The sequence below is a fragment of the Salmo salar genome, chromosome 01 (genome assembly GCF_965601325.2).
Source record: "Salmo salar chromosome 01, fSalSal1, whole genome shotgun sequence".
In the NCBI taxonomy this organism is placed as follows: Eukaryota; Metazoa; Chordata; class Actinopteri; order Salmoniformes; family Salmonidae; genus Salmo; species Salmo salar.
The window spans coordinates 53,089,159-53,145,655 of NC_138291.1; the positions used below are offsets into that span (position 1 = coordinate 53,089,159).

The window sequence follows — 56,497 nt, forward strand, 5'->3', positions numbered from 1 at the left end:
ACCACATTTGTTTATTAAGCAAGTCAGCCATACCAGCTATGTTTTTTTAAAAGGCAGTAAATGAGGCTGAAGGAACTGTTTCGCTGCCAGACAAGGCTCCGCTGATAGCCAGGTGTAGCGGTGGTAAGGTGTTGGGACTGCTGTTGAGACTGCTGTTGGGACAGCTTTATGTCGGCCCTAACAGTGTGTGGGCACCGTTTGTCAGCATTATAATGCAATTAATGTATTGTTTAGTGTTGGGTTGTGGGTTTGCTGGCAGGCATCTAAAAAAAAAACATGTTGTTTGACACACCAAGATTTACATGCTAAAATCGCCACTGAACTCAACACATTTATTTTAAAATTGTACATGTTAGTCATTTAGCAGATGCTCTTATCCAGAGCGATTTACAGTAGTGAATGCATACATTTCATACATTTATTTTTGCCGTACTGGTCCCCCATGGGAATCGAACCCACAACCCTGGCGTTGCAAACACCATGCTCTACCAAATGAGCCACACGGGACGCATGCACAAGCTGTTACGACTTCTGCCGAAGTCGGCCCCTCTCCTTGTTCGGGCGGCGTTCGGCGGTCGACGTCACCGGCTTACTAGTCACCACCGATCCATGTTTCCCTGTTCGTTTTGTTTTGTCTTGATTATACACCTGTTTTCAATTCCCTTATTATGTTCCTTATTTAACCCTCTGGCTTACCTTTCTGTTTTGTCCGTGATTGTTCTTTGTCAGTGGTTGTTGGAGGTGTTTCTCCTCACCCTGTTAGTTTGCTGTTGGAGATTTTTGATGGTGTTTTTGAGTAAACAAGACTGTTTTTGCACTCAAACCTGTGTCCTGCGCCTGACTCCGCTACGTCTCCAAACCAAAAGCGTTACACAAGCTTGATAATAACAAACACAATCTTTATTTGATCACTTTGTTGAAAACCCTTTACAATTCTAACGCATGCAGTTATTACAAGATCCATGTACAGTATCAATGGGTCTATGGTAGGGTTGGGGTCAGTTAGAGTTCAATTCTGAAAATGATTGAAATCTAAAATTCTAAACAAATAAAAACTTTTGAAATGAATGGCTTCTTTTAATTTTATTAAGAAGTCATACAAAATGTTTTCCCTTTTTTTTATTACATTTCTACAGGCCCATCTCTCAGTGGTTCACCTAAAAAGTGACGTGGTGTGCTTTGTTGTTTGAATCCAAGATTGGCCATTTAAATTGTAATTTCAGTTTACTTCCTGAATTGACTGACTTGATGATCATGTTCTATGTGCTTCTGTTCTACACACTCAAACCTTCATGTCTGATGTTCATATAAATCAGCGATCATCAACTAGATTCAGCGATCATCAACTAGATTTATTGAGCAGGGGGCCGGAACATAGTTACACATAATTTATAGACTGCAAATTGACCACAAGAAGCCCAAACAGATACAATAATTGACTAAAACATAATCATTTCAAACCCTGCTTACATGTGTATATGATCACATACTGTATATCTCTCTATTATGCATGGGAATACTTTGGAACAGATTTCAAAATAAAAATCAACTGATTGCAAATGATTTGCTGGTGTTTTTACAGTCTTTTATGCCCCCCCCCCCCCCCAAAAAAAATAAAACTAATAAATAATACTGCCTGATTAGACATTGATATTCATTTTAAAGGGCAGACATTCAAAATGATACAGCAGAGATGTGCGTCATCGTGCTCTCCGGGGTATGGGAGGGGGAAAGGTGGTCCTCTGAGTTGGTCTTTTAGGAAGTGCTCGAGTGGGGCATGATGTGTAACGCTCCTGCAACAAACTCTCTGAAGCCCTAAAATGTATAACAGAGAACAACACGGTTGTTACACTTGGCATGGCAAATTAAACAGAGATTAAGCAATGCAGAGTGTATTCGTGTGAGTCACACAGTATTTTCAGTCATCTCAAATGAGCGTGTCTCTCAGGGGAATTATTAAAATAGTCAAGGTGTTGTGGAGGTGTCATTCTGTAGAACCCCTTATAAGCTGATTGTCTGTTTCACAGTTAGTCCAGTAAGTCTCAGCTTTATAATCATTAAGAAAACAGTCATGTCAGCAGCAGTAACTGGATGTGGGTTATGACACAGTTAAACTTACATCTAGGTTAAAGATCCATGAGAGCAGTTGTTTGGCAATCATTAGGGTCGGGTTGGTTTTGTGGTTGGCAGTTTTAAAATGCACATCGACTCGGATTACCCAAACGATTTCGTTTGACATACAAAATTCACAGAACTATCAACAGAAATATACCCAGACCAGTTTCATTACAAGTAAGAAGAATAAATGGTAACACTACATATGAATACCCTCTTCATGATGCATATTTAACTCCTTATGAGAAATCCATTACAATGGAGAAATTGGGCGCTAATAACTGCTCATAGACATTCAAACTGCATTATGACCAAGGCCATTGTCTTACGTCAGATAGCGCTTCAATTCCGCCTGCTCTGATCTGTCTCGTATATCGCAAAGGGTAATGGGATAGCTCGAAAGTAGTTCTGCTACTCTGAGTCGATATTCAGGTGATAATAAGGCATTCCACTAGACCACCATAGTCAGAGGCTGGCACTAAGATAGCGTTGAATGAGCTGTATTCTGCTATAAGCAAACTAGAAAACGCTCACCCAGAGGTCGCGCTCCTAGTAGGCGGGAACTTTAATACAGGGAAACTTAAATCAGTTTTACCAAATTTCTATCAGCATGTTAAATTGCAACCAGATGGAAAAGAACTCTGGACCACCTATACTCCATACAGAGATGCATACGAAGCTCTCCCTCGCCCTCCATTTGGCAAATCTGACGATAATTCCATCCTCCTAATTCCTGTTTACAAGCAAAAACTAAAGCAGGAAGCACCAGTGACTAGATCAATAAAAAAGTGGCCAGATGAAGCAGATGCTAAGCTACAGGACTGTTTTGCTAGCAAAGACTGGAATATGTTCCGGGATTCCTCCAATGGCGTTGAGGAGTACACCACATCTGTCATTGGCTTCATCAATAAGTACATCGATGACGTCGTCCCCACAGTGACCGTACGTACATACGCCAACCAGAAGCCATGGATTACAGGCAGCATCCGCACTGAACTAAAGGCTAGAGCTGCCGCTTTCAAGGAGCGGGACTCTAACCCAGAAGATTATAAGAAATTCCGCTATGCACTCCGAAGAACCATCAAACAGGCAAAGCATCAATACAGGACTAAGATCGAGTCGTACTACACCGGCTCCGATGCTCATCGGATGCGGCAGGGCCTGCAAACCATTACAGACTAATAAGGGAAGCACAGCCGAGAGCTGCCCAGTGACACGAGCATACAGGACGAATAACACTGAAACATGCATGAGAGCACCAACTGTCCTGGAAGACTGTGTGATCACGCTCTCTGCAGCCGATGTGAGTAAGACCTTTAAACAGGTCAACATTCACAAGGCCACAGGGCCAGACAGATTACCAGGACATGTACTGCGAGCATGAACTGACCAACTAGCAAGTGTCTTCACTGACATTTTCAACCTCTCCCTGTCCGAGTCTGTAATACCAACATGTTTAAGCACCATAGTGCCTGTTCCCAAGAACACTAAGGTAACCTGCCTAAATGGCGACCGACCCGTAGCACTCACGTCTGTAGCCATGAAGTGCTTTGAAAGGCTGGTCATGGCTCACATCAACACCATCACCATCAGTCTGAATCTGATTAAGAGAATGCCAAGAGTGTGCACATCTGTCATCAAGGCAAAGGGTGGCTACTTTGAAGAATTTCAAATATAAAATATATTTTGATTTGTATAACACTTTTTTGTGTTACTACATGATTCCATATGTGTTATTTCATAGTTTGATGTCTTCACTATTATTCTAAAATGTAGAAAATTGTAAAAATAAAGAAAAACCCTGGAATGTGTAGGTGTGTCCAAACTTCTGACTGGTACTGTATAGTCCATTTGTTTGTGCTGTTGGTCTTGGCAAGCTTAATGTTCTGGTCGGCTAGCTAGCGCTCACTCACTCACGTGGCTGCTAGCACCGTCAAGGTGTCATGAAAAGGGGCATGAGGGAAGCCCTACAATATTACGTTTTACTAAGTAGTGAGAACGCTCAGGAGCAGGCAATGCTGAAAAGTGATCTTTAGTCATGTACCTTATTAAATGTTGTTTTGTAATGGTCTAAAACAAACGGACAAAAAGACAATTGCATTTGAAAAAGGACAATTTTTTTTCTGTGAGCCAATGTGGTATTCTAGGTAAGCACAGGTTTTTTTCCCCCACAGACAGGCCGGACCACGACATTATATCTAATACCGACTGGGAGCAGTATTAAGTTTGACTATGGCATGAAAGCTAACATAAATGTGTCCTTTAACATTAGCTTGCTAATGCGTAAGCGGAGCCAGTCAATTAAATCATCTTTGACAGAAAGGATGCTGCTAACCAACCGGCTTCCTACTTAGCGCTGCACAGACAATGTTGAATATTCCAACAAAAGATAGCTAGCAAGCTACTATTGTGGCTAGTAGTGCCAAAGCTTGCACATTATGAGTTTTTATGAAGCAGTTGTTCTTCTGCCACGAGTCATTGCGGTAGCCTCCAGTCAGCGGCTGACTGTGCTCAGTTGACTCAACAATACGATCACGGAGAAACATGCTGATCTACGGACTGATTTTTGAAGTCAGTTCCTCTTATATGTGGGTCTACAACTTCAAGGTCATTTAACCTCTTTTAATAACCTTTTAGAACCGATAGTGTTTTTTTTTAATTACCATAGCAGCAGCCAACGGCTATGTTTTTTTAAACAATAATATCGCAAAATGAACTTGCTATTGTATTCGCGTTGCTGTTGTCATCAACCAGAAACCAGGTATGCTGTCATTTTACTTTTCAAAGTTTTTCTTACTTCATTTCTCAAAATGACGGCGCCGAAGCAGTCACGACATTTCACTGTGAAAGAGGCTTTATATATGTTGGTTGGTGATATGGATTTGCACATGTCCTTGGACTTTGAAAAGCGATGGTGTCGAGGTGAGTGAAGTTAGTAAACGGTAGATATATGTTTGGTCTTGTCGATGTTTGATGCTTTGAAATTTGGGGATTATTTCAGATTAGCAAATCCCATCATGTCATGATAGCTTGGTTGGTACAGGCGAGCACATCAGCAGTAGCGCTTGAATGCTTGCTATAGCTAGCTAGCTAACTAGTTAGTCTGTCGGGCAAGAAAAGTTATTTGTAGCGGTAAAATTGGGTGTGTCAACCTCAGTCACTTTCACTAGCTGGCCATACAGACAACCAGCTAACTTGCCACCGAAATAAAGGCTAGAGCAGTGGTTCTTAACCTTGTTGGAGGTACTGACCCCCACCAGTTTCATATGCGCATTCACCGAACCCTTCTTAATTGGAAAAATAAAATTCAAAACATAGGTATATATTTTACTGGTGCACAAAATGAACCGTGCATCAACATCAGTGTTCAAAGAACAAAACCATTAAAACATGATTTTCACACAAAAACATAATAATGAATATTTACTGCAAATCAGTGTGACTTCTGCTGTTGCCTTTCAGAGACCAGTTCAGAAATGGGCGGCTTCACCTTGGCAAGTGCCACTCTCATGTCATTTTCGCAACAAAGTCTGTTCCTTTTCTTCGTTTTTATGTTCAGCATCCTCGAAAAGGATTGCTCGCAAAGATATGTTGTAACAAACGGTATGAAAATCTCCAGAGCTTTCTTAGCAATAACAGGGTACGTTACCATTTGTTGACACCAAAACGTTGAGAGCGTTGTTGTTCTGAAGAGTTGCTGTTGAACCTGGCTCTGCTGAATTTCAATGATTTCATCGAGGTATTCATCATTGACATCTGTTGTCTCAACACTAAACGTGAACGGCTGTCTCACCCATGCTGGATATGACTCTCTTGTAGGGAAGTATCCGTCGGGAGACTTTGCAAGCTCATCTAAGTGCGTGGCAATTGCTTGCTTCAGTTCCGCGGGTACAGAAATGTCTCCGATTCCAGATACATCTTCGATCTTACTTACACAGTCGTCCAGCAGGGGAAAGTTTGCGAAGTTATCGTTCTCTGTTCGTCGTTTCCATAACGGTAGCTTTTTTTGAAAAGCCTTCAGGTTTTCTTCCGCTTCGATGATGTTGACTCCACCGCCCTGCATCTGTTGATTGAGATGATTGAGAGCTGCGAAGATATCAGCCATGTACGCTAAAATGAGAATGAACTCAGAATTTTTTAAGCAATCTGCATGACGATGTTGGTGCTCTTGCAAAAACAGGGCTAATTCCACACGCACGGCAAAAACACGATTCAGCACCTGTCCCCGGGATAACCACCGAACGTTAGAATGGTACAGAAGTACCTCGAATTCAGAGCCCATTTCTTTACACAGCTCACTGAAGATGCGGTGCCTCAGAGCACTATTTCGCACATAGTTCACGCATTCCACTACAATTTTTAATACTTCTGCCAGTTTTGGAGGCAAGGTTTTTGTTGCCAACGCATGCCTGTGCAGAATACAATGCGTAACAATGATGTGTGGTGCATCGGCTTTCACTAGCGCACCAAAACCAGACTTTCTTCCCAGCATGACTGGAGCTCCGTCCGAACAAACTGCAGAAACCATATCCCACGAAAGATTGTTGTCTTTGAAGAAGTCATCCACAAGTTTCTTCACATCGGCTGCCTTAGTTGTTGTCGTAAGAGGCTTACAAAATAAAAAAATCTTCCTTTATCACGACGTCTTTCACATAGCGCACAAATACAGCAAGCTGGCTTAGATTGGAAACGTCTGTGGTCTCGTCGAGTTGAAGGCTGAATTTTGCCGGGCTTGAAATCAGATCTGCAACTACTTGAGCCAAGATGTCTTTGCTCATGTCCTCTATTCTGTCGCTAATGGTGTCATTTGAAAGAGGAATTTGGGATAACTTAACTTCAGCCGCTTTTCCCAGTATGATATTCGCCATCTTCAACACAGCTGGTTTTATGAGTGTTTCACCAATGGTGTGTGGTTTGCCCTGCTTTGCGATCAGGTAAGCAACTTCGTACGATGCTGTGAGGATCGGTTTGTTGATGGGTACAAAGGCGAGAACAGGCAGAGTAGCCTTTTCATCGAATCTGGCTCTCTTCACCTTGAATTCAGCGAGCGTTGTGTTCTTGTATTGTCCATCTCCATGCAGCTTAAGGAAGTGTTCTCTTAGTTTTGCCGGTGCTAGACTAGAATTGCTCAACTTGGCATTGCAAATCATGCAGTTAGGACGCTGACTCTCATCACGTTCCGTTATACATGTGAATCCATATTGTACATATTCGTCCGACCACTTTCTTTTTTTGCTCGACATAGTTAGTATGAAGGGATTAAAATATTAAGAAAGAAATCACACGACGTACCATCACGACAGTCACAATTCGACGACTGAGCGCGCCAAATTCCCTGCAGCACAGATAGGCCAAGCGATGTTGCGTGATCACCTGCAGCCAATGATGGCCAAGCGGGGCGTGTCATCACGAATCATATGAGTCGGGTGTGTGTCTTGACCTCCGCCGAACCCCTGAGACTGACTCACCGAACCCCTGGGGTTCGATCGAACCCAGGTTGAGAACCACTGGGCTAGAGTAATTTGTGTTTATATGTTGGGTTTAGGTTATGGTTTGTCGTGTTTGCTAGGTGCAGATATTCATAGGCTATACATTGTCTCGTTTTCCTATTATTTGACAGTTTAGCGGTCGTGTTAGGGTAGTAGATGCCCACGCATTGGAGCTCATATGATGAGTTGGATATTTGTTTACATAGCCAGCTAACATGTAGCTTGTTTTGTCCTGTTTCTACCGATGCAATTACTTTGGAAACTGGCCCAGTTTCACAACTAATCAGCTAACATTGGCAAACTCTGTAGTTAGTCTGGCAGGCAAGAAAGCAAGAGTTGATTGGAGGAGAGAGAGAGAGAGAGAGAGAGAGAGAGAGAGAGAGTAACTCTATTACACAATTTATTATGGAAACCCCTTATTAGGAAGAGAGTATGTGTATGGTTGAGAAAAATAAAGAGGAAGGAAGAGAGACAGTGTGAGGGAGAGAGAAAGTTGATGTTCCTGACTACAATTGTATTCTATTTGTTGCTCTTCTCCTTTTCCTCTGTTACTCTGCTCCTCTAGGTCAGTGCAAGTCAGGGAAGTCATGTGGAGAGTCAGGGCTCAGCAGCAAAAGGCAGGGAGGAAGAGGAGTTAGAGATGATTGGAGGGGTAGAGATGTGGAGTGGGAGAGAGGAAAAGGAGAGTGAAGAGGAGAGAGGGAGGGAGAGAGGAAGAGGGGACTGGAGGTAGAGAGAAAGAGGAGACTGAAGAGGAGGATGGAGAGGGAGGGAGATTAGGAAGCAGAGAGAGCGGAGGGGAAGAGGGAGAGCACACCCGAGAGGGGCGCCTACGTCCCACCATCCTTGTACCACACAGCCTGGGCCTAAAGTGACAGTGGCAGGGGTTTTGGAGTTGTTTTTAAAAGTGGTAGGAACTTACAGTTGAAGTCGGAAGTTTACATACACTTTGGTTGGAGTCATTAAAACTTGTTTTTCAACTACTCCACAAATTTCTTGTTAACAAACTATAGTTTTGGCAAGTCGGTTAGGACATCTACTTTGTGCATGACACAAGTAATTTTTCCAAAAATTGTTTACAGACAGATTCTTTCACTTATAATTCACTGTATCACAATTCCAGTGGGTCAGAAGTTTACATAAGTTGACTGTGCCTTTAAACAGCTTGGAAAATTCCAGAAAATGATGTCATGGCTTTAGAAGCTTCTGAAAGGTAAATTGACATAATTTGAGTCAATTGGAGGTGTACCTGTGGATGTATTTCAAGGCCTACCTTCAAACTCAGTGCCTCTTTGCTTGACATCATGGGAAAATCAAAAGAAATCAGCCAAGACCTCTTTTTATTTTTTTTATATTTTTTTTTAGACCTCCACAAGTCTGGTTCATCTTTGGGAGCAATTTCCAAACGCCTGAAGGTACTACATTCATAGGTACAAACAATTGTACGCAAGTATAAACACCATGGGACCATTCAGCCGTCATACTGCTCAAGAAGGAGACACGTTCTGTCTCCTAGAGATGAACGTACTTTGGTGTGAAAAGTGCAAATCAATCCCAGAACAACAGCAAAGGACCTTGTAAAGGTGCTGCAGGAAACAGGTACAAAAGTATCTATATCCACAGTAAAATGAGTCCTATATCAACATAACCTGAAAGGCCGCTCAGCAAGGAAGAGGCCACTGCTCCAAAACCGCCATAAAAAAGCCAGACTACGGTTTGCATCTGCACATGGGGACAAAGATCGTACTTTTTGGAGAAATGTCCACTGGTCTGATGAAACAAAAACAACTGTTTGGCCATAATGACCATCGTTATGTTTGGAGGAAAAAGGGGGACGCATGCAAGCCGAAGAACACCATCCCAACCGTGACGCACGGGGTGGCAGCATCATGTTGTGGGGGTGCTTTGCTGCAGGAGGTACTGGTACACTTCACAAAATAGATGGCGTCATGAGGAAGAACAATTATTTGGATATATTAAAGCAACATCTCAAGACGTCAGTCAGGAAGTTAAAGCTTGGTCGCAAATGGGTCTTCCAAATGAACAATGACCCAAAGCATACTTCCAAAGTTATGGCAAAATGGCTTAAGGACAACAAAGTCAAGGTATTGGAGTGGCCATCACAAAGCCCTGACCTCAATCCTACAGAAAATTTGTGGGCAGAACTGAAAAAGCGTGTGCGAGGAAGGAGGCCTACAAACCTGACTCAGTTACACCAGCTCTGTCAGGAGGAATGGGTCAAAATTCACCCAACTTATTGTGGGGAGCTTGTGGAAGGCTACCCAAAACATTTGACCCAAGTTAAACAATTTAAAGGCAATGCTACCAAATTCTAATTGAGTGTCTGTAAACTTCTGAACCACTGGGAATGTGATGAAAGAAATAAGAGCTGAAATAAATCATTCTCTCTACTATTATTCTGACATTTCACATTCTTAAAATAAAGTGGTGATCCTAACTGACCTAAGACAGGGAATTTTTACTAGGATTAAATGTCAGGAATTGTGAAAAACTGAGTTTAAATGTATTTGGTTAAGGTGTATGTAAACTTTCGACTTCAACTGTATATCTGTTCCAGAGCTTGAGGAGCGATATTGAGCTATTACAATGTTGGTCACACAATGGTGGAAGTATGTGTTTGGGGGATGCTCAACATTGCCATCATAAATGCGTACATTGTGTGGTGGACCCTGCAAAGGCCCCTTCCCAGAAACCGCAGGCGCTGGTCCATGAAGGCATTAAAAATGCAGCCTGGGCATTCACTTTGGGATATGGCTACAGTGGCAGGAAGAGGCGAGCCAAGAGTGTGGCACCAGGGCATGTGGACCGAGTTGTAACTAATTTGAAAGCAGGTGAAGTTTGAAGGTTGCAAGAGAGGTTGTGTGTTGTGCATCCCAAATGGATGCAGGGTAAAGAGTGGGAGATGTATAGAAACCTCCTTTGGGTGCTCTACGTGTTCTGTGCCACTTTGCAGGGTAGGGCTGTGCTTCCAGAAGTTCCATGACATGTTGTAGGCTAAATGCAAACACTAAAGTGACAGTGTGAAATATGAATTTGTCCTATGCATCTTTTATTGCCTTTGAACAGTTATGTTTTGTATCTTCTCTCTATCTGTCTCTATCTAGTACTTGTTGCATCCACAGAATTGTTGTCAAAGTAGGCTAGTCTTTCTACATTTTGTGTCAGACCTGTTCTGTACTAAATCTTATTGAGAGTTTACCTACATTTTGAAACAGTCTCTGAATAGCTGTTTACATTTTTACATTGTTACAGAAGTATGAATTGTTGTCAATCAAATAGCCTACTTTATGTGGGTTTTGAAATACTTTCTGAATATTGTCCTCTGGTCACATTTTGGATAATTGTTTATTTATATGTAAATAATATTTACAAGTATAGCATATTATACTTGGTACATTTTCAGTGAGTAATTTAGTCACATTTACTTCAATTTAAATACTCTAGGATTATTATTAGTTATTCTGCCTATTTCATGGAGAGTCATATGAGGGCGCAGTGATATTGTTACAGTTTGTACTGTTTTCATTTTTTGAATGGCGGTTTGAATTTGAGTTCCATATCCTACAAGACAGATCGGCTGAGGGACGATCTTTACGGAGGAGTGACGGAATCTGACGTGAGACCATGGACCTTATGAAGCAAATTAACATAAAATTAGACAATAAAAGCTTTCTATGAGTTGCCTAATATACAGCAAGTTGTGGTAAAAGCCTTTTGATGTTAAACTCTAAGTCAATATACACTGAGTGTATGAAACATCTGCTCTTTCCATTATATAGACTGACCAGGTGAAAGTTATGATCCCTTATTGGTCTCCTATTAAATCCACTTCAAATCAATGTAGATGAAGGGAAGGAGACAGGACAAACAAGGATTTTTAAGCCTTGAGACAATTGAGACATGGATTATGTATGTGTGCCATTCAGAGGGTGAATGGGCAAGACAAAAAATAGAAGTTCCTTTGAACAGGGTATGGTAGTAGGTGCCAGGCCCACCGGTTTGTGTCAAGAACTGCAATGCTGCTGGATTTTTCATGCTCAACAGTTTCCTGTGTGTACCAAGAATGGTCCATCACCCAAAGGATGTGGAACTTAATACACTGCTCAAAAAAATAAAGGGAACACTTAAACAACACAATGTAACTCCAAGTCAATCACACTTCTGTGAAATCAAACTGTCCACTTAGGAAGCAACACTGATTGACAATACATTTCACATGCTGTTGTGCAAATGGAATAGACAACAGGTGGAAATTATAGGCAATTAGCAAGACACCCCCAATAAAGGAGTGGTTCTGCAGGTGGGGACCACAGACCACTTCTCAGTTCCTATGCTTCCTGGCTGATGTTTTGGTCACTTTTGAATGCTGGCGGTGCTTTCACTCTAGTGGTAGCATGAGACGGAGTCTACAACCCACACAAGTGGCTCAGGTAGTGCAGCTCATCCAGGATGGCACATCAATGCGAACTGTGGCAAGAAGGTTTGCTGTGTCTATCAGCGTAGTGTCCAGAGCATGGAGGCGCTACCAGGAGACAGGCCAGTACATCAGGAGACGTGGAGGAGGCCGTAGGAGGGCAACAACCCAGCAGCAGGACTGCTACCTCCGCCTTTGTGCAAGGAGGAGCAGGAGAAGCACTGCCAGAGCCCTGCAAAATGACCTCCAGCAGGCCACAAATGTGCATGTGTCTGCTCAAACGGTCAGAAACAGACTCCATGAGGGTGGTATGAGGGCCCGACGTCCACAGGTGGGGGTTGTGCTTACAGCCCAACACCGTGCAGGACGTTTGGCATTTGCCAGAGAACACCAAGATTGGCAAATTCGCCACTGGCGCCCTGTGCTCTTCACAGATGAAAGCAGGTTCACAGTGAGCACGTGACAGACGTGACAGAGTCTGGAGATGCCGTGGAGAACGTTCTGCTGCCTGCAACATCCTCCAGCATGACCGGTTTGGCGGTGGGTCAGTCATGGTGTGGGGTGGCATTTCTTTGGGGGGCCGCACAGCCCTCCATGTGCTCGCCAGAGGTAGCCTGACTGCCATTAGGTACCGAGATGAGATCCTCAGACCCCTTGTGAGACCATATGCTGGTGCGGTTGGCCCTGGGTTCCTCCTAATGCAAGACAATGCTAGACTTCATGTGGCTGGAGTGTGTCAGCAGTTCCTGCAAGAGGAAGGCATTGATGCTATGGACTGGCCCGCCCGTTCCCCAGACCTGAATCCAATTGAGCACATCTGGGACATCATGTCTCGCTCCATCCACCAACGCCACGTTGCACCACAGACTGTCCAGGAGTTGGCGGATGCTTTAGTCCAGGTCTGGGAGGAGATCCCTCAGGAGACCATCCGCCACCTCATCAGGAGCATGCCCAGGCGTTGTAGGGAGGTCATACAGGCACGTGGAGGCCACACACACTACTGAGCCTCATTTTGACTTGTTTTAAGGACATTAAATCAAAGTTGGATCAGCCACCAGTGTGGTTTTCCACTTTAATTTTGAGTGTGACTCCAAATCCAGACCTCCATGGGTTGATAAATTGGATTTCCATTGATTATTTTTGTGTGATTTTGTTGTCAGCACATTCAACTATGTAAAGAAAATTGTATTTAATAAGATTATTTCTCTCATTTAGATCTAGGATGTGTTGTTTAAGTGTTCCCTTTATTTTTTTGAGCAGTATATTAGGAAGGTATTCCTCATGTTTGGTATACTCAGTGTATATCCAAGTTTTTTTTTTAGATAATAAAGAGAAAGTTGACATGAATATAGCTATCTTCAAACTTCAGGTTTCCTCTCTGGCAGTGCAGTCATCAGTCAGTGAATATTTCCTCTTTATCATTTCCGTCATCTCACTTTTACCACTGTGTGTAATGCGCACTGATGTGTTTCTCAAGTTGGCTTGTCTTTTCAATATGTAATATTCTCAAATAAACTACTTGTTTTCATATTACTCTTTATTGAGCTGCTATCTAGATTACAGCATTAATACATCATATTGTAACATTGGTTGTTATACTGCAATATTAGACCATTTGTGATTCTATACTGTCATAATACTCATATTGCTGTAGTACTATGATGGTGATTTTCCGTCTACCCCAGTGTTTTACTCAGGCTCAGGCTTCTTGTTGTCTCACTGGGCCATGGCTCTGGCGGAACTGCTCTAACTTGGAGCCAAGGCAAGGACTTAGGTACTTTTCAGCTGTCATTTCCGTAACAATGGCTAGCTGTGAACTTTAACACTTTCTCACAAAGCAACAGTCTTGAATGTCACACTCCAGATGGAAACACAATAACACTAAACATAAAACACATAAAACACACATTAACATAAAACACTGGCAGCCCACTGGTGTGGGGGAAAGTCTAATCAGAAAAGCATCATAAGTTGACATACATTTAAGTTACATTTTGTTGTTGATTTCTGTGTGCCGGAAGGCAAGTCTGCTGTTTGTGATGACGATGTGGCAGGTAGCCTAGTGGTTAGAGTGTTAGGCCCGTAACCGAAAGGTTGCTAGATCGAATCCCCGAGCTGACAAGGTAAAAATCTGTCGTTCTGCTCCTGAACAAGGCAGTTAACCCACTTTTCCTAGGCTGTCATTGTAATTAAGAATTTGTTCTTAATTGACTTGTCTAGTTAAATAAAGGTAAAATATTACTGATTCTATTTTTAACTCCTGCAATGTTGCCTTTCTGTAATTCCATGTTGCATTACATGCAATTACATTCTGTAATCAAGTTACATCAAGTTTCTGTGATCCTGACACAGGAACGTATGAAAGGGCCTCTCTTATCCAGAGAGAGGGCTTACCGGTCTGGGAGTCGTGGAGGGATTCTGGGGGGAGGAAGTAGAGGTGCAGACTCAGTGATCCTTGGAGGTCGTGGAGGAAGAGGGAGGAGGTCAACTGTGTCCTTTCCATGGATCAAATCAATATACAACATAATTAATAATCAGGTTATCAACAAAAGCGCCATTGACAGAGTACATTGTAAATAAGTACCGTCGTGGCCAAAAGTTTTGAGAATGACACAAATATTAATTTTCACAAAGTTTGCTGCTTCAGTGTCTTTAGATATTTTTGTCAGATGTTACTATGGAATACGGAAGTATAATTACAAGCATTTCATAAGTGTCAAAGGCTTTTATTGACAATTACATGAAGTTGATGCAAAGAGTCAATATTTGCAGTGTTGACCCTTCTTTTTCAAGACCTCTGCAATCCGCCCTGGCATGCTGTCAATTAACTTCTGGCAAAGGCAAAGAGGGACTTTGCAATTAATTGCAATTCATCTGATCACTCTTCATAACATTCTGGAGTATATGCAAACTGCCATCATACAAACTGAGCAGCAGACTTTGTGAAAATTAATATTTGTGTCATTCTCAAAACTTTTGGCCATGACTGTACATGCCTTCCTAAGTATGATGTTTTTTTAATCAAGATGCTTTAGATCAATTACAAAGGTGTTTATAACGTAATGCTTTTGCGGTGATTTGACTCAATTGGATTTAATGTCTCTCAGCAACTACATGTAGGAATAAGGATAAGCTATTTAGCTTTGTTGACTAAGCCATGTATTCACAAAGACAGAAATATACCAAAAGCGTGTTGGGTGAACTGGGCTTTGAAGAACAATTTGGCCTTACCTCAAACTCAGGCTCAGTTCCACTGCTGTAGCTAATGTTACTATGTGTGCTGAGTCTGTTACTGCCACTACCTGAGAAAGTGAAAGTAAAAACTATATGCTCAGGAAAGAAACACCAGAAGTAAATGTGAAACAATGTCTTGAAGAGTTAAGAGCCTGTAGTAGGATGTGATGAATGCCCCTCTTCAGACAGTAGGCTTAAGTGCACATTAATAGCTATAGATGAAGGCGACTCAGAGAGAGCAGCTGAGTAAAGCAACAATAATGGGGAGAGAAATGTAGCTACCGGTCTAATCTTTTAGACGTAATGACATAGATGATATGGAAATAATCAGAGTTGATCAGCACAACAATTGACCACGTGTTGCAGATTTCATCCCCTCTGCGAAGAAAAGTATATTCTATAAGAACTAAAACAGATTTTTGATCAAGACAATCCACACTAACATCATCTTGTAATATATCCAACATCAAAACTACATCAGCTGTCATTTTTGACTGCCATCCTGACATAAGGATCATAGTGACATGAAAATCACAGTTAAGACTCACTGGATGTGCTGGAGGTACTGCCAGTCTTCCAAGTGTTTCTCTGGATTGGCCGGGCCACAGGAGGGGTTTCGGCCATGACCTGTGGTGCAGGATCGTACACAGAACACTCCACAGCCATGTTGGAGCCCCAGTGAAGGTTCCTCTGCAAAGGGGCGCTTATCTCCAGACCTCACAGGGAAGAGGCCAGATCAACAATAAGCTAAATGTCATATACAGTACATATATGTTCCAAAGTATTTTCATTTAAGTGTTTTACTGTAACATTATCATGATTTTATACTGGACAAAAATATATACGCAACATGTAAAGTGTTGGTCCCATGTTTCATGAGCTGAAATAAAAGATCCCATATGCACAAAAGATTTCCATATGCATGAAAAGCTTGTTTCTCAAAAAAAATGTGCGCAAATTAGTTTACATCCCTGTTAGTGAGCATTTTTCATTTGCCAAGATAATCCATCCACCTGACAGGTGTGGTATATCAATAAGCTGATTAAACAGCATGATCATTACACAGGAGCACATTGTGCTGGGGACAATAAAAGGCTACTTTAACTTCTTCTTTGTTTTTTTTGTACCATCATATTTGAAATGCAAGAGAAAGGCCATAATGTATTACTCCAGCCCAGGTGCAATTTAGATTTTGGCCACTAGATGGCATCAGTGTATATGCACAATTTTAGACTGATCCAATGAATCATTACATTTCTGTTCAATCAAGACTGCCCAAATGTGCCTAATTTGTTTTTTAATACCTTTTCATGTTCAAAATTGTGCACTCTCCTCAAACAATAGCATGGTATTCTTTCACTGTAATAGCTACTGGAAATTGGACAGTGCAGTTAGATTAACAAGAATTTAAGCTTTCTGCCAATATCAGATATATCTATGTCTTGGGAAATGTTCTTGTTACTTACAAGCTCATGCTAATTGCATTAGCCTATGTTAGCTCAACCGTCCCGTGGAAGGGACACCGATCCCGAAGAAGTTTAAAATGTGCAGTTTTGTCACAACACAATGCCACAGATGTCTCACGTTTTGAGGGAGTGTGCAATTGGCATTCTGACTGTAGGAATGTTCACCATACTTGAGTAAAAGTAAAGATACCTTAATTGAAAATGACTCAAGTAAAGTGAAAGTCACCCAGTAAAATACTACTTGAGTAAAAGTAAAAAAGTATTTGGTTTTAAATATACTTAAGTATCAAAAGTAAATGTAATCGCTAAAATGTACTTAAGTATCAAAAGTAAAAGTATAATTCATTTCATAGTCCATATATTAAGCAAACTAGACAGTACCGTTTTCTTTTGTATATACGAATAACCAGGGGCACACTCCAACACTCAGACATCATTTACAAACTAAGCATTTGTGTTTAGTAAGTCTGCCATATCAGAGGCAGTACGTATGACCAGGGAAGTTCTCTTGATAAATGTGTGAATTGGACAACTTTGCTGTCCTGCTAAGCATTCAAAATGTAACGAGTACTTTTGGGTCTTAGGGAAAATATATGGAGTAAAAAGTACATTATGTTCTTCAGGAATGTAGTGAAGTAAAAGTAAAGTACAGAAAAAATGACTTCAGTAGTACTTTAAAGTATTTTTACTTAAGTACTTTACACAACTGATCAAATGTGACCACTAATGCTGTCTTATGGACTGACATAATTGTAGGCATAGTCAAAGAGGAAAGGCCAATAAAATAAAAAATGAACACTTTTCAGTAGCCTGATAAATGAAATGTGCAAAGTTGTCATCAAGGCAAAGGGTGGCTACTTTGAAGAATTTCAAATATAAAATATATATTTGGATTTGTTCAACACTTTTTTGGTTACCACATTATTCCATGTGTTATTTCATAGTTTTACAATGTAGAAAATAGTAAAAATTAAGAAAAACCCTGGAACGAGTAGGTGTGTCCAAACATTTGACTGGTACTGTTATTGCAGTTAAAGTAACCTATAAAATACAGTATGTTCTTGTCACATGTAGAGGAAAAGTATAGAAGAGTCTCCAAATATGCCTACCAATCTCCTTCCCAATCTTCTCCCTCTCTTTATGGCGTCTGGAAATGCTGTCTCGGAGTCTTTTCAGATTTTCCTGTGACAAATAATATTTTCTGAATTCATGGAGGTAGTATTTCAGATAATCATTGTACCCCCAAAAGCTAGGCCCAGGCCACAGAAAATATCTGTTTCTTGTGTTCTGCCAAGAGATATGAGCATTAACTATAATCTACTACTGTACCTGTTGATAGCGCAGAGAGTGAGATCTCCTTTCCTGGTCACACTGCCAGGTCTTGAATTCCTGCACAGCATCATCCACACTCAGGACCCCCACCTTCACTTTCTCCTGCAAGGCTATGAGCTGCCTCTGGCCTGGGGTCTTCATTCCAGCATAGGGGTTGTGAGAAGAGGAGGTGGCGGCTCTGTCACTCACAGGCCTCACTGGAGGTTTGGAGTCACATACATTATTTACTAATTAGTGGAGACGCTGTGATTCAGGGCAATGTGCAATACATGGAAAATAACATCTCAAGTGATGTTCAATTTGATATGTACCTGTGTTTGTTGGGATATCTCTGAGGTTCCTCTGTGGATTTGATTCTTCATTTCCCGAAAACACTGTGAAAAGCATAGTCATTCACCTGGACCTTAAATACACCGCTGGTTTGGCGACTTATGCGCTAGCTAATAGCTTTGGAGAACACTTGTGCTGTTCAGTCATGTACCTCTTGAGATGTAGGTCTTGGACTCCTCAGGCTCTGAAAATGTTACAGGTCTCGGAATTGGAGCTGGTGGACGGTTTAAAATGTCTGGGATATAGGTCGCATTCTCGTCCACCGTGTCATAGATTTGATCTTGAACACACATGTTGTAAGGGTCTTCCTCCTCAAACCCCTCTGGTTCTTCCACCTGGTCTCCCACCTCTTCATTAGCTGTATGCGCCACAACTTGGGCCACACCTGCATCAGGTTTCCCTTAAAAAGCCACATCATTTGTAAAGTACAATGTAGTACAGTATTTTGTAGTGAAGTTTAGACAACTGTTGATTGCCCCTTGAGCCAGATGTGAATGCTCTGGGGACATAAACTTACCCAACCAGTTTAAATACAATGAGAACCCCATCAACCACTGAGGGCCCATAAGCAGACAATTATAGTGCATTCAGATAATATTCAGACACCATCATCAATAAACACTCAATACCCCGTAATGACAAACACAAACAGGTTTTAGAGATTTTTGCAAAGTTAATAAAAATCAAAAATGGATATATCACATTTACATTTAAGTATTCAGACCGTTAACTCAGTACTTTGCTGAAGCACCTTTGGCAGCGGTTACAGCGTGGAGTCTTCTTGGGTATGATGCTACAAGCTTGGCACACCTGTATTTGGTGAGTTTCTCTCATTCTTCTCTGCAGATCCTCTCAAGCTATAGGAGGTGGGATGGGGAGCATCGCTGCACAGCTATTTTCAGGTCTCTCCAAAGATGTTCGATTGGGTTCCATTCTGGGCTCTGGCTGGGCCACTCAAGGACATAAAGAGACTTGTCCTGAAGCCACTCCTGCATTGTCTTGGCTGTGTGCTTAGGGTCGTTGTCCTGTTGGAAGGTGAACCTTCGCCCCAGCCTGGGGTCCTGAGAGCTCGAGCAGGTTTTCATCAAGGATCTGTCTGAACTTTGCTCTGTTCATCTTTCCCTCGATCCTGACTAGTCTCCCAGTCCCTGCTGCTAAAAAACATCCTCACAGCATGATGCTGCCAACACCATGCTTCACCGTAGTGATGGTGCCAGGTTTCCTCCAGATGTGATGCTTCCCATTCAGGCCAAAGAGTTCAATCTTGGTTTCAACAGACTAGAGAATCTTGTTGCTCCATGGTATGAGTCTTTAGGTGCCTTTTGGCAAACTCCAAGCAGGCTGTCATGTGCCTTTTACTGAGGAGTGGCTTCCGTCTGGCCACTTTACCATAAAGGCCTGATTGGTGGAGTGCTGCAGAGATGGTTGTCCTTCTGAAAGGTTAGGACAACTCTGGAGCTCTGACAGAGTGACCATCGGGTTCTTGGTCACATCCCTGACCAAGGCCCTTCTCCCCGATTGCTCAGTTTGGCCAGGCGGCCAGCTCTAGGAAGAATCTTAGTGGTTCCAAATTTCTTAGATGAGATAACCTTTCAGAAGGACAACCATCTCTGCAGCACTCCACCCATCAGGCCTTTATAGTAGAGTGGCCAGATGGAAGCCACTCCTCAGTAAGAGGCACATGACAGCCCGCTTGAAATTTGCCGAAAGGCACCTAAAGGACTCTGACAATGAGAAACAAGATTCTCTGATCTGATGAAACCAAGATTGAACTCTTTGGCCTGAATGCCAAGCATCACGTCTGGAGGAAACCTGGCACCATCCCTACGGTGTAGCATAGTGGTGGCAGCATCATTCTGTGGGGATGTTTTTCAGCGGTAGGTATTGGGAGACTAGTCAGGATCGAGGGAAAGATGAATGGAGTGAAGTACAGAAAGATCCTGCTCAGGACCTCAGACTGGGGCGAAGGTTCACCTTCCAACAGGACAACGACCCTAAGCACACAGCCAAGACAACGCAGAACTGGCTTCGGGACAAGTCTTTGAATGTCCTTGAATGGCCTAGCCAGAGCCCGGACTTGAACCCGATTGATACAGGTGTGCAAAGCTTGTAGCGTCATACCCAAGAAGACTCAAGGTTGTAATCTCTGTCAAAAGTGCTTCAACAAAGTACAGAGTAAATCTGAATACTACGTAAAGTCTGAATACTTACGTAAATGTGATATTTCAGTTTTTTATATGCAAAAATGTATAAAAAAACTATTTTTACTTTGTCATTATAGGGCATTGTGTATAGATTGATGAGAGAAAAAAACAGTTAATACATTTTAGAATAAGGCTGTAACGTAACATAATGTGGAAAAAGTCAAGGATTCGGAATACTTTTCAAATGTACTGTTTATCGATATCAAACGATATCAATATCATATTGAATAATCGATATTGGTTCCCACCATTAGTATTTTGTCAATTTACCTTGAAAAAAATTTCTAAGTATGAATTCTTCTGGGTTATGCGACTCTCCTAATGCCTTCTCCATGTCCTCATCTGAGGGAAATAAATATTCAAAGATTATAGTAATCCATCATCATTATCATCATCATCAAAGGGAAATGGTACTTCATGTAATTAATCATACATAGGTCTTCCATGTAGTCTGGGTTTAACCCCATCATGGACTCATAGATGTCTTCTTGGCACCCGGGGTTTAGGGAATACTTCATGATGATATCTCGAGAGGAGTTGAACGTGGACTCGTACACATCCTCATCTTCTTCAGCCGAGATGGACTCATTGATATGAGACTTCAGCAGGTCAGCCGTCTCCTACATACGAGATATCGTGCACACAGTCCGTCTTCACTAATGATATGATTTCACAAAGTTACTACAATAAGATTTACCAGTGGCTGTTATTTGAAATCATTGTTGTGCAATCCAGAGCATTTTCCAAAATTGAGATCACACTAGAGAGATACAAGATAAACACATCACTGAATGAATATACTAACAATGGACTTACCACAAAGTCGTCCATGAACTGTCTCAGGTCAGAGAAGCCGCTCCTCTCTGCCAGTGTATTTGGGTAGTCTCCATTCTTATTCATCACGCTGTAGGCCTGCAAGGCACCTGGACACTGTAGCAGGACTGTGGTAAGCTTCTTCAGCCCATACTTTGCAGCAAAATGAAGCAGAGTGGGAAGCTCCTGCTTTCGCTGATCTGAGTGACAAAAACAGTCAACTGTGATCTATTCCACTCGTTATGAACGTTCTTGAAGACTCAAAACCTTCAGGATATAAGTTGAACTTGATAAAAAAAAGAAATGTTCCCAAAAAAGAAATGTTCCCAATTCACCTAGAACACAGAATGTATTGACCTTTTGGACCTTGGATCATATCCCTGGATGTCAACATAACTCAATGGGGATAAGATTCTTGGACTCTTAGATAAAAAAATGTGGACATCATTTGATGGCATTTTTGGGTGATGTCCAGATTTACATTTTTGGGTGATCAGTGGCCATGTCCCACATCACATTTTTGGATGTGCCAGATAAAAAATGTGGATGATTACAGCAGGTGAATGGTAGTTCATCGGTCAAATGAAAAAATCACATTTTGGGAACTTATTTTTCTCGAAGTGTCCCATTTATCCAATTTCATAACCATAACTGTCTGCTTTAGGATGGATTTATATACGTCCGACTGAACTAAGATGACTGTCAGAGTAAATGTAATATCACAATCTAATTAATTTAAGGCATAATCTGTAAAAGTTCCTGTAATTAAATGGTAATGCCAAATAATTAAATGAGAAAATAACTAATACAAGGCTTTTGGCCTTGCTTACTACAACTGTATTACACTGTCATAACCCAAATTGCAAGATTGTTTTTCTTCATTGTTTATGTTTTAGTGTCTTTTGATTCTCAATATATAGGGAATTTCAATCAACCCCCTATTTTTAAATGGAATTGACCCCAACTCTGCATAGAGCCACTGTCTGTATTTTTTCCCCCATTAAAAAAAAAGCAAAAACAGTTGCGCTTTTCTGAAATAATTCCCTATTTCCTCTAAAATAAGTTGAAATTAAAATAACAAAATGTCTCCACTCATTATTGGATTTCAACATTGCAGAGCAAATTACATTTTTGTTAACTTAAGTTATTAAAACAAATAGCATGATCAAAATGACTAGCCAAGATAACTGCCAACAAATGCTTCTTGTGAGCTTGATGCATCTTTTTACTGGAAATTTGGGCCACTCTCCAACAGCAAACATATCTAATTATTCCATGTTTGAGGGGTGCCCTCCACCAACTGTTGTTTTCAGCTCTTGCCATAGGTTATGTATGTGATTCAGATCTAGACTCTTTGCTGACCACTCCAGAACAGTCCAGCGTTTCTTTTTTAACAATTCCAGGATGCTTTTGATGTGTTTTTGGGGTTGTTATCCTGTTGGAAGACCCACAACCTTCAACAGAGACAGTTTGCAGACATGGGTTGAACATTGCACTCCAAAACAACTTTTTACGCTGCTGCTACTCTCTGTTTATCATATATGCATAGTCACTTTAACTATACATTCCTGTACATACTACCTCAATTGGGCCGACCAACCAGTGCTCCCGCACATTGACTAACCGGGCTATCTGCATTGTGTCCCACCACCCGCCAACCCCTCTTTTACGCTACTGCTACTCTCTGTTCATCATATATGCATAGTCACTTTAACCATATCTACATGTACATACTACCTCAATCAGCCTGACTAACCGGTGTCTGTATGTAGGCTCGCTACTTTTATAGCCTATCTTTTTACTGTTGTTATATTTCTTTACTTACCTATTGTTCACCTAATACCTTTTTTGCACTATTGATTAGAGCCTGTAAGTAAGCATTTCACTGTAAGGTCTACACCTGTTGTATTCGGCGCACGTGACAAATAAACTTTGATTTGATTTGATCATCTGATGATCACATTCAAGGCTTTCAGTACCAGAGGCAGCAAAGCAACGCCACAGCATTATCGAACCTCCTCCATGTTTGATTGTACGGTAGGTGTTTTTTTCTTTGAATGCTTGATTTTGTCGTTGGTAAACAAATCATAGAAAGACTGCAATGCTGAAGGAGGCACAAGAAAGCCTGATTGAACTTCTCAAAAACCCACCTAAACAAGCCTAAATCCTCGGGAACATGTTGTGCGGACCAATGAAATGAAATTAGAGCTCTTTGTCAATACAGATCAGTGCTGTGTTTACTGACAAACAAATGAAGCATTCACAGAAAATAACAACCTCCCTACAGTCAAATATGGGGAGGTTTGATAATGCTGTGGGGTTGCTTTGCTGCCTCTGGTACTAGGAGCCTTGAATGAAATCATGAAATCAGCAGATTATCAGGTGTTTTGGAGTCCAATGTTCAACCCGGTGTCCAAAAACTGGGTCCCCATTGAAGGTTATGGGTCTTCCACCAGGAAAACGACCCCAAACGCACATCAGAAAGCACCCAGGAATGATTCCGTAAGAGATGCTGGACTGTTTTGGAGTGTCTAGCGAAGAGTCCACATCTGAATCACATCCAAAACTTATGGCGAGATCTGAAAACAGCAGTTGGTGGAGGGCACCCTTTAAACATTGAAGAATTAGAGCAGTTTGTTGCTAAAAAGTGGGCCAAATTGCCAGTAGAAAGGTGCAGTAAACAAGAAGCATTTGTCTATCATGGCCAAAGGCTGTGCAACCAATTACTAGCTCCAAGGTGGCAATAATGTTGGCAAAAGCCATTTATCTTTATTTTCTCAATTAAAATAGTAAACTTAAGTTTAAAAAAATGTAATGTTGAAAATCCAATTACAAGGTCTGATGGCCAAATGTTTAAATGTCAACTTATTTTATAAGAAATAGGGGAAAGTGCAATGGTGCCAATATATTTGGCCGCAACTGTATCACTCCCTTTACTCTCTTGTGAAACATCTACAACAATGTAGTGTAAGTATTCACTAGAAACTAGCTAGCACATTGTTTTTCCTTACAACAAAAACACGCATAGCTGTGTCAATAGAACTGTTAGTGTGTAGACAAGCAAATGTATCATTCCATTATATTTTCTGGTCAAAATGTAAAGCACTTACATGCAGCCATATTGTCTTTCTCGATCTGTCTGATTCCAAACACATGAAGTCCACTTGCAGGAATCCTGCCTTTTAACGAGTCTGTCAGCATATTGTCAAGTGACTCTGTGGCACTGGATGTGATATTGAATGCCTAGAAACATAGAAATGAACAACACACTATTGAAGGAAATAGAATATGTTCTAAAGAATTTAAACATAAATGTTTTTTAGGTTTCCTTGAAGCTTTAGTCTGTGTGAAATGCAATGCAGCCTCCAATGAAAATGTAGACATTTGACATAACTGCAGGCAACAGGAGATGGCCTCTTTTGCCCTTTTAATTACAGCGTATTCGCCATATATTAGCTTTCAGTCAAACTGCACAAAAATGAAACCGAAACTTAAGTTTAGGCAGTAATTCCAACTGGTTAAGGTTAGGGTTAAGGTTTGGGATAGGGTTAAAACAGAAAAAACAAAAATAGCAAAACGAGTGCTTATCACTGGGATGGAACCCTCGATGCTTGGAGCCGTAGCTTGCATTTTAAGCCCATCCCCAGCACCTTAGCTTGTTGCAAGCCTAGTAAATGGTAACAGGGACTCGCATTTGTGGCACAAATCCCATTCAAGTCATGGTACCCATATTAGCGTTTTTCATACATCATGTTCAAATCATCTAAAAGTGATTTTGTTGAGCTTCACAATGAATTTGAGATACTTTCGGATGATTTGGACAAAATTCTAATATCGGTACCAGGACTTGGATTTGGCACAAATGATAATATGTTAGCATTTGGAAACAGTGCCATGGAAACTAAAACAAAGCATGGATTGCTGTCAAACCTTGTCCATAGACTGCTTACAGGGTAAAGAAACCAATATGTCATTTTGTATTTTAGGTGAATTATCCCTTTCAAATGAATTATTTAGAGGGGTTGAAAACAAAATTTGTCAGTCTTCAGTATTGTGTTTTTACTCTATACTCAGCACTCTCACCTGACACATAAAGTCCATGGGAGCAGCTGCAAGTTCAAGGTAACGACTGACTTCTCCCATGGCTGTGTAGTATGTTACAGGCCTCAAACAGACTGGTGAGTCGTTGCCATGCAGAGTGAGTGACATCTCTCCTGCTGGCATATCTGGTAAAGATAACATTTACCTGGGTTAGCATTCTTTATCTACTGTACAGAATAGTGGCAGGCAAATCACTTCAAGTTATTCACATTGGTCAAAGAAATGTCCACAAATAGAATGTAATAGTGAAATAGAATAATAAGTGAAACAGAAGACTGGGTCTAAATGTTCCTCTATAGCTTTGCGATCGAAAGTCTCTAAAGGTAGCATACTTACCAGGCGCATTAACACTGATGGTGTATTCATTCTCCAAAATCCCTAAAACCCGTTTCGCCGCTAAATCTTTTGAGGAAAACTCCACCTCCATTTTCAATTGGTTGTCCAGTTTATTCGAAAAGATTATGAAAATAGTTGCATGGTCCTGTAAAACATGTACAGTCATCATGGAGACATCAGATACCGGAAGAAATTGTAATCTAGGCTTAATAGGAGGTTGCTAAAAAAAAACTGCAATTGCAAATAAAGTTGTCCTTGGCTGACTATAATTTGAGTGTAATTTAAGGGTGTGCCTCGATATGGATCAAGAAATAATCAGACAAATTCACACACCAAAAATGATAGTAACAAAGAGGTGTGTGTGTGTGTGTGTGTGTGTGTGTGTGTGTGTGTGTGTGTGTGTGTGTGTGTGTGTGTGTGTGTGTGTGTGCTAGTGACCAAAAAATCTTATTGATGATGTTTGCCTGTTCTGGTCCGGCTCAGAAGATGAACTTATTTCCTTCCACCAATACCTTAACAGCATTAACCCTAACATCAAACTATCTATGGAGTACAGCAAGGATAACATTCATTTGTTTGGACATTGACATCAGTAAAAATGACAAAGGTTGTTTGCACACATCAATCTTTAAGAAGCCTAAAGACGGGAATACCATTCTGAGGGCAAACAGCTTTCCTCCCAAAAGGCTAAAAGAGAACATTCTATATGGCCAATTCCAAAGAGTCCGCAGACTTTGTGATCAGGAAACTACAGTGTCAAATCTGCTAAATTGGAGAATCACTTCTTGAATCGGGTCTACAGCGTTCAGGTCCTGAAAGATGCAGGTATAAGGGCCCGGGACGACTTGACAGAGAGAACTTGTTGCGAAGGGGAGTGACTCGTGATACATCAGAGAGAGTGTACTTTGTTGTCATTGCAGGCAATCTCAACGCTGTGCGTTACAGAGAAGACAGCCTCCTCCCTCATGTGATACCCTTCCTACAGGCTCATCCTGACATGACCCTCCAGCATGACAATGCCACCAGCAATACTGCTCGTTCTGTGCGTGATTTCTTGCAAGACAGGAATGTCAGTGTTCTGCCATGGCCAGCGAAGAGCCCGGATCTCAATCCCATTGAGTACGTCTGGGACCTGTTGGATCGGAGGATGAGGGCTAGGGCCATTCCCCCCAGAAATGTCCGGGAACTTGCAGGTGCCTTGGTGGAAGAGTGTGGTAATATCTCACAGCAAGAACTGGCAAATCTGGTCCAGTCCATGAGGAGGATATGCACTGCAGCACTTAATGCAGCTGGTGGCCACACCAGATACTGACTGTTACTTTTGATTTTGACCCCCCCTTTGTTCAGGGACACATTATTCAATTTCTGTTAGTCACATGTCTGTGGAACTTGTTCAGTTTATGTCTCAGTTGTTGAATCTTGTTAGGTTCATACAAATATTTACACATGTTAAGTTTGCTGACAGTAAATGCAGTTGACAGTGAGAGGACGTTTCTTTTTTTGCTGAGTTTGTTTAGACTGTTGTTGTCCATGTTTGCTGTGTACTATGGAAAAGATTGCTTTCCTTTTCTTGCCACTTTGCCCAGTCATATTTAAGGTTAGAACTGCCTTTCTAGGGGTTCTGATGCTTCTAGCTTGGAGTAAACAATGTTGATGAGATATCTACAGTATTTCACTTTTTAATGTGTATAGTAGTGCTTACTAGGTGTTGTCCAATCAATGTTGTAACCACTCCCTCTTCTAATTTGGGCTGATTAGAAAAAGCTGTTCAAAAGAGGACATTGTATTATAATTTCTTTTGTACTCCCTGATGAAGGCCATGCAGCCGAAACGCGTCGGATCTTTAAAACTTTGTTTCTATTGAACATGCCATACAAATAAAGACATTTCAATTAATTATATGAAGAGTGCCTTGGTCCGCCTTTCTTTTTGATGACCAATTTACCCCTTTTACCAAAGAGCACCTTCTGTCTACCAAAATGTACTATTGTGTACCTTAGTAGCGCTTCCCTTCCTCCTCTATTTCTTCTACAAGTTAATCCATTTTAAATTCAGTCTGCAAAACTACAAATGTGGAAATAATCAAGGGGTCTGAACACTTTCTAAAGACACTTTCCTTATGCTGTGCTGTACAGAAGAAATGTTTGAACTTTGTTCAGTGCCATTACAGCGTTGTCTATATAGTATATTAAGCAATTCTTACCCCACATAGAACTCTGTTTGGTTGTACAGTGAGGCAGGCGGGATATGTGGGGCTCGTTGCCTGGTTTGGGTGGACCTCTGTTCTCACATTGTCACTGTCATCCTGGACACACTCTGGTTCTGTCAATGACTCGTCCTCTATCCCCTCAGCTTTGGGGTTCTTGACCACAGGGATTTTTGCTTCTGTTTTTGCCATAGCTTCCACATCATGTTCAGCCTCTTCTGTATTACCTTTTGAATACAAAGTCAAAATAAAAACCTATCGGTAGGTCTCAGTTGAAAATTGTGAAATGGGTGAGTTTAATGAACTGAAAGTTTAGCCTGTAAGTTCACAACTAGATGGTACATTGAGGGAAAAAAGTATTTGATCCCCTGCTGATTTTGTACATTTGCCCACTGACAAAGAAATTATCAGTCTATAATTTTAATGGTAGGTTTATTTGAACATTGAGAGACAGAATAACAACAACAAAAAATCATGAAAAACGCATGTCAAAAATGTTATAATTTGATTTGCATTTTAATGAGGGAAATAAGTATTTGACCGCTCTGCAAAACATGACTTAGTACTTGGTGGCAAAACCCTTGTTGGCAATCACAGAGGTCAGACGTTTCTTGTAGTTGGCCACCAGGTTTGCACACATCTCAGGAGGGATTTTGTCCCACTCCTCTTTGCAGATCTTCTCCAAGTCATTAAGGTTTCGAGGCTGACGTTTGGCAACTCGAACCTTCAGCTCCCTCCACAGATTTTCTATGGGATTAAGGTCTGGAGACTGGCTAGGCCACTCCAGGACCTTAATGTGCTTCTTCTTGAGCCACTCCTTTGTTGCCTTGGCCGTGTGTTTTGGGTCATTGTCATGCTGGAATACCCATCAACGACCCATTTTCAATGCCCTGGCTGAGAGAAGGAGGTTCTCACCCAAGATTTGACAGTACATGGCCACGTCCATCGTCCCTTTGATGCGGTGAAGTTGTCCTGTCCCCTTAGCAGAAAAACACCCCCAAAGCATAATGTTTCCACCTCCATGTTTGACTGTGGGGATAGTGTTCTTAGGGTCATAGGTAGCATTCCTCCTCCTCCAAACACGGCGAGTTGAGTTGATGCCAAAGCGCTCCATTTTGGTCTCATCTGAACTCAATACTTTCACCCAGTTGTCCTCTGAATCATTCAGATGTTCATTGGCAAACTTCAGACGGGCATGTATATGTGCTTTCTTGAGCAGGGGGACCTTGCGGGCGCTGCAGGATTTCAGTCCTTCACGGCGTAGTGTGTTACCAATTGTTTTCTGCGTGACTATGGTCCCAGCTGCCTTGAGATCATTGACAAGATCCTCCCGTGTAGTTCTGGGCAGATTCCTCACCGTTCTCATGATCATTGCAACTCCACGAGGTGAGATCTTGCCTGGAGCCCCAGGCCGAGGGAGATTGACAGTTCTTTTGTGTTTCTTCCATTTGCAAATAATCGCACCAACTGTTGTCACCTTCTCACCAAGCTGCTTGGCGATGGTCTTGTAGCCCATTCCAGACGTGTGTAGGTCTACAATCTTGTCCCTGACATCCTTGGAGAGTTCTTTGGTCTTGGCCATGGTGGAGAGTTTGGAATCTGATTGATTGATTTGCTTCTGTGGACAGGTGTCTTTTATACAGGTAACAAGCTGAGATTAGGAGCACTCCCTTTAAGAGTGTGCTTCTAATCTCAGCTCGTTACCTGTATAAAAGACACCTGGGAGCCAGAAATCTTTCTGATTGAGAGGGGGTCAAATACTTATTTCCCTCATTAAAATGCAAATCAATTTCTAACATTTTTGACATGAGTTTTTCATGATTTTTTTGTTGTTATTCTGTCTCTCACTGTTCAAATAAACCTACCATTAAAATTATAGACTGATAATTTCTTTGTCAGTGGGCAAACGTACAAAATCAGCAGGGGATCAAATACTTTTTTCCCTTACTGTATGTAATTCTCTGAGTATAATTCACTAATGGTTACATGCACTTTAAACAGAGAAACAAAAACCCAAACGTAAACTTATGTCTGAATGTTATGAGAATCTGGCTATATCTGCCTCCCGAGTGGCACAGCAGTCTAAGGCACTGCAGATCAGTGCTAGAGGTGTCACTATGGACACCCTAGTTCGAATACAGGCTGTTTCACAACCGGCTGTGATTGGGAGTCCCGTAGGGCAGTGCACAATTGGCCCAGCATTGTCTGGGTTTGGCCGGTGTAAGCCGTCATTGTAAATAAGAATTTGTTGTCAACTGACTTGCCTTGTTAAATAAAGGTTAAAAAATAATAATAAAACGTAGTATACTTTCCCCAAACTTTATAAGGGTATTATAGTGAACATACTGTCAGCAATGGATTGTAGAATGGTGGAGATGTAGAGAGCAGGTTCATCTTCAGGGTAAAGTTTTCTCCAGCTCTGCCAGTCCTCAAACCATTCCGTCAATATGTCACCCTCTGACATTCCACACAACAGCGCCACCACTCTGTGTGGAGGGTGTAAGAGTCTCTGAAAAGTGCCTAGGACTTCAGGGTCATCTAGAATGTCTAGGATTGCAGCTGTCAGTAACAGCACAATGCATTTACTATTATGGAAAATGTTGAAGTCAAATCCATGTAGCTGATCAGCACAGTCAACTGCATACAATACGATAGACCTCTTGGGAAACTTCCGTGAAGACTTCAAGATTTTCTGCAGATACGTTGCCCATTCCTGAGCCTCGCTAGAATGGACAATCAACAGCTCGCACGTGGAGTGGAATCCAGACATTGCTGGAAGACAAATTATGGGATTTAATTCTATTTTATCAATTAGTTATTAAAAGATCTATAACTTTTATAAACATAACTGTACTTAATATGCCTACATTTATATCCAATTATCTTTATAGTTATTTTTTTCTCTTGAGAAAAAGAAAAGTCAGGGTATTAATGCTGGGGTTATGCTAAACGTTGCACTTAAACTGTACACGAGGCCAAGTGTCCAAAACAGCCTGAGCTATGAGATTTCAAGGTTACTGGGGTTAGCAGAATGAATAGGCATGCTGTTTGAGATGTCAACACTGAGTACAGTCCATACGGAGCTGAACAATAATTGACCAGAGTCAACATTGATCGGAGTAATTAGTTGTAACTCATTACGGTACTTTATCAAGCCAAGTTCATTCCTGTAAACCTAAAAGTTAAAGAAACAGCATATGTATAGCTTCTTTATTGTCAGAAACCACTACATTCATAGAATGAAGAAACATGTGTCATTTGTTTGAACCAACATATCCACAATCATAAATGTGCTTCAATCATAATGTACAGAAATTGTTTTGCAAAGCTTTTGCTGAGATGACGTGCAAAAACATGTCACCAATGCTAACTAACTACAGGAAGAGTAAACACTAACTTCCTTATTTTTAAAAGCAAATCTGTAAATGGTTTAACATTCAGTCAAACTACAAAAAAAGCAATTTTAACAGATTCTTGAAACATTTTTAGGTATATGTCATATTTAAGTTTCTCAATGAAAACATTCATTAAAACCAAACCCCTCTTTCTTCCTCACTGAATTGTTGATTGACCAACAATAGGTTCTACAGTGTGCAGTGAGTGCTTATAGTATCGGTTTGTACAATTAGAAACATTTGTATATTGTTGTCAGGCTAACATCGGACAAAAAAGAAAGGCATTTAAGACGTCAACAAGTTCACTTCTTACCCGTTTCTGAAGACGAGACAACTCTATCCATTGTGAAGTTTGAGAACAGTTGCATCAACTCACCCCACAGCACAAAACATCTGTCCTCGTCAATGGCTGTCCTTACTTTTTGGAGTTAAGCCCTTCTTCCCTGCTGAATTTAGGCTCTTCGCATGAACAGCTTTCACAAACTAACCCCCTGCGCTGTCATATTAATAGAAACAGTTTCCTGATGTTGAGTGGTATGGTGTCACTTCCTAAAACAGTTGCAGCAGTGAGACATTCCCCTGAGAGGAGTGTGAAAGAAATACAGACTGTATCCTGTAGTAATTTGTGTAGACATGAACTAGTGCTTGCGACATGAGTCATCTCTTCTCACAAAGTTTGGTTCGTACCAACAAAAACTAAAACAAAGTCAAAACAATAATGATAGAGCAAACATACGAAGACCACAAAATAGTCATTGTATTTGACACCACCAATAACACACACACACACACACACACACACACACACACACACACACACACACACACACACACACACACACACGCACACCTGATAGTTGTTACATGTTCCTTTTTTCACTTCCTCACAGATTAAAATTAGTGCTTTTCAATGTCAACCTGAAAATACGACAAAAAGCATGTCAGAGACTGAGGGCTCATGCAAGTTGACGGTATAGACATGTCTTGTGGTTCCACATCACTTACATATTAGACCAAAAGATGACCTCATCAAACAGCCTATTCAGTAAGCATTTATAAAAAAAAGAAAAAAGTTTGTAGTTCTATAGTTATGTGACTATATCGTCATGCATAAAGTATTCACGGCAAAACCACATTACAACACTCATAAGCACCTCTCAGAAGAACCTCTCCCTCAATGTAATCAAGACAAAGGAGATTGTGGACTACAGGAAAAGGAAGACCGAGCACGCCGCCATTCTTAACGATGGGGTTGTAGTGGAGCAGGTTGTGAGCTTCAAGATCCTTGGCGTCCACATCACCAACAAACTAACATGGTCCAAGCACACCAAGACAGTCGTGAAGAGGGCACTACAAAACCTATCCCCCCTCAGGAGACTGAAAAGATTTAGCATGGGTCTTCAGATCCTCAAAAGGTTCTACAATTCCACCATCGAGAGCATATTGACGGTTTGCATCACCGCCTGGTATGGCAACTGCTCGGCCTCTGACCGCAAGGCACTACAGAGGGTAGTGCGTACTGCCCAGTACATCACTGGGTCCAAGCTTCCTGCCATCCAGGACCTCTATACCAGGCGGTGTCAGAGAAAGGCCCTACCCCACGGCAAGCGGTTCCGGAGCTTCAAGTCTAGGTCCAAGAGGCTTCTAAACAGCTTCAACCCCTAAGCCATAAGACTCCTGAACATCTAATCAAATGGCTACACAGACTATTTGCACTGCCCCCCCCCCCCCCTTTACACTGCTGCTACTCTCTGTTATTATCTATGCATAGTCACTTTAATAACTCCACCTACAAGTACATATTACCTCGACTAACCGGTGCCCCCGCACATTGACTCTGTACCGGTACCTCCTGTTTATAGCCTCGCTATCGTTATTTTACTGCTGCTCTTTAATTATGTGTTACTTTTATTTCTTATTTTTTAAGGTATTTTCCTTAAAATTGCATTGTTGGTTAAGGGCTTGTAAGTAAGCATTTCACTGTAAGGTCTAGACCTGTTCTATTCGGCGCATGTGACAAATAAAATTTTATTTGATTTTGATTTGATTTCCAGAACTTTATAGTGTATACATTGACACATTCCCAGAATAGGGCTAGTGATGCCACCAGAGGGCAGCACGTCATTACTGAATACAAACACTAACTCCAGCTCCAACTCCACACACACTCATAACTATCATTGATCAAAATCCAATTCTAGAGTTATATGAGACCGATACTTCCACTAGGTTTTGTACTTATCTAAAAATGAAATCAGTTGGTGCTCCAGCCATGAAATCATACTGCACTTCTCTTTTCCGTTTAATAGCAGATTGTGTGTGTGTGTGTGTGTGTGTGTGTGTGTGTGTGTGTGTGTGTGTGTGTGTGTGTGTGTGTGTGTGTGTGTGTGTGTGTGTGTGTGTGTGTGTGTGTGTGTGTGTGTGTGTGTGTGTGTGTGTGTGTGTGTGTGTGTGTGTGTGTACAGTACCAGTCAAAAGTTTGGACGCACCTACTCATTCAAGGGTTTTTCTTGATTTTTACTATTTTCAACATTGTAGAATAATAGTAAAGACATCAAAACTATGAAATAACACATATGGAATCATGTAGTAATAAAAAAAATTGTTAAACAAATCAAAACACATTTTACATTTGAGATTCTTCAAAGTAGCCATCTTTTGCACATTCTTGGCATTCTCTCAACCAGCTTCATGAGGAATGCTTTTCCTTCACTCTGCGGTCCAACTCATCCCAAACCATCTGAATTGGGTTGAGGTTGGGTGATTGTGGAGGACAGGTCATCTGATGCAGCACTCCATCACTCCATCATAGTTGTGATGTCTTCTCTATTATTCTACAATGTAGAAAATAGTACAAATAAAGAAAAACCCTTGAATGAGTAGGTGTGTCCAAACTTTTGACTGGGACTGTATATATAATATGTTTTCCCTGAAAAGTATGTTGTCTTTTTAATAGTTCTAATAAACGCTCACTTCTGAAACTGCCTCTAAAGAGTCTGGTGATCCATGACCTGTCTCTAAGTACAATTTCCTGTGGAAAAAGTCCCCTAATTTCTTTTAACTCGGCCATTAGCTACCATAAGCATGACCGTACCTTTACCTTTTGTTTGGATTCCCTCAAAACCACTGTCTATTAAGTGGTTCAAGTCAAATCCCAGCAGCCTAAGTTTAATAAGAGCATATTTTGCTCCTATAGTTTAACCTTGTTATCCAATATCCTGTCTTTTATTCCTCAGTGAGCGTTCAGCACATGAGTTTGACCTTACCAGAGAGCCAGACTCCGTTCAGAGCAGGAGGCTGGGCCTACACTGCAGTATGTCAAAACACAAAAGTTCATTGTTTTTTAAATCTAGACTTTTTTTAAAGTATACTTCTGGACCATTGTTCTGTCAAGAAAACGTAAAAAAAACGACCAAAATTCAATATCTCTACAGATGCATTTCAGCGAGCTCAGAATTTGTACATTCTTTGATTTGAACCCAATTGTCAAGAGCATGATGAATCTGTGTGAAGTGTCAGTAAATAGTATCCTTGACTTTGTACTCCTCTGCATGTACTGTGTCAATGAAACAATACCAGCCATTGTCAATACTTCCCATTTGTCTTTTCCCTTCCAAACTGTTAGCTTCCACTGTATTGACCTCAACCCTGTAGTACCTGATATCCAGTGAGTTGACCTTGCAGTGTCACATTTCTATTGAGAGAAGAAATCATTTAAAGGTTGAATATTTGAGAGTCGGGAATCATGCCTAGTCTACTATAGGGAAATCTGTTATTCAGCTCAGTTGAATGCTTGGATATTGCATCATTTATAATTTGACAAAATTATAGAAAAGGTGTGACCCATATAATTATAACCCTGGCCACTGTTATTCTCAACAAAAGTTATACTTGTGCCATGTGTGCGTGTTCATAAACAGTGCAAATATTCAACCGCCATGAATATAAGGCAGCTTCTCTATCTGAAAATCTTACCGTAATCTCCCTGGGATATGTTTAACCTCTCATCTCAAAGATATGATTGGGATTTGAAGTGATATCTTGAAATATTCTTAAATGAATTAACTTTATCAGAAATGGGACATAATGTGTTGGGGATTTCAGTTAGGAAAAACACTTCTTAGAGTAGAGTGAGATATCATTTGAAAAAGGTGGAGTATGATTTTGCCTATTAATTTGACTCACACCAGGACAAAAGAGAACGATATTGCATTGCACGGCATGGACGGAGCCACGGGAGCACAATGGGCTAGACCAGAACTGGACATCTCACATTACAGGAAGAAGCTCATGTTACCTGCTCACTTACTGTACTTCCCCATCCTAGGAGACATATCTGGATCCACCCACATATCTGCATTAGTAATAAGGGAGTTTTTTCGGGAGTTTTAAGTGGAGATAAACCAGAAACAAGTTGCACTTACAACCTAAGGATGTGGAGTGAAATCTTGAAATGGAAAACTGAAATAGGGGGTGGGAGCTGAAATGTTATTTGGATGATAGCCTGGATAAAAAAAGTGACTATGAGTCAGCAGCAGGGCTCATTGTGATAAGGAAATACATCTAATGTTACCTGATCTGGTATAATGTGGACCAATTACCACTCCATTGCACTTCATTACAGGACTGTAATAGGGCCAGGTTCAGCTCTCCAGTTGGAGTGGCCGAAGCGAAATTGAGTCATCATTGATAATATGATAAAAAGTGATAGTGAGAGGCCCCTCCAACAAATTATTGAAATGTATAGTTGGTAGGGGAAACACTATAACCTCATTTGGTAAACAGCTGGCCAGCAGTTGTGGAAAGCTGTCGCTCAGACAGAATGAGATGCTTATGGAAGGAAATCTAAAACAATCTGAGAATAGTTTTAGACCTTGCACATGGAGTCTTGTACCTAATGAAAATATATTCAGGTGATTTTATTTCCACACTCACATTAGGCCACACAAATACATCTTCGGGAAATGTACTTCTGTGCTTGAGCTCTGTTTTGCTCTCAGAGGTTACTGTACAAAATATGAGAATATATTTGCAATTATTTTAATTGGTACTTAAATTTGGATCATCACACTGCATGTTTTTGTGCCTATTAATAATAAACTCTTCAACAAGTATTTCAAGTTTGAGCATCAGTACTGCACTTGGGACTGAGGATTTCCCAATATGGTCTCATTAGAACATTTCAAAGTAGTGACATTTTATCATTGTAACCTACATGTATACGTCACCAAAACTGACCCATTAGTAATATGTCATTTGCACCGACATATTACTTATATACTGTATTGTCTGGATTTCCAGAAATCATTAGATACAACACAGTGGCACAAATGACAAAACAAGTATAAGTATATTGTATATAGTATATTGTCACTCCAATATTCCCCCAGTGTTTTCATACTTTGAGGTAGAATATATCGTATGTTGTGCCTGAGTACCTGAGCAATGTTTGTTTCCCTTGATAAAACTGCTCCATTTGTAGCTCAGAAATAAATCAAATAAACCGATGTCAGACATACATTTTCCAATCCATCAAGGTAATCACATTCTGCTTACCTGAATCGGAACTATTCTAAAATGTTATTAACAAGTTAAATGGAGTTCAGGTCGAGAAAACCAGCACAAGGGAAATGATGAGCAAACAGCAGGATAAGATTCCAATTATTATTTAAACAAGCATTGCATTGACTAGCAAGGAGGAAAATAGCATCGACATTTCCCGCAACAAGGATGTTCTATGCAGGCTTACTCGGAAGAGACAAGAACAAATCCTATTCATGGGGTTTTTAGATATTAGGTTGAGGTAGTCATTGGCAGAACAATACAAAGATAAGTGTGCCATTGAAGGGTCCTATTTCAATTGGCCATTGTCAAAATATATGGGGGTGGTTCCTAAACTGCTATCGTTTGACTGTTGTTGTAATCTTACGTTTTAGACAAGCCACTTTGCAATGTTATAATTAGCTAGATTTTATGTCATAAAGGGATAGTTCACGCTTTAGCTTATCCGTGCATTACCTAGCCTGTTGAAAACCAGTTTGAATGAAATGACAACACCCCTACGAAAATAAACTAAAACCTAAAGAAAAAGTGAACCATCCCTTTAAGTAGTCCTTCTAAAAACGACCTGTTTTACTAGAAAGAATGAGTGGCGGTTGCCATTGACAGTAAGTAATCTTGTACGATCCAGAACAGCCCAGGAGCCTGTCTCCTGTTTCTGTAGTGGGAGACAGTTTGATATACAAGTACACCCACTGAACAGGATACTAGTTTATCGCAGAGCCTTACTCCCAATCCATTTCCTTAATGCTGAGTGCCAAGCAGAGAGGCATCGGGTCCCTTTTGGTATGACTTGACTGGGAATTGAACCCCCAACCTTCAAATCTGAGGGCAGACACTAAGAAGGGCACTGAGATGGTCTGTTAATGCTAGTAGCCAAACGTATGACAAATTGTTACTTCTTATATTGTATATTTTAGTTTTATAAACAGCAGAAAAATTATGAAAACCAATATGTCTACATTCTTTAAAAAAATGCTTTGCTTTCTTTTGCAGTTTCCTCCACTTTCTACAGGCTAGAGCTGCTACAAGCTGCAGTCAGTAACATTGATAATACAATGACGTTTTAAAGAGATTATCGCTGAGGAAATATACTGATCGCTGCTCTGGCACCCCTATGGTGGAACAAGCTCCCTCACGACGCCAGGACAGCGGAGTCAATCACCACCTTCCGGAGACACCTGAAACCCCACCTCTTTAAGGAATACCTAGGATAGGATAAAGTAATCCTCCCCCCCCCCCCCCCCTAAAAGATTTAGATGCACTATTGCAAAGTGGTTGTTCCACTGGATATCACCAATTTGTAAGTCGCTCTGGATAAGAGCGTCTGCTAAATGACTTAAATGTAAATGTAATAATTTCAAATATTTTACTGAGTTACAGTTCATATAAGGAAATCAGTCAACTGAAATAAATGCATTAGGCCCTAGTCTATGGATATCACATGACTGGGAATAAAGATATGCATCTGCTGGTCACAGATACCTTAAAAAAAAGGTAGCGACGTGGTTCAGAAAACCAGTCAGTATCTGGTGGGAACACCATTTTCGTAATGCAGCGCGACACATCTTTTTTGCATAGAGTTGATTAGACTGTTGATTGTGGTCTAGGGAATGTTGTCCCACTCCACTTCAATGGCTGTGCAAAGTTGCTGAATAGTGGCGGGAACTGGAACACGCTGTCGTACACGTCGATCCAGAGCATCCCAAAACATGCTCAATGGGTGACATGTCTGGTGAGCACGCAGGACATGGAAGAACTGGGACATTTTCAGCTTCCAGGAATTGTGTACAGATCCTTGCAATATGGGGCCGTGAATTATCATGCTGAAATATGAGGTGATGGCAGTGGAAGAATGGTATGACAATGGGCCTCAGGATCTAATCACGGTATCTCTATGCATTCAAATTGCCATCGATACAATGCTATTGTGTTTGTTGTCCATAGCTTATGCCTGCCCATACCATAACCCCACCGCCACCATGGGTCACTCTGTTCACAATGTCGACATCAGCAAACTGCTCGCCCACACGACGCCATACACGTTGTGAGGCCGGTTGGATGTACTGCCAAATTCTCTAAAACGACATTGGTAAAAAAAAATTACATTAAATTCTCTGGAAACAAATTCCTGCAGTTAGCATGGACATTCCTGCAGTTAGCATGCCAGTTGCATGCTCCCTCAAAACTTGAGATATTTGTTGCGTTGTGTGACAAAACTGCACATTTTCAAGTGGCCTTTTATTGCCCCCAGCACAAGGTGCACCTGTGCAATGATCTTGCTGTTTAATCACCTTCTTTATATGTCATGTCTGTCAGGTGGATGGATTATCTTGCCAAAGGAGAAATGCTCACTAACAAGGATTTTTAAAAAGTTGAGAAAAATGCTTTTTTGTGCGTATAGAACATTTCAGGGATCTTTTATTTCAGCTCGTGAAATATGGGACCAACACTTAACATGTTGTGTTTATATTTTTGTTCAGTGTATAATTTATGAAACATTTAAAGGACCAGCTGGTCCAGATTAGGCTATCTAAATAGGCAATATTGATCATATTGATGTAGAACCAATCATCCAGCCACCATCTTAAAATACTATTTAAAGATAATTTTGCTGTCATCTACCATTTCTGCTCTGCTGGAATCACTTGGACATGATAAGACATTCCATTTGGATGTCAGCTTTGGCCTACAGTAATCATGCTGTCCAGCAGATCATTCTTGCTTCATTTACTTATATTGGGCCGGGTGCGTGTCTAGTTAGAGATGTCTAGATGTTTATTTTTTTTAATAGAACGTTTGCAGAGTGGCCTCATTGTCAATGTAAAAGCGTTTATATTGTTCTTAGAGCATATCTAAATATAGAAAGATGTCAGTATACTATGTACAGATCCCCAAAAGGTACTAAGTTCACGGCGACACAAATTAGTGCTATATTCCGTATACATACTGACATTTTGTGCAATCCTTGACAAAGTGGTATATCGGAGGTACAGTATATTTTTTATTAATATGGTAAATAGTGAAGAGGTTTAGCAAGGTGCCACCCGTGGCAGGAGTATGGTTCAATGTATTACTCTGCTCACTCTTAAGGAGTTTGTACTCGTGGCCATGAAGCTGAACTATACTTGGCCTTATTTTTTGCTTAATCCAGTATCTAATTCAATGATGTCAAGGAGTAATAGATTGACAAGTGACTATGTAAAACTACCCAACTGCACCACAGAGGTGAGCTATCACAACTGGCTATGGCATGCAGCATACTGTTCAATCCTTGATTTTCCCCATACAGAATATACTGTAGTTGTCTGTAACATGTAATGGTTTTTGAATAATAGTATTGTGTAGGAATTCCTACTGTAGAGCTCTCATGAAACAGAATCTCAGCTCTCAATGCTGGATTATAAGTAGAAAATGTAACATTTTACATACATTTGATCAAATATGACCAAACAGCAAATTCATACTGTCCAATTGCACATACTATGAAGTCCAACAGTGACTTCAATGTTTTACATGGGTAGTGGGTTAAACGTGCATTAAATGATCTTGCCAAGTAGAGTGAAATGTAGTCTATCATACTTTGCATTCACAGAAACTCTATATACAGAATAATGTGCCTGAAGTTGGATTATTTTCACAGTGGCAAACATGATTCATAATTTGTTCTGCGTTTCTCGACGAAGTAGCATACTAGTCACTAGTGCACTACCTGGATGGTTCACAAGAGGTCAGAGCTCCACTGCAAATACATTTGCAGTTGCTCTCAATCTCATCTATGCAAGACATATGTGCACACCGTATGCAGCTCTCTGCGTATCAAGGCCAATGTGTATTGAAATAGGTTAGCATAAAGCTTCATTACAAATCCAAGTCATGATGTGATTAATCGAGATGAGCCGTGTGACAATACTGTAGGTTTAGTTTAATTTCATTTTTTTGGGAATAATGTCAGTCTGACTGTCACAGGTTACCAGGTAACAATCTGCCTTGATATTAAAGTGATGTCTAAATGGAGACATTTTAATCGATAGTAACCTCCAAATGCTTTATTGCAGACCGTCATTGCACAAATTATTTGAACGCATTCCACTACCTAGGTTTGGAAATGATCAAATAATTACTAAATAAAAAAAACATATTAAACTGTTATGAAAGGTATATAGTAGTAAGACTAATACTGTGGCCTGTGTGGTATGACACTTGTGCGTCTGTTTGTACATAATGTGCCCCTTTCCTGCATGGCGAAGTACAGGGACAGTAGTTCCCTTTAGTTGATATTCTATGCAGCATATGACTTTTGCAATTGTGCTCATGTATGGTAAATAGCACACCTGAGGTGAGAAGAGAAGAACAAATCAAATATAAATGCGTCTTCCAAGCCTGGGTCATGGTTTGAAACCCCAAGAGTCAGTGTGTCATTCGAACCAAGTAAGTGAAAAAAATGTTTACTTAATTTTAGTCTTTATTTTCTGTTGATAAATCTGTTGGATTTGATCAGTCGACCCATTGATTCCTTCACTCCTACATCATTGACAACATTGAGATACAGAGGATTAAGAGGTAAATCAATAAACACAAGCTCTGCAAGGGTAGGTATATCAGCCAGCTGATACCTACACTCTGGACTCTCTGACACCTGCACACAGGGGCCTCTCTAAAGCTGTGTTGTAGTTGCAGCTCAATACTCTTGGTATGACTGATAAGCGCTCTCTGTATACAGTCTATATTTCTATACAGTCTATATTTCTAGTGAAACATATGGATCATTACCAACTAGTCCATGGGAGGTCACCTCTTTTGTATGATAACGTTGGTTAATCTAGGACTAACCATTATGGTGTGTTTGTAGCTCAGGCTGTAAGTGACTGATTTAGACAAATACACTCCAACAGTAGGTTGCTAACTAAATTCAAAACAAACGGAGAATTGGGTCTGATCATGTGTCCATCGTCTTTCCTCTTCCCCCATAATTTGGCTCTGTAATCCGTGTGGCATCATTTAGATCCACATAGACAAAGATAATGCTGTTATGTTAGAAATGAATGATTTAGATATTCAGATATTGCCTCACTTACCCTTTTAGTATAACTACTTTATGTTTCCATTTTGGTCATAAAGTAGATCTAACTTTCAGAAAATGACAATGAACAAGAGGAGGTGAGACTGCACAGCAGACAGACGAAGAGCGTTCCAGTCTCGAGCTCTTAACAAGCATAATAATACATCAGTCAAAAGCAATAATTTTACAATTAATGAAATTCCAATTTGCCTTCAGTGCATTTTACTTTGACATTTTCCACATGGAAACAGTGCTTTGATAAAGTTTTTAAAATGCAAAAACGCATCTAAGAGGCTAAAGACCAGCCCGGGTGTCAACGTGCCTGGCAGAGGACTATGGTACTTAATTTTTATCGCCATGTGCCCGGGGTAATGGAAGCCTGAATGTTAACATTGGCTCCATTTTCATTATCACCATATGATTATGGATTTTACTGCATTTAGCTGATAATACAACTAGAAGCTCACCTTAAAATAAGTTGCTGGAAGGTTTCATTTCTGCCCAAATGAAATTTTCATTTGACAAACAAGTATAATGACGCTGTACTTCTTGTTCAGCGTCAGTCTGTTTTCTGATTGAACTTAGACCAATTTGCTGCCGCTAAATGAGTTTGAATAATTTCCATTCGGAATGTCTCGAGGACATTAGCTTAGGGAGAGCTAAGTGGCAGCATGCTTTTTGAAGTCGCTGATTATTTGATGCCTTCCCCTCTCTACCTATATGCGTTTTGAGCTACTTCAAAGTTAACTAGCAAAAAACCTACATACCTGGGAGTACAATGGGAACTTAAAAGTGTTTTGGCCAATTCTGGGAGGCAGTGAGAAAATGACTTTAATATGTGTGTAATGCACTTCGTTAGCTTCAATGCTCTTTGCTTTTTCACTTTATTTCTTTCATGCAACCAGTTTTATTGTATTGAATGAGTGGATTTGTTTCTGTTGAAACTGTACTCCTAAAAACTATAAAAACAGTATCAGTTTCAATTAAGAAGTAATACCTGCTAATTACAAATTAATAAGTTGTGAACCTGTGCGTCACAAGAACTGCCGCAAATTCAGAGCCTTTTATTTACAAAGTAGTGCTTGTAAATGATAATAATTCAACCATACCAAATAAATAACCTAGAAAAAATGGTAACACATTGAGTGGTAGGCTAGCCTACATATGGACTTCATAATACATCCATAACACATTCATAAGCAGCAGCTCATAATTGTAGCAAGTTGATAAGGGCCATTACTGTGACATAACCAATATATTAGTTGTTGAGATAAGAATGATCCCCTGCTTGGGAATGTGTTATGAATGAGTTATGAAGTCTTAATGTAGGCACCCCTCATCATATTCAGTATGCAGGGACACCATTTCTAGAATCCAATCCTAAACTAAGGGCATTTTCACAAACGTTTCTATCCCTTATCTGCTTATTTCAAATGTAAAATATGAATAAATCCATAAATGCCCTATTGACCTCATCTGTTATTGATCTATGGTCAACCATTTTCAAGAACACATGCGATTAGGTCATAATATCACATGCTTTCTACATTTATTCATTAGGTATCCATAATTAGCATAAGATAATAGCCTCTCCTCCCAAGAAAAAGTTGTAGCTTTGTTATAAGTTAATTAAAGCATTATAGCATGCTTTTGATGAAAAGGTTGAGACACATTATTGTGAAGTCACAAAACTAAGCCTTTTACTAGAATCCAGAATGTGAAGAATTGCATCACAGTATGTTTCCGCCATGACCCATTGCTTCCCCTTCCATTTGACATCTGTTTGTTGTCAGTCCTGTAGGTAATCATTCAACAACACTCCAGCTCTCACCTGCATAGGGTGCTTATTTTAGTCTAATACAATAATGTAAATATATTAGGGAAGAAATAGTGTTACAGATTACCTCCTAACAATGGGCCACTAAGCTCTTGGCTCAGCTCCACATGATGAGGAACTGTTGAAAAACAGGTCACTGTGGACGGGAGAGAAAAGTGGGGTTATTTGTATGTTTTTTCTAAATGGATTTGCTGTTGACCTCAAATCATAGTTACAGCTATTTCAGTAAGAGTAGTCCATTCAATCCCTCAGAATTGAAACACCAACGCAAAGGAAACCGAGAGAGTGAACAGGGGAGAGAGAGAAGGAGGGATCACAAATACAGCAGCAGGGTGTGGGATGGATGAAAGGCACAGAGGATTTTACAATGTGATTACTAAGTAATGGGCTCAAAATTCTACTGAAGCATACCGGTACTGTAGAATAACAGTAATTCAATGTAGTAAATGTACTCAGAAAAGGTCAACTAGACCCACTTTAAACAAACAACTTATAAGGCTTAGACTTCACAACAATCGTATCAAGTAAATTTTCCCTCAACAAAGTATTTTTCAGCAAAGTCAGTGCTAGTAGTTATTAATTTAAAATGTTTGGTGGTGGGGGGCAGAGTTATTTAAGATACTGTAACCTACCTCTTTCAACAGTTTTGGTCGTTTTGAAAAATGGGCAGGGAGTGACTCCGCTCTCCAGGCTTTAGGGGGAAGCTTGTTCAACCATTTGGGTGCCAGGACAGAGAAGAGCTTTGACTGCGTTGAGCGGGAGCTGCTCTCCCGTAGGGGTAGGAGGGCCAAAAGACCAGAGATGGCGGAAAGGAGTGCTCGGGTTGGGATGTCGGGTTTGAACATAGCCTGAAGCTAAGGAAGGGCAGTTCCCTTTGCTGCACAATAGGCAAGCACTAGGGTCTTGAAGATTATGCGAGCTTCGACTGGAAGCCAGTGGAGTGTGCGGAGGAGCGGGGTTACATGGGAAACTTAGGAAGGTTGAACTCCAGGACGTCTGCAGCATTCTGGATAAGTTGCAGGGGTTTGATGGCACAAGCGGGGAGCCCAGCCAACAGAGAGTTGAAGTAGTCCAGACGGGAGCTGACAAGCGCCTGGATTAGGACCTGCGCCGCTTCCTGTGTGAGGAAAGGTCGTACTCTATGGCTGTTTTAGAGCATGAACCTGCAGGATCGAGTCACTGCTTTGATGTTTGCAGAGAAAGACAGGGTGTTGTCCAAGATCACGCCAAGGTTCTTTACACTCTGGAGGGGGACACCGTGTGTAGTGCTTATGATGTCTGCCAGGCACGCAATGAGACATAAACACCATGTATCACATTTCATTCTAAGAAAATGAATGGCAATATTTATATGTATTGTAGCCTACTTTTGTCATGGGTGCATTCAAGGTTATCCTTATAAAATATGCCTAGGGTACAAACTGGTAAGAAATAAACACCAATTTATTTACAAAGTTGCCTTTTCTGTGTTCAATAAAGGTATATGCGGGGAAGTGCTAAAAAAAACAATAGAGAATTCACAAACGCACCTGTTTGTGCCCTAGGACTTCAAGGCCATGAGGAAAAAAAAATACTTTGAAAGCAATAGAAGGACCTTACGCTGGGAAATTAACAGCTCATGGGGATGGATATAAAAACAAACAGCTCTACCCAGCAGGACATTCAGTTAGGCTATAACAGCTCTGTTAGTCTGAGTTCAAAGCAAGAGATGTTGCAAAGTTCCAAACAGTGAAAAATATATACTAGGGCGATTTGCTGTAGGACCATTGCTTATGACTTATGGAATGTCTGAAACGACAATGAATGAATGACATATCACAATTTTCGGCCAGTCCACACAAGTTTTAAAACAAATGAATGCAAGTTAGATATCCTTGGTAGGCTCCCTTGGTAGGGATCTCGAAAGATAAAATATCTGCTAAGCCATTCAACAAACAAAAGCTAAGTAATAAATCCAAAATCTGATTTTGGGTATCTACAGTCCACAGTGTATGCATCCCCATCCAAAACAGAGCTGCTTTGTGCTGGCAGCGACCACACTTCATACATTGCTCAACTTGTAATGGTTTCCAAATCTGTAGAAATCTCTACTCCGGGCCATTATAGTGCAAAATACAAGGTCCAATGCAAGGTCCAACCCAATGCAGGGTCCAACCCCCTGGAGTTGATGTTCGCACCCACGCGCCATTAGCATAATGAATCACTGTTTTATTCATCAAAATCTGTCAGTTAAACCTAGAGACTTCCAATGTTTGCATTGGCTGCGTCTCAATCCACTGCATCCGCCGGTGTCGGCTATTCGGCTGTGCGGTGGAATGCAGCAGAGGGACAATGCTGTTTGGGGGACCAGGACACATCCCGGAAACAGTTCTTCTCATGAAAATGTATGTAATGTCCAAACTGCTAGAAACTCTTTGGACACCGTTCTAAAAAGCTGAGACTCTCGCAAACGCGTCGTCCGTCCTGCTCTAAGACGCCCACAATTTTCACTGGACTAGTCTGATATTGGTTCCCTCGTCGTGTGACCTTTTTTTTTGTTGTAATACATTTCTGTATAGTCTGAATGGTTTGAGCAAGCTTCTCAAAACTCCTCAGAAGTTAACCTGGTACCTGGCGGTAAAAATGTATGAAAATGAATAGGCTTTTCTGGAAGGAGGGTTACACACTTAACCTTTCTTTTTGTCCTTGATGCTTTCCTATATCTCTTAGATGCATTTCAGACAACTCAAACCATACTCCTCAATTCCACCATTACCACGATCAAAAATACGATTTTACCATTAAAAGAGAGATCATAATAACCACTTTTGTTGCTGAAGGACATGGGAATGAAGCTTTATGATGGTCATACCAGAAATATACCACAACTAAAATATCTATAGGTCAACCAATGATATCTTATAGCTCAACCCTTCCTTGCACCCGTGACCGTGTGCTAGTAAGTGATTGACAGGTGCCACACGCCAAGGCACCTTGCTGCTTAGAGAGAGTGTTTGTTGATATCACTATGTTTTCGTTCTTTGAGCAACTTATCTGTAAGGTACACATAAAGGCCCTCCTTCAGCAACGTACACAGAACACTTCTATTGGAGTACATAAAAAATGTCCCCCTGCAACATTAAACAGCACGGAGGGGGAAGAGGGGGAATTTGGGAGAGTGGGGATGGGGGACAAGGGGGGGGGGGACTCAAACAAACACTGGAGAGTGGCAAGTTTGCATTGCCCATACCAACAAGCTCCTATCTCATTAACAAACCGCTGAAATAAAAGAGTGCTTTTTTGGCTCACAGCTATAAAAAAATTATCATAGTGATGATGTTCCTCAGCCGTCAACAGAGCTGCGATAACGTTGTTTGATGATGACTTTCCCATGAATGTTAAGCAGCCGCCGCCGCGGCAGAGAAAAAGAGCTTATCAGTGCCTAATGCCCATCTCTAATTCCTGCCCTTCTTGAACCAGCCATTTTCTAACAGCGTTAACTGTCAAATTTACATCCCGTCTTAATGCCACTAAAGAGTACGGGGGATGAAGAGTAAATGACAGCAGTGTAATGAGGAAGGAAAGGCATTCCTCTCCCTCTCTCGCTCTTACTCTAAAGGCAGGAGATTTTCCACAATCTGGGCGGGGGGGGTGTTCTCTCTCTCTGAGCTATGGTGGAGCTTACCTGAGCACTTTGCTGCAGATGAGCAAAATTAACAGAGGGAACTTTTAAACAAAAAGAAATGAAAAATCCTTCAAAGAATCAAAAAACAAACCTCAGGCTCAAGGAAAATAAACACCTAATAAGAAAATGATGATGCTGGTTCTGAGGTTCTGTCTCCATTCAAACAACAACAAGGTGTCTAACTAACAGCTAGTATATGAATCCGCAGTTGAGAAAGAATGTTATGCTGAACAAAGGATGATGCTAACAATGCTGGGGATCCCTGAAAGACAAAGATATACACAACATTGTATCCACATCATCAAAAATTCAATGTCATGATTTTGAATCAACATGGAAACTGATTGGATTTGCAAAAGTCATCAATGTAAAGGAATTTGGGGAATTTGTCTTTCTTTCACCCAACTTAAAACCTAAACCAATGACATTGCTGAAATGTTTGTGAATTTCACATTCAATTCATGTCAGTTGTCAACTCAATAACATCTATATCCAAAGACGTTGAACTGACATCTTTGGACTGTGGGACAATACTTTTGGGCATCAATACACTGTAGCAGGTTGTCATTTCAAAATGGACACCTGAGTGACATTCCTGTTGCTAACCCCGTTACAGTGATTTCCTAGTTGAATGAATGTTCAGAAACATTGTTGCCATAGGTGTTTTTTCTATCAATAACGCATTTTAATGACATGAACATTTTCAATGACCAAAATTAAAGCGATGATATCAGTCAGCCGAACATGTTTTATTTCCACTTTAAATTGACATTCCCTCGATTTAGCCAATTAAAATGACTGTAGAGAGTAATTTTCTAACAGAATGTAATCTCTGACATAAAAAATGTAATGAAAATGGAACAAGTTGTTGCGCTAATAATTTTATTGGGAAAATAAATGAGGTTTTAATGAATAAGGTGAAGCCTTTGATGTATTATTTTGTGTAAACTTTGCAGGGGTTATTTCCTTACAACACTAATGCTATTTAGTAGTACACTGTAAATGTGTTAACTGAAAACAAGGAAGTTATTAGTAATCTATTGCAGGAATACAAATTTAGTGCAGCGTGCTTCACATTGGGATTTGGTGACCTAGTATGACAATCCCTATCAAGACTGGTACCAACTTGTACTCTTTTCACACAATCAAGCCTAGCCAAGCTGTGCCATAGTTAAATGGTTTGACTCGATTGTGTGAAAAGATTCTAGCCATACTAGCCATATTATATTTTGTTATTATTACCTTAGGGACCAATTTATCCTGCGTATATGCCTGAAACACTGTCCAAACACAATAACGCAACTCTTTTTACACTGGTATGCTTTTATGAAGTCTATAACTTTTTTTTTTTAAGTGATTTGTTGCGCATACTGTATAAACCACTTTTGAAAGGAGTATTTTCACCTGCCAGAGGTCACACAGCAAAAGAGGTGTAACGCGGGTCGTATAAAGGGGACCCGCTAGAACAAAACGACCGACAACAGTTCCGTCAGGTGAAATACACTAAACAGAAAACAACTACCCACAAAACCCATGAAGAAAAACCCCTACTTAAATATGATCTCTAATCAGAGGCAACGAGGATCAGCTGCCTCCAATTAGAGATCAACCCCAAACAATCCCAACATAGAAATAGAAAAACTAGAACTTAAACATAGAAATAGAAAACATAGAAAAACACAAAAACACCCCCTGTCACGCCATGACCTACTCTACTATAGAAAATGACATCTTACTAGGATCAGGACGTGACAAGAGGTGACAAACAGAACCATTTATGATGATTGGTACACAATGATGCACTCCTTGTGATACAGTATGTGGACCAGTGCCACAGCTGGGTGCTAATGAGCAATCGCTTAATTGTTGGCAGTACATTTAAGTATGACCAAACAATAGAGAGGGATACAGTCTGTCATGGAGAAAAAAAGATTGTGGATAATGTTTTCTGCTCACTAATTATGTGATTTAGAATTTAGTAAAATTATTTCATCAATTAGCCTTCTCTGGGATTGTGCCGGCCTCTCTGAGAAGCAAGGCTACACTCAGTGCTCCTCTTATGCAAATGAGACAAGTTGAAAGTTTTCCCAATGCCTGCATGTAATTTAAGATGGCATTTAAGCTACTTACCCCAGATGCTATCGCGTAAATTAATTCATCAGGTAATATTTCCCATTATTCAAAGGCATTATTTTATGTCAGGCAAGGTAATGGAATGATTACAAGGCCATGCACACAAATTAGCAGCAAAACGCAACGTTCTCTCTGCTGTAAATGATACATTAAGCAGCTGGAAATGAATGAATAGGACTGTTTTATGCATTAACACATCTGAGAAGAGTAAACTAACTGAAGATCAGATGCTTTGTTCATATCCAGCCCAGCATCGTATTTCTCCTCCATGGGAGATGGGTTCTCCTCCCATTTGTTCTCATACTTCCAGACTCAATCAATGAGGGCCAATATCAATCTTCATTTTCACAGGAAATAGAAAAATGTATACATTTCTCCGCTGTTATAATCAACCATGTAAGTGAACCTATGAATATGTAGTCCATTTCATCAGAGGGGACTCATTCCGGTAGGGTAGGCAGCTGATGATTAAATCTCAGCTCATCTGATTTGGAGCATGTAAAGATTCAAACTGAGCTTAATTTCATGCTGATCTGGCAACATCCAGTGAAACTATCCAAAAGGCAAAGGCTATAATGATTTGGAAAGAAGTGAGACAACAGATAAATGGTGAAATAAAGTTAAAGGGCCCCCCTTACGGTACCTCAGAGGAGAAATATTTCAATTTAAATGTCTCATTTTATCAGGGTGTGATATACTGGTCCAGCTGTGCAGCTTGGAGATTAAACTAATTAAAGATGAACTGTGTGAAAGTTTTTGCAAATCGACATGTGTTTTACTGTAAATGGCTTGCATTTTTAAGCCAGTTGGGGGTGGCGGAGGATGTAACGTATTGTAATCTGCAGTTTGAATCCAATTGGGTTTTCGTTTTGACGTGGTTTAACCTCGAAACCTAACCCTTACCCCTCTCTAGCATGCCTAAACGTAACCTAACCCTTACCCCTCTCTAGCATGCCTAACCTTAACCCTAACCCCTTTCTAGCATGCCTAAACGTAACCTAACCCTTACCCCTCTCTAGCATGCCTAACCTTAACCCTAACCCCTTTCTAGCATGCCTAAACGTAACCTAACCCTTACCCCTCTCTAGCATGCCTAAACGTAACCTAACCCTTACCCCTCTCTAGCATGCCTAACCTTAACCCTAACCCCTTTCTAGCATGCCTAAACGTAACCTAACCCTTACCCCTCTCTAGCATGCCTAACCTTAACCCTAACCCCTTTCTAGCATGCCTAAACGTAACCTAACCCTTACCCCTCTCTAGCATGCCTAACCTTAACCCTAACCCCTTTCTAGCATGCCTAAACGTAACCCTAACCACTTGCTAGTACGCATGCCTAACCTATCGCACTTGGATGTCATAAGTGTAGGGAATGTATTTGGTACAGTGCATTCAGAAAGTATTCAGACACCTTCACCTTTTCGACATTTTGTTACGCTACAGCCTTATTCTAAAATGTATTAAATCATTTTTTTCCCTCATCAATCTACATACCGAACCTTACATACAATACCCCATAATAACAAAGCAAAAATAGTTTTTTTAGAAACGTTTGCAAATTTATAACAAATTAAAAACTATACTGAACTATCACATTTACATAAGTATTCAGACCCTTTATTATTCAGTACTATGTTGAAGCACCTTTGGCAATGATTACAGCCTTCAGTCTAGGGTATGACCCTACAAGCTTGGCACACTTGTATTTGGGGAGTTTCTCCCATTATTCTCTGCAGATCCTCTCAAGCTCTGTCAGGTTGGATGGGGAACATCACTGCAGAGCTATTTTCAGGTCTCCAGAGATGTTCGATTGGGTTCAAGTCCGGGCTCTGGCTGGGCCACTCAAGGACATTCAGAGACTTGTCCTGAAGCCACTACCGTGTTCGCTTGGCTGTGTGCTTAGGGTCGTTATCCTGTTGGAAGGTGAACCTTCACCCCAGTCTGAGGTTCTGAGCACTGGAACAGGTTTTCATCAATGATCTCCCTGTACTTTGCTCCGTTCATCTGTCCCTCAATCCTGACTAGTCTCCCAGTCGCTGCCACTGAATAACATCCCCACATCATGAAGCTGCCACCACCATGCTTCACTGTAGGGATGGTGCCAGGTTTCCTCCAACGTGACGCTTGGTATTAAGGCCAAAGAGTTCAATATTGGTTTCATCAGACCAGAGAATCTTGTTTCTCATGGTTCAAGAGTCCTTTAGGTGCCTTTTGGCAAACTCCAAGCGGGCTGTCATGTGCCTTTTACTGAGGAGTGGCTTCCGTCTGCCCACTCTACCATAAAGGCCTGATTGGTAGAGTGCTGCAGAGATGCTTTCCTCCTGGAAGTTTCTCCCATCTCCACAGAGGAACTCTGGAACTCTGTCAGAGAGACCATCGGGTTCTTGGTCAACTCCCTGACCAAGGCTCTTCTCCCCCGATTGCTGAGCTCTAGGAAGAGTTTTGGTGTTTCCAAACTTCTTCCATTTAAAAATGATGGAGGTCACTGTGTTCTTGGGGACCTTCAATGCTGCAGACATGTTTTAGTTCCCTTCCCTAGATCTGTGCTTTGACACAATCCTGTCTCTGAGCTCTTCGGTCAACTCCTTCGGCCTCATGGCTTGGTTTTTGCTCTGACATGCACTCTCAACTGTGGGACCATATATAGACAGGTGTGTGCCTTTCCAAATCATGTCCAATCAATTGAATTTACCACAGTTGGACTCCAATTAAGTTGTAGAAACATCTGAAGGATGATCAATGGAAACAGGATGCACTTCAATTTAGAGTCTCATAGAAAAGGGTCTGAATACTTATGTAAATAAGATATCTGTTTTTTATTTAGAAGAAATATGCAATTCAGGAACATGTTTTATGTAAACCATTTTAGAAAACGCTGTAGTATAACAAAATGTGGAAAAGGTCAAGGGGTCTGAATACTTTCCGAATGAACTGTAAGTAAAGATACTGCATAAACCTCACTATTCCTAGTTTCGTTTGAATTGGAACCAGCCCTTGTCTCAGACTAAGTATTTAGATCTGCTAAAAGATTACTTTTCATTGCTTTGTAATTTAACCAGACTTTAGTCTAAAAAGGTAATATTCCTGTGACAATTGTAACTTCACATGCGTTTGAAGGAATGTCTAGACTAACTTATGATGTCTTTATTCAGAAAGGTTGTCAATTGAAGACCAAATATCTTAGTCCTATCTTTACTTATGATTTCAGTTTCTCCCCCTTGCCTTCTGCAGAATTGATGGCGGCTTGCCTGTGTGTTGAGGAGAGCCCTGTATCTGCAGTTAGCTGAGATTTGCCTGTGGGCATGATGGATTTGACACTAGAGTGTTGATGAATCTCATCTGTATAATGTGTTTATGCTGGCTAAGCCCTCAAAGCTTATTGCTGTTCAATGGAGTGCTGCAAAGTTACCTCATTTCCCCGTTGTCCTCTCTCACTCCTCTCCCTCTCTTGGCAAGCCAAGTTCCCTGCTTAAACAGACATTAACTGCAACCCGTGGGGAGAAAACACAGATTGATTGGTTAAGTCTGAATGACTTTTGTACCTAACAGAATAAACTTTGACTGACAGACATATGGACAGACAGACACCGACAGACATACAGTACCAGTCAAACATTTGGACACACCTAATCAAGTGAATTTACCACAGGTGGACTCCAATCAAGTTGTAGAAACATCTTAAGGATGATCAATGGAAACAGGATGCACCTGAGCTCAATTTCGAGATTGAATACTCAGGGTCTGAATACTTATGTAAATAAGCTATTAAAAAAAATATACAGTACCAGTCAAAAGTTCGGACACACGTACTCATTCAAGGGTTTTTCTTTATTTTTACTATTTTCTACATTGTAGAATAATAGTGAAGACATCACAACTATGAAATAACACATGGAATCATGTAGTAACCAAAAAAGTGTTCAAACAAATCAAAATGTATTTTGTTATTTAAGATTCTTCAAAGTAGCCACCCTTTGCCTTGATGACAGCTTTGCACACTCATGGCAAACTTTTGATTGGTACTGTATTTTGCTATTTTTACACCTTAAATACAGTTCATCATTGGTTCTTTCCCATCTGCATTATCCCCTTTTACTAGTTTTTCACACTAAGTGCTTTATTCTTATTTCCTTTGCTCCCCTCATCTCCCTCATATGCAAACCAAAGGCATAGCCTGCGATAGCTAACACCCGGTATTACTTAAAATGTCATGCCTCCAAATCAATATTCTAAAACAGTTCAAAACACAACTCAACATAACTCCTGTGCTAAGGGCTTTTGGGTGACAGGTGAGTTGAAAGAAATAAGTATAGGAGAATGGCATGATGGAATTATCCAGAGAGTACATGTTTTATGACCCCCTATGTGTTACTTCATCTCTCACAATTGCAAATTATTCACACTGCCATGTACTCTGCTGTGCTCAACTGACATATCCGTAACAGGCCAGGGAGCTAGGTGCAAGAAACGTTTAGCTTCACTTATTTAACTGCTGTCTTTGTGTAACATTGACTAGACACTCATTTGGAAAGGTGCCCTGTCGGAGCGGAATAGATCAGAGTCCTTAAAATTGGATTTACCCATTTAGTCATGTGTGTTTATACATGTATTATTTGTGTCAGCGCAAAGGCTACAGTAGAACGCCGTCTTCTCCTGGGTTTATAACATTAGACATTTTTACTTCTAAACCATGAGAATACAAAACACAGCATCAATAGTTCCCATATGCCAAGGTCAACCCTCACCATGTCAGTGTTTCTCCTGTCCTTCCGCCTCTGGCTCAAGGAAATGCACCACCATTTTGTATGAAACAGGTGGAGGTCATTGAGATAGTTAGAGGATTCAACTTTAATATAATCCATTTTAGCATGGACATTGTCGACTGGGTAAAGTTGTCAAATGGGTATCGATTCCTATTGGGAGCAATCAGCTGCTGATCAGAGCATTGTCTTCTTCAAATTGGGTGTTATGGTTTGCAAATAGCTTTAAGCTATATCACCGCCATCTAGTGGCCACAATAAATGAATGACACACAAGATTTGGTTCAGGACTCCAGCACTGCAGGTGGCAGTAAATCTCTAATATTAGCTTTACGCTTTTGTCAAATACAAAAGAAGATGAAAATGGACTACATTAAAATGGAGATAGCCTTAATCAATCATTCAAATTTATTTATAAAACCCTTTTTACATCAGCAGTTATACAGAAACCGAGCCTAAAACCCAAGAGAGCAAGCAATGCAGATGTAGAAGCACGTTGGCTAGGAAAAAACTTCCTAGAAAAGCAGGAACCTAGGAAGAAACCTAGATAGGAACCAGGCTCTGAGGTGTGGCCAGTCCTCTTCTGACTGTGTCAGGTGGAGATTATAAGAGTACATTGCCATTAAGGCTAGATCGTTCTTCAAGATGTTCAAACGTTCATAGCAGGGTCTTCTAGTAAATCAGGGTCAAATAGCCAGGAGTCGTCAGGCCAGGTAGAGAGAGCATACCTAAGACCACACAGGAGAATTACACCAGATTTGACAGACTGACCTTAGCTCCTCAGCACATAGACTATTGCAGCATAAATGCTGGAGACTGAGACAGGGGGTTTAGGAGAAATTGTGGCCCGTCCAACTTTGCCCCCAAACCGGGCCAACCGGGAAGGATATAACCCCAACTACTTTGCCAAAGCTCAGCCCCCACCCCACTAAAGGGATATCAATAGACCACTAACTTACTACCCTGAGACAAGGCTGAGTATAGCCCATGAAGATTTTCCCCACTGCACGAGCCCCGAGGACAGGAAGGATGGGAGAGTGCGACCAAGCCAGTGACTCAGCCCCCATAATAGGGTCAGACGCAGAGAATCCCAGTGGAGAGAGGGGAGCTGGCCAGGCAAAGACAGCAAGGGTGGTTCGTCACTACAGTGCCTTGTCATTCACCTTCGCACCCCTAGGCCAGACTACACTCAATCATAGGAACTACTGAAGTCTTCAGTCAAGACTTAATTAAAGGTTGAGACCGAGTCTGCATCTATCACATGGATTGGCAGATCATTCCATAAAAATTGAGCTCTCTAGGAGAAAAGCAGCCAACAAGTGCTCAGCATATATGGGAATGCCTTCAAGACTGTTGGAAAAGCATTCCAGGTGAAGTTTGGTTGAGAGAATGCCAAGAGTGTGCAAAGCTGTCATCAAGGCAAAGGGTGGCTATTTGAAGAATCTCAAATATAAAATACATTTGGATTTGTTTAAAACTTTTTTGGTTACTACATGATTCCATATGTGTTATTTCATAGTTTTGATGTCATTTACTATTATTCTACAATATAGAAAATAGTGAAAATAAAGAAAAACCCTTGAATGAGTAGGAGTGTCTAAACTTTTGACCGGTAGTGTATGTTCGACTATATCCTTGTTAATGATAGTCAGGGGAGTTTGCTAATCCGAGACCAGGCTACAGTAACAGAAAACCATAACAATGATATTTTCTGTGGATGACGTTAGATTGCGCTCAGTTTTTATCAACAGATTTTCAAAAACGTGATCCATTTACGTGTTTATATATTTTAACAATTCCAATGCCAGAAAACTAATAAGATTATTTCACCACTTTGCGATATTTTACTTGACTCATAAAAACAAAATCGTTCAAAAGCTATGCTTGGGATATGGATAGAATGTGACAAATTCCGTCAGAGTAAATATGGTTTAATAAATGAATTAGCTTCATAAATAATGGCTGTAATGACATTTTAGGGGACAATAAGCCTGAGCGTTGTCAGGAAATAGTTGAGTTTCATGCC

General features: G+C 40.7%; 1 protein-coding gene across 2 annotated transcripts; it reads right to left on the reverse strand.

Moving 5' to 3' along the window:
* Positions 1-878: 878 nt before the first annotated feature.
* On the reverse strand, positions 879-32,043 carry pik3ap1 (phosphoinositide-3-kinase adaptor protein 1). Of its 2 annotated transcripts, none has more exons than XM_014199451.3 (17): positions 31,833-32,043; positions 30,408-30,833; positions 28,059-28,288; positions 25,856-26,000; positions 25,502-25,644; positions 24,529-24,661; positions 21,422-21,618; positions 21,039-21,225; positions 20,876-20,947; positions 18,553-18,801; positions 18,383-18,445; positions 18,069-18,268; positions 17,849-17,921; positions 15,822-15,989; positions 15,271-15,341; positions 14,434-14,534; positions 879-1,815 (listed from the first exon to the last, which is right to left on the reverse strand). In XM_014199451.3, exons 2-17 carry the CDS (start codon positions 30,829-30,831, stop codon positions 1,701-1,703), a joined length of 2,571 nt encoding a protein of 856 aa, XP_014054926.2. In that variant the 5' UTR covers positions 30,832-30,833; positions 31,833-32,043; the 3' UTR covers positions 879-1,700. The 2 variants fall into 2 exon arrangements, with proteins under 2 accessions (XP_014054926.2, XP_014054916.2); XM_014199441.3 differs by having other exon boundaries at positions 31,770-31,996.
* Between the last annotated feature and the right edge of the window lie 24,454 nt (positions 32,044-56,497).

Bases quoted from the DNA above. Each gene is read 5' to 3' on its own strand.
- pik3ap1 (XM_014199441.3), bottom strand. From the start codon at position 31,824: ATGCAACTGTTCTCAAACTTCACAATGGATAGAGTTGTCTCGTCTTCA. The intron at 24,662-25,501 runs GTGAGAGTGCTG...CTATGTTTCTAG, and splicing joins CCATGGACTTTATGTGTCAG to GCATTCAATATCACATCCAG. The intron at 15,342-15,821 runs GTGAGTCTTAAC...TCACTTTCTCAG, and splicing joins CAGTACCTCCAGCACATCCA to GTAGTGGCAGTAACAGACTC.